At 48.9% G+C, this 67,507-nt stretch overlaps 11 protein-coding genes across 11 annotated transcripts; 7 read left to right on the forward strand and 4 right to left on the reverse strand.

The window, feature by feature from the left end:
• The first annotated feature begins 9,632 nt into the window (after window positions 1-9,632).
• On the forward strand, window positions 9,633-10,779 carry LOC128301301 (dehydrogenase/reductase SDR family member 4). The gene is made up of 3 exons (XM_053037703.1): window positions 9,633-9,812; window positions 9,883-10,420; window positions 10,483-10,779. Exons 1-3 carry the CDS (start codon window positions 9,643-9,645, stop codon window positions 10,651-10,653), a joined length of 879 nt encoding a protein of 292 aa, XP_052893663.1. The 5' UTR covers window positions 9,633-9,642; the 3' UTR covers window positions 10,654-10,779.
• Window positions 10,732-11,562, reverse strand: LOC128301302 (EKC/KEOPS complex subunit TP53RK). The gene has a single exon (XM_053037704.1). It carries the CDS (start codon window positions 11,537-11,539, stop codon window positions 10,820-10,822), a length of 720 nt encoding a protein of 239 aa, XP_052893664.1. The 5' UTR covers window positions 11,540-11,562; the 3' UTR covers window positions 10,732-10,819.
• Window positions 11,563-11,684: 122 nt separating this feature from the next.
• On the reverse strand, window positions 11,685-12,908 carry LOC128304025 (replication factor C subunit 2). Its single transcript, XM_053041147.1, has 3 exons — window positions 12,775-12,908; window positions 12,589-12,700; window positions 11,685-12,520 (listed from the first exon to the last, which is right to left on the reverse strand). The coding sequence occupies exons 1-3, from the start codon at window positions 12,852-12,854 to the stop codon at window positions 11,687-11,689; spliced, it is 1,026 nt and encodes a 341-aa protein (XP_052897107.1). The 5' UTR covers window positions 12,855-12,908; the 3' UTR covers window positions 11,685-11,686.
• A 669-nt stretch (window positions 12,909-13,577) lies between these two features.
• On the forward strand, window positions 13,578-27,536 carry LOC128305656 (double-stranded RNA-binding protein Staufen homolog). Its single transcript, XM_053043222.1, has 7 exons — window positions 13,578-14,015; window positions 14,742-15,073; window positions 20,220-20,752; window positions 20,827-23,100; window positions 23,173-23,339; window positions 23,439-27,342; window positions 27,489-27,536. Exons 2-6 carry the CDS (start codon window positions 14,949-14,951, stop codon window positions 23,721-23,723), a joined length of 3,384 nt encoding a protein of 1,127 aa, XP_052899182.1. The 5' UTR covers window positions 13,578-14,015; window positions 14,742-14,948; the 3' UTR covers window positions 23,724-27,342; window positions 27,489-27,536.
• Window positions 27,312-28,339, reverse strand: LOC128305657 (5,10-methylenetetrahydrofolate reductase). The gene has a single exon (XM_053043223.1). It carries the CDS (start codon window positions 28,320-28,322, stop codon window positions 27,372-27,374), a length of 951 nt encoding a protein of 316 aa, XP_052899183.1. The 5' UTR covers window positions 28,323-28,339; the 3' UTR covers window positions 27,312-27,371.
• A 727-nt stretch (window positions 28,340-29,066) lies between these two features.
• On the forward strand, window positions 29,067-30,969 carry LOC128301340 (probable cytochrome P450 308a1). Its single transcript, XM_053037767.1, has 5 exons — window positions 29,067-29,679; window positions 29,746-29,933; window positions 30,004-30,229; window positions 30,291-30,687; window positions 30,752-30,969. Exons 1-5 carry the CDS (start codon window positions 29,158-29,160, stop codon window positions 30,916-30,918), a joined length of 1,500 nt encoding a protein of 499 aa, XP_052893727.1. The 5' UTR covers window positions 29,067-29,157; the 3' UTR covers window positions 30,919-30,969.
• A 275-nt stretch (window positions 30,970-31,244) lies between these two features.
• On the forward strand, window positions 31,245-32,316 carry LOC128304066 (chromatin accessibility complex 16kD protein). Its single transcript, XM_053041192.1, has 2 exons — window positions 31,245-31,433; window positions 31,503-32,316. Exons 1-2 carry the CDS (start codon window positions 31,317-31,319, stop codon window positions 31,944-31,946), a joined length of 561 nt encoding a protein of 186 aa, XP_052897152.1. The 5' UTR covers window positions 31,245-31,316; the 3' UTR covers window positions 31,947-32,316.
• Window positions 32,317-32,454: 138 nt separating this feature from the next.
• On the forward strand, window positions 32,455-35,591 carry LOC128302504 (RINT1-like protein). The gene is made up of 5 exons (XM_053039342.1): window positions 32,455-32,687; window positions 32,754-33,572; window positions 33,640-33,865; window positions 33,929-34,715; window positions 34,784-35,591. The coding sequence occupies exons 1-5, from the start codon at window positions 32,547-32,549 to the stop codon at window positions 34,974-34,976; spliced, it is 2,166 nt and encodes a 721-aa protein (XP_052895302.1). The 5' UTR covers window positions 32,455-32,546; the 3' UTR covers window positions 34,977-35,591.
• Window positions 35,098-36,752, reverse strand: LOC128302505 (facilitated trehalose transporter Tret1-like). The gene is made up of 2 exons (XM_053039343.1): window positions 36,686-36,752; window positions 35,098-36,464 (listed from the first exon to the last, which is right to left on the reverse strand). The coding sequence occupies exons 1-2, from the start codon at window positions 36,750-36,752 to the stop codon at window positions 35,098-35,100; spliced, it is 1,434 nt and encodes a 477-aa protein (XP_052895303.1).
• A 797-nt stretch (window positions 36,753-37,549) lies between these two features.
• LOC128303118 (facilitated trehalose transporter Tret1-like) lies at window positions 37,550-40,049 on the forward strand. Its single transcript, XM_053039976.1, has 2 exons — window positions 37,550-38,595; window positions 38,665-40,049. Exons 1-2 carry the CDS (start codon window positions 38,523-38,525, stop codon window positions 40,047-40,049), a joined length of 1,458 nt encoding a protein of 485 aa, XP_052895936.1. The 5' UTR covers window positions 37,550-38,522.
• An 800-nt stretch (window positions 40,050-40,849) lies between these two features.
• Window positions 40,850-41,867, forward strand: LOC128304147 (TM2 domain-containing protein CG10795). The gene is made up of 2 exons (XM_053041291.1): window positions 40,850-41,254; window positions 41,322-41,867. The coding sequence occupies exons 1-2, from the start codon at window positions 40,965-40,967 to the stop codon at window positions 41,596-41,598; spliced, it is 567 nt and encodes a 188-aa protein (XP_052897251.1). The 5' UTR covers window positions 40,850-40,964; the 3' UTR covers window positions 41,599-41,867.
• Window positions 41,868-67,507: the final 25,640 nt, after the last annotated feature.

The following is a 67,507-nucleotide window of genomic DNA, read 5'->3' on the forward strand; positions in this document are numbered from 1 at the left end:
CCCGAAAAAGGGACGACGGAGCGATTATGACAGCTACCCCATGCCCATGCTTCTAGAGCATTGGTGTGAAACCCTCGGACCGTTCCAGACCGGGTTCTAGCAACGCATGAGAGCAATGATAATGTTTTCAATTAATTTGATTAAATTCCAGCCGATTTTTAAGCTGACTTTCTCTCTCTCTCTCTCTGTCTTTCTCGGTGCCCTCGGCCCCCTATATCCTGGACTGTGGCCGCAGAACATAGAATCTACGGTTCCGGTGCCGGTGTTTTCGTGCAAACATCCCCGTTGCCATTTTATTGCACTTTCGTTGATTCGCATAAATAAGTCGTAAAACTGGGAATGAACAAGGACCTTAAGAAGTTTTGCCTTAAGCGGCAGGGAAAACGTTAGTTTTCCTCGTATCGTCATGTGATGTGGCACAGGTTATGGGCTCATAATTGTGTCCCATTTAATACGTTCCCGGTGCCATTTGTGCGTTCGTCTACCCTGTTAACAATTTATGATTGAATTGCGGAGTGTACTGAAGCACATTAGGAAATAGAATTCGGCAGCTACGGATGTTACGGCAAATAAAATGCAAATGATTGGTGAAAGGCTATAAATTTGGTGTGAGTTCTGTGATAGTTTGCAAAATTTGTGCAATCAGCATGTATTAAAACGAACTCTTTGTATGTTTTTAACAGGACAGCTTTCTTACAGCTCTCAAGCCTTACCCATGGTTCCCGCATGATTAATTAAATCCGTTTAGACGTTCAACAGCACAAGATGCATATTTTACGCCCAAACACTCCAAATACTCCCCCAGAGTAACCCCGACGACACCATATAAACGGTCACGTGCAGGTGATTTGCCACTCGATGACTTTGCCAACGGATCCGAACTCAATGAGTTAATCCACTCGGTGCCTTTGGATGCTTGGAACCGAGTAGGAAACGAATGGCTTTACGCAAAATGTGACATTTGTCGTGCTATTACTGCCGGACGGGATTTTCCCCCTTTCCATCTTTCGGTCATCATCCCTTACTGTACTCAGTTCCCTTCGAGCCATAAACACCTAAGCAAGCAAGAAGATAAATAAATATCACTTTCCACGCCATGCAAACAAATCCATACACGCCGTGGGGAAATATTGCAATGCATTACTGTAATAACATTATTGCAGCGAGCACTCGAGTGTGGTGGTTCAGTTTTGGAAATATAAGGAAATGTAAGCGAACAAGGAGGACTTATTCTCGCTGCCAGTCTTGTGTGCACTGGCAAAAGGCCAACCTAGGCAGCGGGAACAAACGCACGCTCGAATGGATGCCGGATGCGAACATCTTCCTAAAATCGGTTTCAGTAACGTCCTGCATTCTGGACGGCTTCCGGTGCCGAGCCGAGAAATATTACTAAGATCGATGACGGCACAGGCTTGGAATCGTTGATTTATGGTCGGTTGTGGTTCGCTGAATACGTCCAGACGAAGTTTTTTTTAGCTCGTTGAGTTCTTTACTGCACCGTGAAGGAGAAATGGCCATGTATAGAGGGAACCGTGAAGGTTTCAACTCTTTCCGAGGTATATTTACTTATCCTTCCTTCATGGTAACATCGATAAACCCCATGGTTTTTTCCAACTCGCATTAGGTTTTGTTATTGTTTACTTTTGCACATTTTAATTGCTATCTCTACAGCGAGTTATTTATTGTTAATCCCTTCCTTCCAGGACACAAACACAGTTTGATGACTTTTGCGGTGCCGTAAACACTTGATTAGATCTGTTTGAAAAATGGTTCCATTGCCTGGGAGACGGAACGGCTGGATTTTCAGCTCGCCAATGCGTTTTTATTTTTTTATTGGTGCCGAGTATACAATTCTGTCCTCATCATCATCGTACTGTTGTCACACGGTACACTTCCTGTGTGATGTCCACCGAAAGGAGATGCTGCGATAGTTTGGTGGTGACAATTAAATTTTCCCCCTTTTTACCACTTACTTATGGGATGGCATTCGGAACACCGGATATTCCGCGGGCCTAGAGCCCAGCGGCTTGAGGCGGATAGAGGAATAGAGCGTTAAGAGGGTGAAACAATCGTTAAGCCATCCCAGGCGGAATGGAAATCATAAAAAATCATTAAATTACGAGTTAATGATGCCTGCAAAATCGGGCTGCTCGTTTTAATTCGGCGACTATTCGTTCTGCGAGACCATTCGGCAGGGAGTGTCGTACAGTTTTTTCTTCTACAAATTCAGAAGTTTACTAAGCAACATCGTGGATTAACTGTGAGTCATGCAAAAGACGGAAAACAATTTCTTACTTTTTATTGCAATTCGGTGAGGAAGCTAGAAGCTTGGTGCTTGTGGACCGATCGCACCGTGTCGAGTCATCGTCCTCGCGCTGTCATCAGCGAGTCCGATTTGATGATCCGGAATAAAAAGATGGCGTGAAATTTTATCATTCATCATCGGCATCATCGATGAAATGAAGCACCGTTTCGTAGCAAATGACATAAATATGCATGAGCGCAACGCATCGCCTTTCCTGGGGTTAGAATGGCCGGAAATCGGAAATGATGCTCTGTTTACTGCCGAGAAATATAGTTATATATCGATGGTTTTATTTTGGATGCATAAATTAATACGCATTTTGTATGTTATACTGCGATAGTTCAGAAGAATCGCTGACTGCTAAAATATGTTTGATTACAGCACTGGAGAATCCTATTGAATCTTTACAAATGTGCTACATATCTGCATACATGCATGCATTCCAAGTCCCCGAAGGTATGCAATTGTTAATCAAGTATCACCGTGCTAGTATCTAAGTATCTAAAGTAATACCTTGCATACTTTCAGACGCATAAGTCAAAATTCCATTCCCGGCGTTACTCGCCAGTTTGAAGATCTGGTAAATTACGCAAAAGGATATTTCAAACTCCATCAACTAACCTAGCCTAACCTCATCATCCCAAAGTGCAGCGCTACAAATGATCATCGTATAAAGCAAACTTTAAACTCAATCTCCAAGCATAATAAATCTCCATTTGTACGATGACTCATCCCTTGTCCCATCCCAGGATCGTTGTTCCTTTTGCAGTTACGCATCAATTGCACCGTCAAGTGCCTGTTGTTCCCTTCTGGTTCGTTGGATTTTTTATTACGCACGAGGGTTGTAATTGCTCTCTATTGCTCGGTACTGGAGCAGCCAAATCTAGCCACCCTTTCGATCTTGGAAAAAATGACACGAACGATAGGAGGCAAACATCACTGTCACTAACCGCTTGAGCGATGGAAACCAGACAAGTGTCCAACGGATTTGCTTTGGACCCTTCAATTAATGCAGTTTGATGTTAAGTTTTGCTTAATTGTACAGCTTGCAATAGAAAATCGCTCTTATTTAAGAAAAATACTATGAGTTGTATAACAAAAGATCTACACTTCGAGCAATATCTCGACATCTTGCAGTGATAATCTTAATGGGATTTCCGGATACCATCTTGCAATCTGTACGTCACATTTGTATAAATTATGTTGTCACCCGTGTTATGTTTGTCGGTTGATTTACTTTGCTTGCTAACACCCTCGTGTGGGGAATATACTTGATTTTGCAAATCGAAACCTTTCTGCTACCATAACATTAGGCACATTGTTAGACACAGTTCCAGAACTCCAGCGAAACTCCCGCACGGAAGATCGCTGCCACGAAGATATGTACTTGGGAAAACCCTCTGAGACATGCCTGACTTACCCGAAGCCATGTGGTTATGGTGGCAATCGACGGTCTGGTGTGGGTACAGCGCTACGACCATCCCAGGATACAATTGATTTGTTTTTATTTATGGCATTATTTTGATTCGATTCGCCTACACGCTTCCGGCTCCTGTACCATGTTCCACCAGAAGTAACAATCGAATCAAGACTCATCCGAGGGAAGGGAGGCCGTTCAAGGGAGGAAATGGACATTGACTTCAAGAAAGGAAAAAAAAGCAACTACTATCGTGATCGAAAACTTTCCATCCACCCGGAAGTGACGAAAATCCGCCCGAACCATATCGAACCCGGGGTTGATTGTCATCGATGAAAACAAATCTCTACATTACGGCCCCTGCACTGGCTTTTCGCACGCGGGTTCTAGCGATGGGAGGGGGGGTTGTGTTGTGATGTTACGGTAATAAAAATTGATCGGTGATGGTGGGTGTCTTTCGACGCATCGGTTCCGGTGCCGGTTGCCAACGGTCACACTTCTTCCGGTGTGTGACGAATTGATGTACGCACAAATGCGTTGATGTACACGTGGGCTTAGTTGGTAAGAAAAATGATCGGATGCTGCATGTGCTTTGTCCGTACAATGTACAGCAAAAAGGTCACGTGAAAGACAGCATAGATAAAACTATCAGAAACTATTTTTATTGAACAATCAATATTCAGCAGGGCAGCGGGGAAATGTTTGTACATATTAATATCGATTGTTATAGACACACGCTCTCACGCTCGTGGAGGGAGTCAACTCACTTCGCCATTTGTCACGCTTTGCTAATGGTTGATACTCTATCACAAACAATCTTCGCTTTATGCAAGTCCGTAGCTAATTAGTCAATTGTTTGAACAATCAACAAGAACGCACAAATCTCAAAGGCGATATTTCTTCATGTTTAGAAAGAAATTTAAGTGAAACCAAGTTTAAAACATAGCAATTCCTTTTCTTACCAATAAATTTGGAAGGATTGCGGATAAAATCACCCACTCCCATTCGAGTGGGAGTGGGTCGTTATAAAACTACTGTAATAAATCACAGAATCTGAATACGGATACGGGCGAGGACACTACCATTACAGCTTATTTTATACATGCTTTAGTCATGCATGGGTACACAACGATCAAAAGTTATCATCGTCCATAAAAGGATACCCATTCCCGTTCCCTTCAGTCGTCCATTGCTATCAGATTCTTATGTCACTGCGCTTATCCTATAGCCTACGTTTTTAAGGAAACCAATTCCTTACCACGTTGCTACCAGCTCCACGTTGCTGGAGTTCCATTTGGATCCACCAACAATCAAATCCCAGATCGGCAATCCAACGTCCCCGTCCTGTTCGTCCCGGTCTGTACGCCAGAACGGAAACAAAAGGCGGAAAAGTTGCAAAAGATGTTACCCGGCTATTCTAGGGACCCCGATGTGCCTCCAAACGGTCCGTTCCGTTACACGCTGACTTCTGGTGCGATATAAAGAGTAGCAAAGTGAGGCAAAAAGTCACCAAACAAATGGACAAACCGATGGAATGGGGAATGCTCATGCCACCAGCAGAATATGGCCGAGAATAAAACTATTTGTACATAAAGCTGGCGCCAAGATGGCGGCAAAGTTTTCCACCGATGGCAATGCCCATTGGAAGCAATTCTTGCTCCCAGTTTGTGTTTCTACTTATGGAGGAGTAGGAAAAAAGTTGTATCCTTACAGGCACATTTGAACGTCTCGTTGTGCATTGTAGAGGTTCTTCTTGGGCTCTCTGTTCCGACGGTTCAACGAACGTAGCACGGATTGGACCATTCTAAGTTCCCCGCTAAAGTGCCTTAAGACAACTTCTTATTCTGTTTTACTTTTAACACAAACACATGCAATAGAATGATGCCTTTGTGAAGTAGAATTTAGCTTCTTAGTTGACTGGTGAAATAACAAAGCGGCCGTTAGTAGAAAAGTGGCTGAATCACAGCCCTTTTGTGTGTCTTTCATCTTTCGGCAAAACATAACGAGAAGATAGACACACTGTCAAACGCTATCCCATTGGAGCCCCCGCACAAATTGGATGGCATTCGTCTAACAAATGAATACATTGTGTTCTTAGGTGCATAAACTCTTAGTGCACTAATTTCTTCTGCCAGTAACCAAAAGCGAATTTTATTTTCTGAGCCGATTGCAACTGCAATGATGAAGGTCCATTATGTAGTGAGAATTGCGGCAGGATGCTAATGTTTTTCTGGAGAGACCTAATAAGAATAATAGACATTGTGCATAATTTGGATGTATTTCGCATCTCTTTTCAGTGAAGTTGTGTATGCTGGATTCTTTAGACTTATAAACTGATGCGTTAAAGCCGTTTTCAATACGCTGTAGAAGTTGTTATTTCGACTATTTCTACAGCTCACAGAGCAACACTTCATTCCATGTAAATCGCCTCATTGAAACCCTCATCGTTCTCATCCTTCGGCGATCATTAATCTTTCGAAACTCGAAACGGTCCGACTGCGTTCCTTGAGGAATATGCACCGATATGTCTTACTAGTGCTCTTACTGTTTCGAGCGCAAACATGGTTTCCAAAAGATCAAAATCAATCGACCAAACTCTGTGGACATGGAGGACGCTGGAACACTGGGCGGTTCGAGTTTCCGCCGAAATCAATTCACCCACACGCCGGGGAACCAACGTCACACGCCACGTGGGCACAATCTAGGCACTTTGTCCCCGGCATCCCAGGGCTCGGGATGTCAACGAGCGTAAACAGAACAATCGCATAAACATACTTCATGCCTCCGTGTCCTTTCGCGTTCCCGCGTGTGCGTTCCCGTGTACTTCCGACTTTTCGCCTTCCTGTACCCAGTAGTTCCTCTCATTTTGGGAACCTCTGTCATTTTTTCCCTTTTTCCTTGTGTACCTTTTCTTCTCGAATGTTGCTAAAATGTTTACTCATCGGTTTCACTTACCGGGACGCTGGGACGTTTCAGCAGTGGCGGCGTTGACCGGGGAAACGGGCGGACGTTGTTTCTCAGATTTGTTTTTCTTCCTGTGGCCGTTTATCATCTCGAAGTGGGGTTCTTGTCTGAACGGGAATGAAGCGTGCGTGCTTGGCTTTTTCCTTTTTTTTATTCGCAGTTTTTTCCCCCTACGACACGATTCACATCCTTCACGCCACAGCTTCAATCTAAACGTTACAAACTGGGGGAACACGGCCGATAGTTATCTGTAGCGTAAATGTATTTAGTTGTACGCCGTTTTGTGACCCTCGTCTCTGTTTTTGGCCGCATCAGCACGAGGCCTTAAAAATTGACGTTCAAAGTGTTGTGTTTTTCAACGGAATCGCAACAAGGAACTATATCATAAAAAATGTCACAAACACCGGAGATTTTATCTCCTTCATCAGGCGGAACCGAACTCACAACAGTCGGAACATTACAAACCACCAATAAATTAAGCCAGATGTAAATGGGTGTCTTTCCTTCATCTGATATGTCCATCTGACCGCTCGCATTGAGAAATGGGTACAGTTAAAAGTATCGCCAAATGTGTCCGTCGAGTGTTGTTTGACAGGAAGTCGACAGGTTTTAATCGCTCTAAGCCACGCTGTCATAAAACCATTATCAAATTGTTTAATAGCTCAACATCAAGTGGAAAGTGTTGGAAACTTTAAATTACATTCTTCCAATAGTCATACTTGCAAGAACCTTGCAGAACATGTTTGTGTGATGGGTGCTGCTGAAGGCATCAGAAGAGATAGAAGAACAAAATTCACCATTTTCACACAACTTGCTTCTCTGCAGTAATAGAGTATTCATCAAAACTTTAGCCAATCTTCCGATCGTTCGACCCTGCGAATAATAAAACAAACTTCTCCTATTAAACAACTTTAGTCCATTAGAATCCAGAATTCCATAAATCTCGAATCTGATACTCTCGCGGTGTCCAACTTTGTCCGATTAACCAGATCCAATAGATCAAATTGTCCTCCAAGTAAGCGATCGTTTCGAAAGCCACAGACAACCTCTCAAATTATCACCACAGCTCTGCTCCCTATGGGCCAATGGAATCCCAGCGGTTCGGATAGCAGTGCGCTCAGTATCACTACGATTAACAATTAATTTGGAACGACTTAAAACCAAATTACATTGGCGTTAACTGTTGTAAGAGGGTTGCAACAGTAGTCCAGCAAAAACCAGACGCTTCCATCGTTTCTTTGGTGTTGATTTCTGAACCCTCCGATACGGAAAAAACACCACCTAGGGAGCAATTACCGTGGGTCGAAATAATTATATACTTCTCCCGCTTTCCCAATCGAGGAACTGCCGCTCGATTTCAGGTTCTGTGCGTAATGTAACTCCAAAGTTCCCTTGTCGAAGGGGGTGAGTGAGAACGTGTCCATCCTGTAATAGACTAAATAAATTGACTTTATTGCCAGTCAGCGAGCATAGAGCGGTAGATATCTTTGCCGATGTCGACGGCGGGATTAAATTGTTTCGTTGGTAAGGATGCTCTTATCTTTCCCACCCGATCAGACGTCCTGAAACCCTAATGAAGTCGAATTGTACTGTCTCAAAATGGGAGCGTCTCGTGGTTTCATCGTAAGCGTAGGTCTATCCCGTCTTGAAGAACACTATCAAAGTTGCTCGTTTGGTGATCTCCATCCACTGATTATGCCACACAGAGCAATAAAGCAATTGCGCCCTTGGTGTGTTCCGGATGTCCATAGGACATTGCAGATTCTGGATTCTGATTTGCTACATCCCGCTGGCAGTTGAATTGTTTTTCTACAAAAAGATGAATAGCTTCATCGAAGATCCGTCCCGGGAAAACAGCGTTTCCTTCAGGAGATCGTGTGTTTTCCCATCCAATGCACTCGCTCTTGTATCTATTTTGCCATTTTGTGATTCACGTGTGATAGGCGGCACCCCTATGATGCGACAACGTGACGCAAGTTTGCCTAAAATATTATCCGATGCCGAGTATCTCACATCGTAATGCCTCAATGCTAGCAAACAACATGAGCGTTGATTGAGCGACACGAGACCAAACAAAGATGATATCCGTTCCGTTACTACACACAGGCATTATAATTATTAAGGCATATTTAGAGAATCGTTCGAAAACATTTCGTCTTCAATGAATGGGCGTGCGTTGGATTACAGCTAGCTCATGGTGATTATGATTCCCGCAAAAAAACACACTGATAAACAAATCCTTCACATATTCGTATACATGAAAAGAAAATGGCAATGGCAGGAGAAGAAACTACCAACATTTGCAGAGCAAAATGAGAAGTACAACTCCCAATAAATGACAGAAACATAATCTTAAAATATCTGCGTTTCCATGTGCTGCGATTGAACTGTTTTCTTTAACGTTATTTTTAGTGCTATTGAACGTCGTGTGGTCCACAGTGGCTCCATCTGTTTGTCGAAGTTAGAAGTAAGGGCACTTGACTGGCTTTCCACAATGGATCATTTGTTATTTGAAAAATTTTATAAACCAAACGATGTCTTATTTCTTACCAGAGAATATCTTATTTTTACGAGATATTTTCAATAATTTTCTTGAACGTATTTTTTAATATAAATAAAAAAGATTTACGATGTTTTATTCCCAGTCCAAACCATTGTGCATGGGTGTTTATTGACAAACAACTCACAACTCCACTTTGCCAAAGGCTTGAAAAATACGCTACAGTGTAACTTTGTGAAATCATATTCAGCTATTCGAAAACTAACCACAAGGTAGAGCGTTCAAAAGACGTGTTGAATAAAAAATCTGCTAACTTGTATTGTGCATATCATTCCACCACCATAATCATTCCACCACCAAATTAGAGCCTCAGGACAACACTGACAGCAACATTCTTATCATCCTACGTACCTTTTATTTTACTTGCTTATCACTCGCCAACCAGGTTCAAAGTGCATGCTGCTACGAGTGCCCAATTTGGAGAAAATGTTCCGAACGATAGCTGGAAGTGCTGCACTCACACAAACTATCCGTTTGACGATGGATCGCAATCTTTGCAGCAGTTCGGGAATTGCAGCTAAGCGGTTAACCGGAAAGGTGGCCGTCGTAACCGCCTCAACGGAAGGGTAATAACTAGAGTATTTTAAACTCGTGTGAATTTTTTTTCTTACCATTTAATTCTGTTTTCCTGTTCAGCATTGGTTATGCCATCGCAGAACGTCTCGGTCAGGAAGGTGCGAAAGTGGTAGTTAGTAGCCGTAAGCAACAAAACGTGGATCGAGCCGTGAACGAGCTTCGATCAGCTGGCGTAGAGGTGTCCGGAATCAAATGTCACGTCGCTAATGCAACTGATCGGAAAGCTCTGTTCGATCATGCAGCGCAAAAGTTTGGTGGCATCGACATTCTCGTATCGAATGCAGCCGTCAATCCGGAAGTTGGGGGTGTGCTGGAATGCAGCGAGTCCGCGTGGGATAAAATTTTCGAGGTCAATGTGAAGTGTTCGTATCTGTTGGCGAAGGAATCGTTACCGTTTCTTCGCGAGCGTAAGGGTGGCAGTATCGTATTTATTTCGTCCATTGCCGGCTTCCAACCGTTCCAACTTTTGGGTGCATATTCCGTCAGCAAAACGGCACTGTTCGGGTTAACGAAGGCAGCCAGCCAGGAACTGGCGGCAGAAAACATCCGAGTGAATTGCATTGCACCTGGGGTGGTGCAAACGAAATTTGCCGGAGCGGTAAGTACCTTACAGTAGGGCATTCCTAAATGAAATTCATGATTCCATTTGCTTCATTGTAGTTGCAAGAATCGGATGCCGCCAAAGAAGAAACACTGTCACGTATCCCAATGGGTCGTATCGCAGAACCGAAGGAAATTTCTGGTGTTTGCGCATTCCTTGTGTCGGATGATGCTAGTTACGTTACCGGTGAAACTGTTGTAGCATCCGGAGGCATGCCATCTCGGCTGTAATATCGTCAACTTACGTAAATTATCGTACGTCTTCCAAACGTTGGGTTTAAAGTTTGAACACGGTGGTGTCTTCAGGTGAAAGCTTTCCGGGCTTGTACTTTATTCATTTTACAAGCGCTATAATAAAACATGTTAATATGTGGAAAACTTGAACACTTGACTGGGTTTAGCCCACCATCGTTCGTTTGCGGCCGCGAGCCCGAACTTCTTCATACTTTGCAATCGTTTCCTGACAATGGTTTGTATTGTGCACACGGTAAGCTTCCAGTATTATCGCGAACAGACCCGGCAGTTGACTATGAGCGCTTAGAATGGCCCGCTCAAGCACGTACAGATCGACACCTTTGTTCTCGTTGTTATCACTAAAATGGGATAAACCAAAATCGATCGTTACCAATCGATACGGGAAGAGAGGATCTTCCGCATCTTTCTCCACTGGATCCAGCAGTAGGTTTGAGGTGGTCAGGTCACCGTGCACTAGATTGTTGCGATGCAGCACACCAACCACGTAGCCAATCTTTTCAGCCAGCTTCCGTAGCTGTGGTGACTCCATCGCATCAGGCGAAGAGGCTGTTAGTTCATCGATGAAATCCTTAGCCGTTCTGCTCTTATCGAGATATTCCATGTAGATTTTTCGTTCCTCTAGATCGGCACCGTAAAGAGCCGGTGTAAGTAGACCGGCTGTGGCACATCGTTGGAAGGCCTTTTGTTCTGCCTTAATGCGCTGTCGGGTGAGCTGGCGATCGAGCGCCGGATGGCGGTATTTCTTTTCGAAGCGTTCCTTCACCAAGCAACGTGTGCCTCTGTAGATGCCGATGTATAATTTTCCTTCGGCTCCCTGTTTTACAAACTGTACTTTAGCGCTATTTTCACTCGACTCTGCCATGTTTTGTTGATGTCTATACACCAGCTGATTCTAACCGACTGTCAATCTTCGAACGGAGTTTGACAGCTGCTTGGAATTTGCGAAAGTATGCAACGCTCGATTGTTTTCTTTTGTATCATTTATTTTAGCAACAAATTGCTTCCGATCCTACGAATGTTCATAGGAAGCTTCACACATACGAGCTAGCAACCCGGACATTTGCAACAGCGAGTTAAGTCCATCGACAATCTTCATATGCGTTTCGCCAATCTCCCTGATGAAGTACAGCTTCAGCTTCTCATTCATGTCCATACGCCGGCAGACGCGAAACACATTGCCAATAATGTCCTCCGCCGCATAGCCCAATCGCCACAGCTTGTTCATGATCTTGTAAGCCTTGTGGATGTCGCCCTTGATGCAATGCTGCAGCATATCCTGCACGAGCAGTGGATGCGGTTCATCGCACACCTTGAACACGTTCGCGCCGCTTATGTGCCCGAACCCATTCGCCGTTGACTGCAGATTGTTGAGCGCTTGCCGCATATCGCCCTGTGCAGTAAAAACGATTGCTTCCAGACCGTCCTCATCGTAGCTTAGAGTTTCCCGCTGACAGATTTCTACCACCTTGGCTAGAACCTGTGCATCCGAAAGCTTCGAGAACCGAAGCATGGCACAGCGGGATTGAATCGGTTCGATAATTTTTTCGCTCGTGTTACAAGCCAACGCGAACCGTGTAGTGTTGCTGTAGATCTCCATCGTTCGCCGGAGCGCCTGTTGGGCACCTTCCGTCATGCTGTCCGCTTCATCCAGAATAACGATCTTGTGCCGCCCACGGGGCAGCGTAACCTTCTGTTGGGCAAACATCTTAATCTTGCCCCGTACCACGTCGATACCACGCTCATTGGAGGCATTGAGCTCGAGAATGGCTTCACGAAAGTTGGCCCCGAGTAGAATGCGTGCTAGGCACAGGATAGTTGTCGTCTTTCCCACTCCCGGAGGACCCTAACAAAGGGAGATGGAAAGTTAGTACGGCACATCGAAGCGACGAAGAACATTACATCAATACGCACAGCTATTATAATATTTGGAGCATTGCCCTGTGTAGCGAATATTCCCAACCGAGCGACCGTTTCCTCATTGCCAACAATTTCCTCAAAACGCTGCGGTCGGTATTTTTCAATCCTGTGAACAAAACATACTTTCAATACCTCGCAAAGGGAAATACGATAGATACGATAGCGACAAGCTTTACTTACCACGGAAGGTTTTTCTTTTTACCCTCAGCCTCCTTTGAAGCTCCGGTTGTGGATGATGTGGAAGCCACCTCTTCCGGCATGATCAGTTTAGATTATTAAGAGAAAATCGGTAGAAAATATTGAATCGATCTGCTGTGTGACTCGCAAGTAAACAATTTATTGTTTTGGCGCACTTTTCCTCACGGCCAAGATACACACAAGTATCCGACAAATTGGAATGTCGATTCCAAATATCCTTTTTGAAATCGTACTGTGGGAGCTCAACAAATTGTATTTTAAAGTTATTTCTACTGTTTGTACACTTTTTTATAACAATTACTATTAGTTACTCGATATTACAACTGTAACAAGATTTAAAAGAATATATGATTGAAAGCTTTCACGCACCTACGGACCTTGGCAAAGTGCGCAAAGAAATGTCAACAGGGTTTGGAGCTCCCAAAAACCAGGTCATACAATGAAGTCGTTTTTTGACATTACGGTTGCACGAACCTCATCTACATATTGTAAGATCGTTTCTGGGAACCGTTGATGTTTCTTCTATAATCTAATAACGATTTTCGTACCTATTATCCTACCAATTTCAGGCATGAAACATGTGAAACATTGATCCGACACAGGATCCTGAAGTCAACCACACATACCGACCAGCATCAATATGGCGTCTGCGAAATGACACCCTTCCATCGCCTGGTGGCCTTGAAGTATTCTGCACCAGCATAGGTAGACTTTGACATATCGGTCTCGCTCAAATGTTTAGATAATTTTCACTCGCTTTTTACCTCCGGAAAATCCACCACAAAGCAAAACTGTTTTCTTTACTGTTTGCCGACGATTCTCATCATACTCCATAGTGGAAAAAGCTGCAATTTAAATTAATGTGTGTCCCAGGAAAGTGTTGTGCTTGTGCCGCGTGAAAACGAACCGAGTGTGTTAAAAGAGCAAAACCTGCTCACCTGCCCCGAACCAAACACAAAAGGCTTCGGATGCTGTATGAAAAGTGAAGCAATAGAGAGAAAAAAGCGTATCTTTGCTAAATATGCAAAGGAATGTAGCTGTGGGTGCGCGAAAAGTGTGAAATCTTTAGTCAAGGCAGTGAATTTTGCGATAATTGTTCGGGCCAGGTGAATGTCAATATTGTAGCATTCGGGAAGAAAGCAGCTGCCAGCATCCTTCTCTTGTCGCTCTGCCAACAGGACACTCTTTGCGCTTGCATCGAAAGGCAGACTCTGTGCTAGAAGGTAAATCCATTTCCCGGAAAGGAAATATACATTAAAACTAGAGGAATAGTGTAACCCTCAAATATGTATAATTTATTTTTAACTCCCATAAAACAAATGCTCGCTTTGCTCGTTAATGCATCCATTCGTCTAGCCTGGATCTCTTCGAACCAGCTGGTAGTTTTCCTTGAATTAAAAAATATTACTTTAAGCCACCCAATATACCTATTGCGCATTAATAACGTACCATGCACGGCCAGGAATCCAACGGGGTGAAAGAAATAAAACGGGACAAGAAGTTCGGCCTGGAATGCGTGTATTTCGTAGAGCACAAAAATGGGTAAAGGAAAGAGCATCGATGGGCTGCTGAAGGGGCGACAGATGCGTGCCTGTCCGCGCCTTGCAATGGCACACACGCACGCAACCAAGACGCATCAACTTCCCCTTCGTTTCGTATCGATCGTTATTTCATTCATGCTCGTAACGGACCGACGTGGTGCGTTTTTGTTGTCTGCTGCTCCTTGGAATCGCAGCTTGTTGCATGTAGCATCGTCTCGTCCTTTCTTGGACGCGCGCACGTACAAGTGCGCTGTCCTTACGAAACAGCTGATTCTACTTGATTCGTCCATTGGTCATACGTATTGATGTGGCGATTTCATTCACCATAGAAACGATTGTCCCAACAATCACAGCAAGCTGTTGATCTAATATGACTGTTTCTCTAATTATTTATTTGTTCTTTTCCAGAGGCACCGAGCTCATTCTTAAAAAAAAACAGTCAGTGGCAGACCAATAGCACGGGATCCAGTGCCGTAATCAGCGCGTGTGTTATTTACAGTCACGTGCTTACATGGCCATTTGACTTGAGCGATTGGAAGCGTTTACGCTGTCAAAAAAGAGAGTATTTGTATTACAAGCGGCCTAAAGCAAATCATCGCAAAGCGCACTATCATCATGCACGGACATATGGCACCACAGCAGCATCCAGGGATGCATCCGGCACACCAACCGCCACCACATTTAACGCATTTAACCAGCCTGCCGCCGCACAGCATACAGCGCGACCATCCCGCGAACAGGTAAGCATCGTTTATCATGCTTTTAAACATTTCGCAACAAAAGTGTATAGCCATTGAATCTTAATTAAATTATACACCATCTAATTAGCTGTTCAATTTCGAAAAAGTAAGCGCCAGTAAAATGCAACTGTAGCTGTTGTAAATGTTTACTACACACAAACACAAATACACCTGCCCACACTCGATTTCTTTATTTACGGATTCCAATTCCAGTGCAGCCCTAATTATAAACTTTTGTAAATACGTCGAATGGAATCTATTCGACAAGTGAAAGATTGATGGAAAAAAGAAACCTCCGCTATCTTCTCTACCCTGCGTCGCTCACGACCGCGAATAGTGCATGGGTTGCTATAAATTGTGGAGAAAATCTCCCCCGTGTTGCCATAGAAACGAAAAAATTAATTAGAAAAACATTAACGCTTTTATTCCTTCTCTGCCACCTACCGGCACAGCCGCATGATGATGATACGATTTATTTGACCCCGGTAAAATGCATTCCCTATTGAATTGAGGGGGACTGTTAAAATGCGAAACGTTTTTTTCGTGGCGCATGATTGCCCCTATACTCCTTCAAACGATACATTCGATGCTCCCGCAAAACTCGAAATTTGTTTCGTTTGCTGTTGTCCGGTTGTGACAGACACAGAGATCTCTCTGTTTTCCGGGAAAAATCTGCGTGAATAAATACGTTCGCAGAAATTGTATGCGCGCGTTATTGCATTACATTCCCCGGGCACATTCCTGGGGATATAATGGTTCGGGGAGGTTTTGTTTCGCGTGTGGGGCATAATGTGCATGATGACTGCACATTGTGTCAGATGCATCGGTTTTGTGATGCGAGCAGGTAGGAGATGTTTTAATGTTTCAATTGCTCTTGTCTTTTCACTGGCCATACCCATAACGCGCGACGGTCCAGTCGAAATCGGTCCATTTTCGGGTGGAGAGAGCTGGAAAATTCGCGTGTGGGGGAAAATGGCACTTTGACTGGTTGTTTGCATACATACGTACCGCGTTGAACATTTTGCAGTAATGTATTGCTGCGGACTGAGCAAATTAAATGTGTCCACCACAACGACAATACCGTGCACGTTGCAAAATCACCTCATTTCACACTCCCTGGCATACCTTTACCCTGGCACTAAAATTGAACAGTGTAAAATCGATAATTTGTCATTGGAGAAGTGCATCATTCATTGTTGACGATATTGGGAATGTATTTGCGTGCGAGTAGAGAATGTAATATGTATTTCAATTAGCGTTGGATGTATCTGAATGGTTCTATGAACTCAGATTATTGAATAATCTTCAAAGATTCGTGAATCTTTCTGCTCTCGAAATGCTGCAGCAACAAATCGAGGCACTTTCTGTAAGATAAATTATCCAATTGTCATAAGTAAAAATAAACTCTGTTAGCTGCTAACTGATAGCTTTCGAAAATTATTTTTTAACTATACGATTGCTCATCCAAAAATCAGTAGATTCTCTTACACATCTCACTATCAGAAGATGTGTCTTTCCAAAAGTTCCCTTTTCGTTTGCAAACTATTCTGCCACCGTTCGATCCGGCTTATGACTACTTCATTCATAAACATGAGTTGAAGCGATAAAGGGTAGGAAAGGACGAAAGGTCGCCTAACACACACACAAAGTGTCGCAAGAATGTATGGACATGGCGCATGGCTCAGACTAAGTTTGTGCTTTCATGCTTTCAGCCGCAGACGTACAGCAATCTGTGGATGTTGATGTACGAATAAAATAAATTACACACATTCTCGCACACACATATTAGAGCAGCTCGAACACAGCAAAGACCCATTATGCACCACAAATAAAAAAAACCGTATAATGTTGCAGCATGCTCTTGTTTTTGCATATGCCACTGAAGCAGAGGATCAAACGACGACGACAAAACCCTGTTCGCTAGCGTTGCTGTCCGTTCCCTGGCCAATAAAAATTGCAATGAAATGCATATTTTGTATCAAGGTGTAACACGGCATAGAAGCGAAAAGGGAAAAAAAGATCAATCACAACGTCCCCGTCTCCTGCTGTGCACGCGGAGCAAAATAATAAGCAAATGCAAGCAATATCCTTGCCACATCGCAAACAAAAGAAAACCCAGCCCCGTTTGAAAAGGGAAGGAAAATGTGTGGGGTGTGCAATATTTGATGTGTTCAGTGTGTGCAATCCCACTTTTTTCGTTGCATTTTCCCCACGATGCATCATTTGCGATGCATTTTACAGTGTTGTTCAAGCGATTCGGCCTCGAAATTTATTTCTTATATCAAAGCATAATATTTTATGTTTGAAATAGTTTGATCATGCAAGTCCCAGAATACAATGTAAGCTGAAAAATAGGAAATATTGAAAAAAAAAACAAGAACAAATATCATCCAACGATGGCAAGGTGTCAGCTACTCTTCTTTCCTGTCCTGGTCCTGTTGATGGCCAAAACGACGAAGCAAGAGATCCCTTTTTTAATGTTTTCGATCTCTCTGTCTCTCTGGAGGTAAATGTGCAACCATGGATGCAATTATTTGCATAAACAAGGGAAAAGTTAAGAGATGATTAAATGCATTGATAGCAATATGGCCAGGCCGTTTTTCATGAATAAAAAATTGCATTGAACATCTCCAAGATTTCCCTCCCTTTCGAGCCTTTTTTTTCTCTCTTTATCTCTCTCTCTCTCTGTTTTGTTGCGCCATGGTAAGATTGAAAGGATTTTCGCCTGCCAGAAGTGCAACTGCAACAGCGGTGCATTGTCCCGGCGATCATAATACTTCATAGCGAAGCCCGACGATGATAGCCGCCGCAGTGCCGGAAAAAGGGGTAACCCAAATGGACAGCTTGTGTCAGCTAAGCAGGATCTCGTTTATAGCTGCTCGTGAAGAAAATAACGGGTCAGCGTTTGTCCCTGGAAGAGGGAACACAATGCACCGGAGCGTGCAGATAATGGCAATTAAACTCAAACCCGGACTGCGAAAGGGACGAATCTTTCAACTAAAATACTTTTTTCATTCGTGTGTTTGTGTGTGAAAGAAGGCACAAATTACATGGCGAATCATGGCATCAGTTTCGTCACGAACGGCCAACCGTTTGTGTTTCTACGTTGTCTATTACTGTCCGATGTGCGTGGCGCAGAAAGCATCGATTGTACGACACCACAGGACAATAGGTGGTCTTCCCCATAAAATAATCGATGCATATGGTGGCTTGAGAAAGGAGGATGTACTATCCTTTGAGCCTTTCGCTGATTGATTTTCCAATTAACCAATCTGTTTTGTCGCGAAAAACATTGTCGTTGTAGATAAAATGTTCTTCCTTTTGTGCTTGGAGATTTCCTTTTTGACTTTAATTGAGAAAATGGAAAATAATTAGTTTGACTATTTCATAAATTAATAAGTGTTTTATGTGCTTCTTTGTTTGTACCAACAAAGAGTTTGTGTTGAATCAAGATATTGAACTTGATATTCAAATAGTAACCTAAATTTCAACCCTATTCCCTCTTTTTCTTGGTGCCCTTTTTGGCATAGGTACGAAAAAAAAAAACAAAGCAAAACTTTTAAATGTCCGCGATGCTCACCTCATAAGACGATGAAAATATTATTGCATAAATCGAAAGAGGGATGGCGGGGAGAGGTGATGAAAGAAGGAAGGGATAGGGTGTCGAAAAAATCAACCCACCGAAAACATGCTAATCAACCTCGATGCCCGTCGGAGACCTTTGAAAAATTTTGGGAAGAATGCTGAAAAATGCTGCTCGTCCAAACTCCATCCAATAGTTTCCATTTTTAAAAGTTCCGTAAAATGTCTTATAATACACTCGATGGGTGTAATAAGTCCGCATAACGGCTGCCAGCCATACAGTAGCCACCCTTTTGGTACGCAGGCGAAGAATTCGCGCCGAGCCCGGTCATATTTCGGTAGCCATGAAAAACAGCAGGATCTCTTTGAAACTGTCCTATTATTTATTTGTTTTATTCAGTAAATGGTCGTAAATCCTTTTCTCACCTTGCCCTGAGCCCGACGACAATACTAGTCTGTCCAGTTCTTCTCCGTTGTTATCCGTTTCGAAGCTCGCAGCACTGCCTAGCGCAACCCTTGCGTTGCGCTGCATTCTTCAAGGAAAGGAAGTTGTCATCCGTTGGGTGTAATAGAGAGGGAGCTATGGATGGTAAAAGATGTCGCGCTGTGTTTTTTTAAAACAGGCAAACTAACACTCAAGCAGACAGGTCCGCCAACCGAAGGTCCATCCGAAGATCCGTACAGAAATAGCTGGCAAGATGCAAAAGACGGAACATGGCTCTCGGTACCTCTAACGCCGGAGAATGAATTATGTTTCCTTAGAGACGGTTAAAGGGTGCTGGGGAAGATTGCAATGAATGCGCAAGAGGTAAGATGATACGCAGACGCGCTAGTTGAAGCGGGATGGGTTGGACAAGAATCTTTTTCTTCGTGAATTTGATCAAAACCTACGAAGGAAATTGGTAGTCTTGAAGTTTTGAAGAGAGAGCGAGATATACCGAATGGTGCGCAATCGAAAATACGGAGTTGACAGTGCTGTTCATATTAATAATATATGACATAGTGTGTAAATAGGGTAAATCAGATTGCGGTTACTAGATCCTGCTGTCACCGCGTGGAAGCTGACATCCAGGACCATGTGGCCATCAGTGGAGAATAAGACCAAAGGGAGATGGAAAGTGTGCGCAAGAGGCAGACAACTCTTAAGCTCGTATGTGTGCGCTGTACGATTGCAATTGCAAAAGATGTTGACTGACCGAGGAGTAGCATTAGCAAGGATTGTTGAACCACACGGATGATGCACACGTGTGCCACTGCCGCGTCTCAGTCCATTGCTAAAGCTGATCGTGCATACATCCACCAAATGTGGTCCGCGCAGTGGAACGACGAAACGAACGATCGGGATAGTCACCATGCTCCTGGATGGCAGACACTATCGGAAAGCTGCGGTCAGCACAGCGCCATACCAACGACATCATCTGTCCGTGGAATCGATACGATCGTTGCAGCGTGTCATACACTATTATAAACGCTTTTCGCGCACGGCCTCAACCACTAAGGATATTCGCACTCCTGTTATCGCGACTGACGCGTTTCTGTCTTGCTTTTATCCGTTCACTTTCAGACTAAACAACGCCCGTCATCATCATCCGCGCGGTGTCGACCATCAGGCGGCAGCAGGTATGGCACCACACCTTCCAATGCAGGTTCCGCCACCAACACATCAACCTTCACACCAGTCACAGAACGTGAGAAAGCCATCGGGACCTTATTATAGCATGCATGGCGGCATACCGAAGTCCATGCCTTTGGCTACACCCCATCTACATCCTTCGCCACCGGGTTTGGGCGTGGGACCGCCGCAACCGCCTCAACCCCTACCACCACACCAGCATATGGGTTCGATTTCGCACCCGTCGGTAGTCGGGGGTAATCATCCGCCCGTTCCCGGGGGTAAGATTCCGTATGGCATTGGAGGTGGTGGTGGTGGTGGAGGTGCTGGTGGTAGTAGCGGTGGAGCAGCAATGGCACAGCATCAGCAGCCCTCGGTTTCAGTGCATCATTCAGTGACGATGCAAGCACCACCACCGATACCTGTTGTCTCAGCAGCGACTCCGGCCGGTACGAAAACGCGTCACATCCCATCGAACACGGACCGTACGTAAACAACCACACGGAGAAAAGCGAGTCAATTGGAGTAGATTACTAATGTACTATATGTATCGTTCCAGATAAAGTGCATCACGGCCATGGCCATAGTGTGCTGCAATCGAATGGCAATTGTGGTCCCGGTTCGAAGGGGATTGCGACTAACCATCACACGAACCAGACGGGATCGACTATGGATAAGACGAAGGTGTCTGGTGGAACTGCATCCAGTGGCGGTAATCGACACCACAATCACCATCATAATCAGCATCAACAGCAGCAGCATCAACCACAACAGCAGATAGTCTCGAAGTCAAATGATGTTCCACTCCCAAAGGACTCGGCTGCGGTACTCGCAGTGACAGTGAGTGCCGCCAATGCGACACCGGCCGTTGCAAACGTTGTACCGACGATGACGAACCAGACGGGCACGACGGCTATCGCTATTAGTACGCCAGCGAACGGTGGAATGTCATCGATGGCGGAGGGACAGAACGGAACGGTCAACCAGTTGATGACGACACAACACTCACCAACCGACTCGATAGAAGCCTTGGCAAACATTAAAGAGAAAACTACCATGTGTTTAGTTAACGAATTGGCGCGGTACAATAAAATCCAGCACCAGTACCGTCTGACGGGCGAATCTGGACCGGCACACAAGAAACACTTCACCGTCACGCTGAAGCTGGGCGATGAAGAGTACACGGCCGAGGGGGCGAGCATTAAGAAGGCCCAACACAAGGCGGCCGGTGATGCGATCGCTGCGACCAAGTACAAGCATCCACCGGCCCGGACGAACCGTCGCACCAAAACCGGCACCAAGGGCAACGTGAGCAGTTTCACTCCGACGGTCGAGCTGAACGCGTTGGCCATGAAGCGCGGTGAACCGACCGTGTACACCGTAAAGGCGGTTCCGATACCGGTATCAAAGTACGGCCCGGCAAACGGTACGACTGGAGGCCCGGTTCCGGCCACTGCAACCGGTGGAAGACGCCCGATGGAAGATAAGTCCGCACCGGGTGGTGCTCACTCACCCGGCACGGGGTACGGTGGTGCGGGACGATACGCGGCCGATGGCAGTACGGGGGCACCCGGCGGCAATGGGTACTGGTGCCGAACAATAACTGGACCGACGGGTATTGCGGCTGGTGTTGGCGGACGTGGAGGCATGGGTGGATTTCATCCGGGACACCAGCAGCAACAGCAACAGCATGGTCATCACCCGCGTGACGATCGTCACCATGCACCACACAACTATCACCATCATGAAGGATACGGACACCACGGTTCGTCGGGGCCGGTGACATCCGTGCAGGAATTCTATAAGGCTACGCTGCGCGTTGGGGAACGAACGTTCCTGGGCGAAGGTCATACACCGCAAGCCGCTCGACACGATGCCGCCGCCAGAGCGCTGGAAGTGTTGAAACCACTAACTGCGGATAGCGCCGAAGGGAAGGGCAAAGCTGGTGAATGTCCTGCCAACGGCGATACTCTTTCAAGCGATGGCATTGGAACGTCTGCCGACGGGTACGATCCAAATGCGGAACTGAAGTCACCAATTTCACTCGTCCACGAGATAGCGGTGCAGCGTAGTTTGACGGTCGTATTTGAGGTAATCAGTGAGAAGGGTCCACCACATATGACTGTGTTTGTGACTCAGTGCAAGGTGGGTACGATCGTAACTGAAGGTGAGGGAACCGGCAAAAAGCTATCGAAGAAGCGGGCTGCCGAAAAAATGCTAGAAGAGTTACGCAAGCTTCAAAGTGTGGAGCAGCAAACGTATCCTCCGTCGTGGGGCGAAAGCAGTCCAGGCACTCCAGGTGGCGAAAAGCGTAAATCTAATGCGAAATCAGCGGCCGCAGCGGATGGTGGTACAGCGAAGAAAAAGGCGCGTAATCTCATCAAAGAAAAATCGATTGTAGACGTGGCCGAGAAGGAAAATCCCATCTCACGCTTGATGCAGATCCAGCAGGCGCGCAAAGAAAAGCAACCTGTTTACACGTTGATGGAGAACGATCGCCCGAATGTCGGCAGACGACGGCAGTTTACCATTGAAGTTAGTGCCAGTGGACGCCAGGCGACTGGTGTCGGTATGACGAAAAAGGCAGCCAAATGGAACGCAGCCGAAGCATTGTTGGTGGAACTGGGATACGCAACGGAGTCGAAGGGACCGACTGCGACAGGTGGCGATGGGGCCGCAAACAAGGAAAACCAGTCTGGCGCGGCAAACGATTCATCTCCACCGGGCGGCAAGCGTTCACGAAAGGTTAGGTTCCAGGACGAGCAAAGAAACGGCGTGCCATCTGCGACACAAATACTACCAAATGTCACATCCTCAAGTGGTGCAAATCAAGGTAAATGGAGGATGATTTTCGGTCTTTTGTGATAATATAATATAGACATTGCGTTTTGGTACAATTCGACAGGTAAAGGTGAAACATCTAATGACTCGTTAAACGACAGTATCGCTTCAACCGACAGCATGGGAACGAACAGTTCTGGAGTGTCAAGTGCATCCTCAGCTGCACCGAAAGCCGCTGTTGGTGCAAAGAAAGAGCAACTCCTATATCTTGCCCAGCTTTTAAAATTCGAGGTAATTTTTTTTTTTTCAAAAATACTGTATCAAGTGTTTTATATAGCACCAACAGAATAGTTAACATAAATGCTTTCTACATTGATTTCATTGTTTTAGGTACAATTTTCCGACTTTCCAAAGGGTAATCATGGTGAATATCTGACATTAGTGATATTGTCCACGGAACCGAATCAGCTTTGTCATGGTAGCGGTGCAAGTCTCCAGGAAAGTCACGATGAGGCAGCACGTGGAGCCCTCGAAATTCTGTCCAAAATCGGTCTGGACAATATAAAGCCCAAAGCACCAGCAAACAGCGTATCGGATGATTCTACAAGCTCAGTAACAGGAACAGCTTCGTCAACGGCAACGGTGTCTTCATCTGGAACATCCAACAATAAATAAGAAGACCATTGCATTGTGTAGACGACACCAAGCCATTGCCGGGGAATGTGAGACGCCGTGATCAACGGAAGTCAGATGATGGGGAGACGATGAGTGTATGTATGTGTTATCGTTATCGATGTTAACTAAATGCAGCCGGATTGCAGCGCGAAAAGCCGTGTAACAGCAAGTTTAAACAACACATCTCAAAAAGAAACATTACAATCGCGAAGAAAGGGAAATTTCTGAAACCAACTCCGGGGCAATTAGACGAATGATGGAAGCAGATTTTCAATCCTTTTGTAACTTTTTTTGTTTACTTGTTACGTTTTGTTTAACTTTTTCGCGCAACCATTTGCGATTTGTTTGATGCATATTTTTGTTTCTCCATACAATAAGTGGAGGGAAAAATTGCACAGAGTGCTGCAAGCTTTTGTTTGTGTTTATGAAATCGACACCCAGCTTAATCGTTCAGATAAGCAAAATGGATGTTACGTAGCCTTTTCGTCCAGTACAGAATTAAAACAAAAATCCTACAAGAAGTTTAGAGTCAATCTGGTGTAACATCATTTCACAAAGCTGCAGTACTGTGTGCGAAAAAGTGTTGAAGAAAAAATATTTCGTGGAAGAACGCACGTAAAAAGAAGATCAGTAGAATTGATTACCATTTTCCTAAGTGAAGAGTTTGAAGAAACACACTGTGGAACAGACACACGGACGGACTGATGAAAGTGAAACAAAGGCCAACAACAAACTGTGAAAAGTTAAGATGTGCATGAAGGTTCTTGAATCAACAATAGCTAAGACGGAAGATGGAAAGAGCTAGAGAGGAATAGTGAGATTGTGTCATTGATAAAGCAGCGTAAGAAATAGTGGCTTTCAAGGAAGGGAATCGATATATAATAGTTATCTTTTGCATCGATGGAAGCAGCTTAGGGTAATAATACTTCATCGTACAGTAGATTCTTGATCGCTGACTAGGCCGGTAGAAATTACAGCTCAGGAAAGAGGCAACGACTGAGACCCTAGTCAGCGCATCAATGATTGTTACTTACGATATTTGTACCCCTTAATTGATGGTGTCACAAAGTAGTACTATTCGTAGTTTGTGTATTTCGTTTGATAACCTTCATCATTCTGCTTTTCCAAATGTTCGCGCGGGATAGTCCACGGTCTGACACATGTAGATGCTGTTTGCTAGCTGTGCAAGTCGACCGTAGACGAAATACGCAGAGGAATGCAGTAAAATCCCGAACATATGAAACGTAAGCGCGCCTGTTCGGTTGGTTCGAGACACATTTAGCGTAAGTAGAGGCGATCGAGATTTTACTAGATTCCGAAGCGTACCGCGAAACGTTCACGTTCAATATTAACTATAGCCGTCAGAGTTTGCCATCGGTTTGGATGTCTGAGATCGGTCTGTATTGAGCGCAAACGTGATTTATCAAGGTGCAAGGACGATATGCAAAGAACGCAAGCGCCCTGAGATAGGTCTTACTAAGCTGATGAACACTAAAGGAAGATCGGTCCTGCTGTCGCCTCTAGAATACCAAGCAATTGATCATTATACGAGGCACGATCAACAGTTTCAAGGCACTAACGATCATTTCTCAGGGCTGCTGACGAAAAGCATCGTTGCAACAACACCTTTAACTTAAGTGTGTTTCTGCTAGTGTTCGTATACAAGTATCTAACTGTAAGGAATAATGTATTTTTTCGCTATTCAATCACATTATCGTACATCCCCAGTTACAACAACATACCGCAACGATACCAATTTTAACAATAGTAATCCACAATCGGACGTCTCGTCACGTAAAACATCTCCAATTGGCAAAATACAGATACTTTCTACCATGCACACAAACACAATAGCAATAGTCCTATTGGCGAAAGTTTACCAGACCAGGCAGAACAAACAAAAAAAATACATTTTTTCCAGTATATGAAGAAACGAGTGATCACGAAACAAATGGATCGGAACGGAAACACATTTTATTTAAGTTTGGCATGTGAAATTAGACCGAATACGCGTAAGGGCCCGTGATGACTTTACTACAATTTCAACACATCACAGATAAGATAGCAAATGCAAAACTCCGATTAGGCATATGGTAATTAATGTTGAGACAGAAGAAAAGAAAACTTCGACCGGGCGCTCGCCAAGAAGAATCGGCAACAAGATTAAGCGTTAAAAATAGGTTTATTGATCGCTCTTGTAAAACGACTCCATCGAGACAACTCCAAAAGTAGGCGGTGGGATTGTAGCGAATGCATCGAGCGAACGTTAAATGCCCTTGGTGCAGCGTTAGTAACTCATTTCATATTGTATTATTTATTGTACATTTGCGTAGCAAGACACCGAATCGTATTTATTATTTAATATCCCTGCCAACATTTGCATTTTTTTTTTGCTTCGTCCTGCGCTAGAAACTTAAGAATATGTTGCCTAACAGCAATTTTTTCACGAGGAGTAGATGAAATCAAGAGCGATCGATAAGCGTGGCCTGACACTTCAATGCACCATTTTCAGTACGTATTGTTAAGGGAACGTTTTCCCGGCGTATCAGTGTCGCAGTTTTATCCAATACAGTTTGCGTACGGAAACAGTAAAAGTGTACAAGAAAAACTTCTGCAACGCACCATTATTCAGAACCCTCACGCAAACCTTATTTGGCTAAAACGAACAACAAACAAAAGTGAAGAAAACGGTGGAAAACAATTCGTCGTTATTGTTTAAAACTAGAAAAATAAAACCGATTATTTGCACTGGTTTAAAATACTTACATGGTACCCAAGAAACAACACAAAATAAGGAAACAAATAAAAGAAAAACTCGTCAAAGGCAGCATATATTTTAGAAATATCAAAAATCGTTAAAAAGTTTTTGAAAATTTTAATAGAAGAACCCAAGATGCGAGAAAACATAATAGGACAGATGCTAAAACTATTTAAAAGAAAAATCCTCCTGACGGGAATACTACACTCGAACAGGAGGGTGCACCCAAAGGTCAATGTTTCCAGTCCTTATCGATGGTGTAATCCCTATATTTTCCTAAAATTCCTGTTCTTGAAAACAAAAAGGATGCATAAGTTTCCCTCAGGTCAAACGTAGTTAAAAATCGGTTTAAAAGAAAAGGAAAAAAACGACACTAACTCCAACTAGCATGCGGATTCCCAAACCAACAACGCCATGAGAAGCATGTAAATTAAAAAAAAATGCAAAAAATGAAGAAAACGAGAGGAGAATGGATTGGATAAAATTAGGCACAGTACGAAAAGGGCATTATTACACGCGTGAAAGTAGAAAGGGACGGAATGCGCCAGTTAGTGACGGAGTGCATGTGCTGATAAAGAAAATGTGAACTTGTAGTAAACAAACTATGAAACATCCACCATCATCATATTTGTACGAGAAAAATAATGAAATATATGGAACGAATAAAGAAACTACTCAACATACACCGACGGTGGCTCGTACCAGCAAAAAGTATCACAAAATGTTAGTAATTTTCATTACCCAAGATATTATAAATCTGTACTTATTTCTTTACACCTTACAGCGCGTGTCGAAGGAAAGAAAGGAGGATACTATTGTGCAAGAAGGACTGAGATCTACACCTGCTAGCAGCATGAGTATGTGAGTATGTAAGGAGTTTGGTTCAAATTTCAATGGAAAAAGTGATTCATCTTTTGGAGCACCTTTTGCAACAGAGCAAACTTGTTGAACGAGAAAAAATGCACCAACTTTATCGGATCATTCGACGTTGCATTCGATTCTAACAGCTCCCGTAATACTCCAACAAAATGTTCCATTGCAAATGTTTCAAACTGTTCCGGATCATCGTTGGCGTGCGCCGCAAAAGCGGCATCTATGGTCGGTGAAAGTGTGATGCGTGTCAGGTTCAGCATGACCCGCAGATGCCGGTAGGAGTGTGGAACGTAAATGCCCGGTATTACGGGAATGTTGATCCCTGCCGCCCTACACTGTTCCCGGTAGCGAAAGAAGGACTCCGCATCGTACAACGTTTGGGTGAGCAGAAAGTCAACACCGTGGTCAATCTTTTCCTTTAGATAACGCAACTCTTCCGTCTTTGAAGGTGACTGATGATGACCGTACGGATAGCCTCCGACACCGATCGTTAGTTTGGGACGGCCTGATTGTTGCTGTTGGCTCCTCAGGTACTGTACCAAACCAGCGGAATGTTGAAATTTCTGGTCCCCGTGCACGGTATCTCCACGGATGACGAAAAGGTTCTGGATGCCAGTTGAAAGAAGCCCATCCAATTGCTGCTCCGTTATGTTATAGCAGGAAACATGATTCACTACGGTGTACTGTGCCTGGCGAAGCTGACTCGTCAACTGCAGAGTCGGAGCCCGAAGGAAGTCATCGGCGTAACGTAGATTATCGTCCAAGATCCAGGGTAGAGCACAGAAGACGGGTTGCGGTGTTAACCGCTTCAGCTGTCCGATATCGAAGTCATCTTTGGTAGCTATTTCCATAGAATAAGATACAGTTTCTACCGGCTCGGCGGGAGCGCTAAAGATGCGGTCTAGCTTCGTGTGTAGAACTCCATTGTTCACTGCGTCCGTTGCAGAGTTAGTTGCGGGCGTAACCATTGTGGACTGTGCTGCACTTCTCATTACTTTCTCAAAGTGTCTGAAATGCTTGATTTTGCGCTAGAACGATGCGGTAGTACTGTTGCAGTTTTGCTCGGTGTCTTACGAGGCAGTCTGATAAGATAAGCCTGTTCGAGAGTAGAGAATGAAACAAACCGGTTATCATGTATTTGGCACGTTCGGTGTAGAAACGTAAAAAGATATTGCCAGACAGCCAATAAGCTTAGATTGCTTGATCAAATCAAGGAACAACAATATGCAAATGACCTCCCCTGGGTCGGACGATTCTATGGGAAAATTTATGCTTGGTGACATAATAGTTCGGAATCGATTTAGATCGGCATCTTCAAGGTTGTTCGAACAATCAACATTTGTGTGAATATTTTACCTTACTAACCGTTTAGGAGAGATTGGGCCACGATATTTTAACACACGGTTTGATTGCGAAGTGCAACTTCAACTGCGCTACGATCTTGCGCACATGTGCTTTTTTCATTTGTTTTCCTAGAACCATTTACCATACAGCACAACGATCGTGTTGATGACAGTTCTAGTGTTATGTTGAATGGAAGCGCTAGGGGTAGCAGAATTAGGGGATGAAACAAGCGCACCCAGAACGGTGTTGATAAGACCCACTACGCAGCGTAAGGCCGTAGTCGAACGGTGAGGTGCTTCTATCTCCTTTTAGTGTGTGCATTTCATCATAATCAATTTCGGCCAATTAATATAAACCGAGGCGTCTTCGGTGATACCTCCACTTCCAGTGTGTCTTTCGGTCGATTGAGTTAGTCGCTTTGGTGCCGTCCATTGGTGAAGGTACGAAACCTGCCGAAGAATGTTTGGCCTGTGCGTGGCCCTTACTGTGCTAGCCGTTTGTCTGTACTTCAAATGGAGCTGCAGCTACTGGACCCGGATGGGCAATGTGGCCGGCCCAAAACCGCTGCCTATCTTTGGAAATCTGCTGGAACAGCTGACCGGTCAGAAGCATTTCGGAGAGATATTTGAGGAGATGTACCGAGCGTTTCCGCAAGCGAGCTGGGTCGGGTTCTACAAGATATCGAACCAACCGGGCATCGTGGTCCGCGATCTGGAGCTGGTGCGCGAGGTGCTGACGAGTAGCTTTTCCTCCTTCAATCAGAATGATTTTCAAATCGACGAGCAGATCGATCCGCTGCTTGCGTACAATCCGTTCGTGCAGACCGGTGAACGATGGAAGGAACGACGTGGTCAGATGACTTCCGTGTTTACGATGAACCGGATCCGAGCTACGTTTCCGCTGGTGCAACAGGTGGCCCAAGATTTTGCGCAGTTTATTGCACGGACGCGAAGGATGGATGGACATTTCGAGGCGAAGGACGTAAGTACAGCTTTGCCACGCAAATGTTGGGAAACGTTCTAAATGAGTGAATGCGTTTTCTTCCAGATCTGTGCCAAGTATACGATCAACGTTGTCGCTAGTGTTGCCTTTGGAATCGACGCGGAATCATTCACCAATCCTAATGCAGAGTTTGCTCGCATGGGCAACGCACTGTTTGCTCCGACCTGGATGACGGCGATCCGATCTCAGTTGGCTCTGTTTGCACCTGGGCTGGCTAAGCTTCTGCGTGTACCGTGCGTTATTGACTGCTGGCATAATCACTACGTAAAGTCAATCAATTGAATGTCACATTTTCCCTTCTAGATTCATTCCTGGATATGTTGATCGGTGGTTCAGGAATATGGTCAGAGAAACCGTTCGCCAACGTAAGAACGCCAAACGCCATGACCTGTTTCAGGCCATGTATGACAATTTGTCTGAAAACGGAACAGTAGAGGCGAACGAGAACCATATCGTTGGCCATTCGGTAACATTCCTTTCGGAAGGATTCGAAACCTCCAGCACTATGATGAGTTATTTGCTATATGAGGTAGGTATGGAGCGGTGACCACAGTTACAACGGCTTTACTATCCTTTCTCTCTTTCTCTAGCTTGCAGCCAACCCATCCATTCAGGACAAAGTAGTGAAAGAGCTGCGCACAGTTATAGACGAATCTGAAGGACAGCTAACAGAAGCCGGTTTGCATAAGCTGGTATACATGGAAGCGGCTATGATGGAAACGCTACGCATGCATTCACCGGTCTTTACCCTTCCGCGCATTTGCACGAAGGATGTTGAACTTCCGCCACAGTTTCCGAACGATACAAAGCGTGTAACGTTGCGAAGCGGTACATCAGTAATTATCCCGGTATTCGCCATTCATTACGATCCTGAAATCTATCCCGCACCGTACGAGTTCGACCCGGACCGTTTCTCGGAAGAGAATCGAAAATCTCGCCCAAAGCATGCATTCCTCGGGTTTGGCGAAGGTCCTCGTTTGTGTTTGGGTAAATTAACGAGCAAATTGTTTGCTTTTGAAATTACTAATCAATTCCATTGCACCCATTATAGGAATGAAATTTGCCTTGCATCAAAGCAAAATTGGTATAGCGACCCTGCTGAACAAGTATCGCGTAAAGCTGTCACCGAAGCAGGAACTGCCACTGGAGTTTGCCAGAACTTGTTTCTTATTGTCTCCAAAGTCCGGCATTTGGCTTAACTTCGAGGACAGAGAGTAGAACATGTACGAGAAGATGTATTGCACAGCAGAGTAGAAATATATTTGCCACATCATAGTATTATAGACAAGAGCCTTATGAGAAACTTACAATTCCTGCAAATTGTTTAGCCGTTACCGATGCGCGTAAGTTTGTTTCTAGAATTCAAAGCATTTGCTTTCTGCGCCAAATTAGCTGGGACGAGAACCAAGTTGTCAGGAGCAATGTCCTTGGACTAAACTTTATAGTGTTCCCTTTGCTGTCAACATTCCCAGAACGTTTGGGTTTGTTTTGTTTGGGTAGGCTGTCAAAAGCTGTTTTCCCTATTGTTCAAACGTCAACACGGAAAGCGTTGTTTCGCGCCTGTTTTACTTTTGGTGTTAATCTTGTAAATTAAAAGATAAATCCGTACTTAAATCATGGATAACGATCGGTTAACACAATTGCCAATGTCCAGGATTCGAACCGTCATGAAAACCTCGCCTGATATGGGCAACATCAATCCTGAAGCACTGTTTCTAATGTGCCGTGCCGCCGTATGTAGCTGTGGAATGAGTTAACACTATGAGCCAGAATTATCGCCAAGTGCATTTCTTTTACCACAGGAAATGTTCATTGAACACATGGCAAAGGGAGCGCACCGGGCAGGGAAGAAATCGCTGGAGTACAAAGATCTCGCACAGTACGTGGAAAACGACGACAAGCTGGAGTTCCTGTTACAGATTCTTCCGAAGAAAATTACAGTTAAAGAGTATAAAACGATGATGGAGAAAAAGCCGGGGACGGATGATGATACCGATAGTGAGGAAGAAGCCGAAGAGGAATCCAGCAACGAAGAGGAAGAGGCGGAACAGGACGAAGTAATAGAGATAGCGGAAGATGAAAAGGATAAGCCACCGCAGGAACAGGACAGTGAGGATTCTGCATCAGACAGTGGCGAGAGCAACAGCGTGATATCCATCGAGTCCAGTTCCGACGAGAAGGAAAATTCAAAAAACGTTAGTAATAAGAAATCACCGGTAAAGCATAAAACAGGGGATTCGCCATAGCATTCTTTGCTCTAAGCATAAACACTGCAAGTTAGCTAGTTCATAGCTCTATTGGTAATCAGTACTAGCACCGCAACCAAGGTTCAATTTACACCGGGTGTTGTACCGGTAACTACTAAGGACAAAGGTGTTTACACCACGAAAGGAGTCACATTAGCAATGATGGGAAAGATATGGAGTGCTAGAAGAGAAATATGGCGCTTGTAATCTATTATTTGACCGTTGCAGTATATTTATTTGAACAACAGCGTAAAATTGTCGTTAACTTACTAACAAACATTTTCGCTTGTGACGTTTGTTTATCACAGACGAAAGCAGGATTCCAACCACATTTATACACTTTTTAAATCAGACTAAAAATAAAACTAAATCCAATGGAAAATATAAAAGCGAAGGGAAATCCTTTTGCAGAACTGCAGGGTTCGTGTGCGCTTCGGTTGCATGCTACTCGACAGCCCTGCATCGGCCAACCGAACTCCCAAATGTCAAAGTAATTTGTCAACAATCATTGGTGATGTGTTTAAAATTTCGTTCCGTGCTGTAAATTATTGTTAATAAGTCTTTTATCTTGTAAGTGTTACTACGTAGCGTTGTTAACCAATGGCCGGAAGCAGAAGTACAGTGGACGAACGTCTGATTGCTCGCTTTAATCAGGAGCTGGGGGCGGATCTCAAAAACATCCACAAATGTGGCGATTTGGCCAAGTATTATCGGTCCGAGTTGGAAGATTTACGAGACAAGGCAAGTTTTGAGACTCGGAAGAATCGGTTCAAAGTGTCGTGAAATTATGTTGCATATTTTCCACAGATTACAGTTACCGATGCAGGATGCATTCCAAGCGTGAAGAGCATGATCGAAACGGGTCGAACCAAACTGAAAGAGTTGGACGAGAAGGAGACCAGTTTGGATGCATTTGAGGAGAATATAAGCGGTCGGATCGAAATATACCATCAGCTGATGAAGGAGGTGGGTGACAAGATGCAGGAAATCCGGGAGCTTCAAACCGTGCGAGACTATATGGCGTTGGTAAAGGACATCGAGAACGTCAGTCAGGAACTGGAAGCGTCCATCAACGGAAAGGATGATAATAAACCGATCGCGCTGTACGTGGCACTTACCGGTCCGAACAGCATTCTCGATCGTATCAGTGGCATTGAGGCACCGCATCTGAAGATGTACGCTCGTAACACTGCATTTCATTGGCACGATGTGCTAACGGCGAAATATTCGGCTGAATTCGAATCTTTGCTGAAGGTAATCAAATGGCCGAATCTGAACCAATCGCTGGAACAGTTTAATCCTTCCAAAGATCACGTCAACAAGCTCGTACTGTTGGCGGAACATCTTTTCCTGGTAAAGTTGCCCGGTGACCAGGATCTGTTGAACGTAAGACTTACGCCGTGTATTATCTGTCCGCACTATACGACACCGATAGCGCTGTTCGTGAAACCGTTCAGATTGCGCTTTCAGTTTCATTTTACGGGAAACAAACAAACGAATAGGCTGGATCGACCAGAATGGTATTTGACGCAGGTGCTGATGTGGGCCAAGGAAAATCACATCTTCGTCGGTCAACATTTTCAATCACCTGCGCTAAGAGCCGGTATAGCGAACAGCAGTGTGCGGGTAAGCAAAAGGGTCATAATGTATGGTTCTTTCAGGGACGCATAATAAGCAATTACTTCCATTGCAGTTGGAATTCGTTCGTGGATTGGTACAGTTAGCCATAGAGAAATTGATCGCAGACATTGAACAGATCGTGCAGGACGAGGCGTTGTTTGCACATCTGATCGATGAGGTATTACCATTTGAACAGGATCTAAAAACATCGCTCGGGTATCCAAACAGCTATCCAAGTGTGGTATCGGTGCTAGTGCAGCCTCTCTATTTTCTCAAATGGATGGCTATAGAGAAGAAATGTACGTCCCTTTTAATGAACGCAGCTACAGTGCAACAAATAAACGACCTGTCTTTTATTCCAGTCACAACGGATAAGATGGATGCCATGCTTAACACAGAAGATCCCTTCGAACTACTCGATCCAGCTAACTTGGATGAATTGAAAATTCCCAAATGTGCCGATCAGTTCATACGATTGCTGGACGCAATCAAAGAGCGATACTGCTGCCTCCCTCAGCCTAGTCAACAGCTACAGTTCCTAGAACTGCAGCTCGAACTGATCGACAATTTTCGATGTCGCCTACTGCAACTGTACAACGACGGTGTGAATCCGACCAAAATTCTGAACGCACTCAACTATCTGACCTCGGTGCTGCGTGAGTGGGGTGAGAATGTGCACTACCTGCATCTACATGCCGCTCTGTATGGCCCAGATGTGGACGAAATTAGTTCCGTGTTTGATCGTACGATTGAAGAGCTGAACTACTGTCATCAGAAGCTCGTGGAGGAACTGGTGACGTGGATTGTGCATGAAATCACATCGAGATCGCGTCCGTATCGGTACGATTTGTGGCCTTCGATGAACGCTCATGATGCGAAAGAAACGCTTATGGTATCGGCATCGGCAAGCGAAATGTTTCAGATGACCATCAACCATCTTCACGACATGGAGCAGGAGCTGTCGACGAATGTGTTCATGATCGTGGTGCGTATGATCGCGACCGAGCTGGACCAATGGATGATCTCCAGCATGGTGATGAACACCAAGTTTTCCAGCGGCGGTGCACAACAGTTTCATTTTGATATGACCCGCAACCTGTTCGGGCTGTTTAGTCAGTACGCAAAGAAGACGAATTTATTGTTTAAACGGTAAGACATGCACCCGTTTTGTGCAAAAGCGTCAGCCTTATTTGCTTTTCTCTTTCACCTGCTGGCAGGATTAATGATACATGCACACTGCTCACGTTGCCGCTTGGTTCTGCCATGTTGCTGAGGGAAACGCTACTATCAGAAACGATCGACGAGGATGGTTTGACGCGTGCCCTTCAGGAGGTGGGTTTAATAGTCTTTGATAAAAACATTACCCTTGCAGTGCTCGATCGACGAAACGATATGCCACGGATAGGCTGAGTGTGATCGAAAACACAATAAAAGGGAAGTAAATGTTTACTCTTTCCGGTTAAGGGTTAACATAGATCATGTATTATCAAGCTATTCTCTTTATAAGTAGTAAGAACTAGAATTAATACGGCTAAGCGGTATGCTGTGGTTCATGTTTAACGTCAGTTCGACAACAACAGTTAAGACTCCGGTTGGTAGCGGTATGCATTTCGACAAATATCTGATCGAGTGGTTTACCCTTCGTTTCGGGTACGAGTACGAAGACAAACACTACGAACGCAGCTGAACAGGCAGCAAAAATCCAGAATGAAAGATACGTTCCCGCTTCGTCGGAGATGAGCTGGTAAAGCTTCGACACACCGAATCCAACCGAACCTGCAAACATGGTGTAAATGGCAGCGGCAACTGCTTTTACGTTAGTGGGGAATATTTCCGCTAAAATAGCGAAAGGTACCGTCGCCAGCCCGACAGTGTAGAATATAATGTAAATCATGATGACGGCAAGTGGAATCCACCCTATTCCATCGACATCGACTTCTTGTTCGACTAGGAAGAAGTACAGTCCTACGATGAATGTGCCTACAGCGCATCCTATGGTGGAAACGAGTAGCAATGGTCGACGTCCAACGCGATCGACAATCGACGAAGAAAGGGCTGCTGTGACGAGCTGTATCACTGCCATGATGATAGAGGATTCATGTGCTTTCAGTCCACTGTTCACTTGGTCGAAGATCTGCTGCGAGTAGGCAATCACTGCCTGGCTGCCGCACAACTGCTGCAGAGCCCCCAACCCGAGAATGATGATCAAACTGCGTCGATTGCCTCGATTGAAAAGATCCCTAAAGGTGCCTCGGTTTTGCTGCGATCGTTCTACAGCAGCCTGCATCATTTTTAGCTCACCCTGCACATCAGTTGAGCGACGAAGCCATCGAAGATTCTTCTCTGCCTGTTCGTTTCGTTGCTTTCCCAACAGGTAGTACGGTGACTCCGGTAGCCAGAGAAACAATGCAAAGAATGTTGCAGGAAAAGTAAGCGATATCCATGCCAATGTCCGATACTCCACGTACGGTCCTATGACGTACTCCAGAAGAATACCCATTTTTGCCATCACTGTGAGTAACGTTCCAATCGAACCTCGTATCTGATCGGACGCTATCTCACCGAGGTAAAGGGGCATTGAGGAGTACGCCATACCGTACGAGATACCGCTCAGGGCACGGGATATAAAGACAACCGTCACAGATTCACCGACACCGATCAGTATCCATCCCACGATACTGGGCAGAACGGCAATAAGAAGTGTGATCTTTCGCCCAAACCGGTCGATCAACCAGGCAGATGCTACTGGACCGCCAATGGAAGTCAGAACGAGGATCGACACAATCCAGGAGCTTTCATCTGGAGTTATTGGAAGTGGTGAGTCATCACTGAGTAAACGAGGTAGTGTCGGTGAAGTCCAGCCATAGGAAGCGGCCACCGAAAGCATCAGAAGAGTGCCTTGAAGAATGAAGAACAAATAAGCCTCCCATTAATGTATGCTTGTCGCGTCTGGGTCAGTCAATTTTCAATTGATTAACCAAATAGCAGCAATAAGCAATTGGACATTTGATAAGATAACTGTGACACCCACGTTTATGCGATGGCTCATTGTGCAATGAATTTTGGGTTTTGTAACACAACCTCAGCAAGAACCGTATGTCCACATGATCATGTCTTACCGGTGAAAGCTGCTAAATATTGATGAGAATATTTGCGAAAATCTTTCACATTCTCCCATATTTCCATTTTCGTTGCTTTTTTTTTGATTTGCGAACACACTCGACCCAGCTTGAGACCGACCAGAGCACACACGTCCTATCCGACAGTAGACAGGGATGACTTCAAACTGACCATTCGATCCATCTGTCCAGTATCGATTTATTGCACTAGACTGTCGGGCAATAATGGCAACAAATATTACACTCGATTATGCCACTGAATAATGATCGATTACCCTTCTGGTGATAGATATCCCTTGGGGGAGTTGCAAACTCAAGAAGAGCGATACGGCGATATCTGTGTTCCTCTGTCCTGTGGAGATACCCCGCTGGGGAAGATACGAATCAAGCGGCGTCTTAATTTACCCATATCATCCGGATAAGAGCCACTTCGAGACATCGGAACGAAGAATCCGATAAGCCTAGGGTTTGGGATGTCGTTCGTGGAGATGTGGTGGATTGTTTTGGAAGACACGCGCCTCCGTTTATCATGGTGACGTCGTGTCATGCAAGGACCAGCAGGCCAACACACCTCTCATTTGAGAGAGGACAACAAATTGAAGAGAATCTGGATCTCCAATACTGCTGCTCCATTTTTATCTGCACTGTGACGCTTTTGTCATGGTTAGTATAAACCAGTTACTGGCATAATTTGGGAGGGGGACAAACTTGATAAATGGGTTTGCTTATAGATTAGCAGCTTTTCTTGATAGGCTATACAGTTCGATAATGTCAATAGAACAAATCACAGAACCTATCATTGGAGTCAGAGGTGAAAGTGAAATCAAATGAAGTAATGATTCCATGCAAGGGAGTCTGAAGATTGTTTCATTCTATCTTTTGAACAATCTGTTTCTGTAGTATCTCTGAGTAGTAGTACACTGAGGATTGTACAGTGTTTCTCTTCATTCTTTAGAAAAATGATTTCCATGGCCCTATCCAAATTTTATTATGCGATTGAAATTGCCCGGTTGAGAGTCTAATCAAGACCCGAGGCTATCACTTGAAGTCTATTGCGATTTAGAGACACTATGTTGGGTGTGGGTTGAATGAACCGTCCCGTTTCTTGCCCAGATCTCGGACGTGCAACGGCGCAATTATCTGTTATTAAGATTGCCGGCAATAAGTCCATCCATAGTGCAATTGTCTGTTGCGTGCTATCAGATTTCTGGATGTACCTCTACCTATCTCCAACGGCATTCAGAATTGTAGAAGCATGATAATGGACAGAGTAGGATCTATCCACACAACCACGAAGTAGAGACATCTTTTAAGCTCAGGGTTTGGTTTTCGTATGTTAAATTGCATCAATCTGAGACTGCCACTGCGACAATAAAGGAGTATTTGCTTTGCTCACATGTGCTCATACAAACCATAAAGAACGATCAGCTCAAGGAAAGGTTCGGACAAGTAAAGACTGGATTTCCAAATGTGCTACTTTTACGCTGTATGACGCTCTTATCAAATTCCCCAAAAAGTTTAGGCAATTGGCTAATGGCGGACAAAAGCGCCACTTGACGCTGTAGACCGCATCATAATCAAGTTTCAAGCAAGGCCTAATGTTTCTCCTAACCTACATCAAAATGACTCTTTTATGATGGATCACATAAACGCGGCACACCATTCTGGCCACTCCGATATTCCGCTCCGCACGGGTATACCATAAAAGAGGTTGTTAGAGTAATGATCTTCTGATTATGCCGCCTGTCGATATCGCCGCATTTGGGTCTCCGAAGACAACGTACGAAGTATCCTCATTTTGACGCTAGTCTTGGTCAGTTACAGTCTTGTGGTGAAAATGTCGTTAGTTGGGCAAGGTCGCGGTCGCGCTCGCGGACAATACCGAAATGAATACATCGCGGCATTGGCTGGTAGGTTGTTTAGTTGGTAATGAAGTTACCTGCGATGTGGTTCTATATTTTCATTCTTCCATCACACAGCTACTTCATCGCTTGTGGCATCGGTTGCTTGTGCGGGATGGTCCTCACCAGCGCTACCTGTGCTGCGAGGTTCAAACTCCCCGATTCCGGTTACACCGGACGAAGGCTCCTGGATTGTTTCACTACTCTCGATCGGATCCATGTTTGGACCAATAATCTGTGGACTGTTTGTCGACCGGTATGGAAGACGGCCGGTGCTATTGTTCAGTGCGATCCCCTTAGTGGCCGGATGGTTATTTATTGTCTTCGCCGAGTCCGTTGGTATGCTGTACACCGCTCGGTTATTGCACGGAATCGGATATGGATTAGCGTACTCCGTCACTCCGATCTATCTGGGTGAGATATCGTCCGACGCAGTGCGAGGATCTACTGGTGTGCTTGTGACAGTGATGGCCAAGTTGGCTTTCCTATTTGAATACTCCGTCGGACCATACGTTGGGTTCCGTGCGCTGGCCTGGATTTCGCTATCGCTTCCAGTTGGTTTCTTTGTGTTGTTTTTCTGGATGCCCGAAACACCGTACTACCTGCTAGCGCGAGGGAATAAAAAGGCTGCTGGTCAAAGCCTGCGCTGGTTACGGCGTAGCACAGCTATCGACGAGGAACTAAGCCGAATGGAGAAACTTGTGGAGGATAGTAAACAGAAGGGTAATCCATTAAAGCAACTACTGCTGACATCCACGAATAAGAAGAGCCTCATCATCATCCTACTGCTTTCGCTCGGAATGCAGTTGACCGGTATCAACGCCATTCTTGGATACTCTCAGACGATCTTTTCCCGATTGGCTCTTCCATTAACTGCCGCCGAGCTATCCATTGTGCTGGCCCTGGTACAGCTTGCCTCCGTCATGCTACCGACATTTCTCGTCGACCGTGCAGGACGTCGCCCATTGCTACTCGCCTCCACAGCTGGTTCTTTCGTTGGGCTGGCCATGTGTGCCGTGTACTTTACGCTTGATGAAACCACCAACGATATTCTCTCACCCGAACCGGGAGCGGCACATGGATGGATCCCGTTCGGAGGTGTGCTACTCTTCATTATTTCGTTCGCCATCGGTTTGGCCACCGTCCCATTCGCCATTTTGGGTGAAGTGTTCCCGAAACATATTAAGGCAGCAGCAAACTCCGTATTTGCGGTGATCACTTCTGCGGTGGTGTTTTCCGTAGTCAAGCTGTTCCAAGTGATTTCAGACGGTTCGGGAACGTATGTTTCCTTCTGGATCTTTACCGGATGCACAGCCGTAACGGGCGTTTTGATTTACATCGTTATCCCGGAAACGAAAGGCCAATCGTTTGAGCGTATTCAGGAGATGATGCAACGTGGTAAGACTAATCAGACTTTTCGGAAAGGTGATAATGGTGTAAAGACAAGGCCTCTGTTGTGTTGAAGGACGTAAAGAATACAAAAATACAAAATAAAGCAATTTTGTAATGTACTTTCATTGTGTTGCGTATATGCATAATCACACATCAATAGGTGCAGGGCCACGCCAGTTGACAAAATGCTGACAAATTTGTGACATTTGCAGCGTAGAATAAATTTGCCCATCCCTATTGCATTGCATACTATCAAACCCGTGAGAGCGATCGCTAGTGTAAGGAAGATGGATGAAACGGAAAGCATCCTTCATCCCGCTCAAACTTCCCGTCGGCTGGTACGAAATTCCATACAAATCAGTTGTTTTCAGATTTACGATACCAGGAGAGCATGTTTTTCAGGAGGTGACACCTAGAACCAGCCGCCATCTACCGGAAAGCGCGTGATTTGTGCTTGCTCGGCTGGTACCAGGTGTCACCTCTTGAAAAACATGCTCTCCTGGTATCGGAAATCTGAAAACAATTGTGTGCGCGGCAACGGTATAATGGTTTTTCGCAGTTGACAAGCTGATATTGTCACATGACAAATTTGACAGCATTTGTCAGTGCTCGTGGTCCTGCACCTAATGATGGAGTATTTAAAGTATTTGCGAATGCAACTGAAGTCACTGAAGAATTTTAAATATTTGAATTTGGCATCCAGGCGGCTGTTGACGATATTCAAATAAAAAGGCGACCATGGCAGCAGTTGCGCCAAACTATATTCACCTCATCTACTCAACAAAAGAACCAGTTTGCATCGCAGTGTTCGACACCTCTGGGCTATTGGCTCACAAATGTCAAGCGCAAATAGTTCGTATGTAAACAATAACACAAGTCCCGCGTTCAGCTGTTTTTCTATCGAAATTGTTTCACCTTTTGGTGCCAATAAATTAGGCCAAAACTAGCACGTGCTTACACCAAGGGTTGATAGCTCAATAGGAAAAATGCAAAGTTTAATCCGGACACCGCATCTAATAGCGCCAACGATTGCAGTGGTGATGCTGTTGCTGCTGATACCAACCTCGTCGGAAGTGGAAATCGATTGCAACAATTTACGGATGGGACAGTACATCTGTCCCGACCCGACGCTTCGTCAAATTGATCCCAAAACACAACAGCTTCGCGGATGTACCCAGGAAAACAAGGCACGCGTGTGGTGCGTCGCCGTGGACGGTATAGTGTGCAGTGAGACGAAAAACACAAGCTTCACACGGGAGATGCCATGCAAATGGACGTGAGTAATAGCCCACAGTAATGCTGCCCCTTCGATCTTACTTACACATATCTATTTACGTTTCTAGCAACGGATATCACTTCGACACGGCGCTTTTACTATCCGTCTTTCTAGGCATGTTTGGTGCAGATCGGTTCTATCTCGGATATCCGGCACTCGGGCTGTTAAAATTCTGCACCCTCGGTTTTATGTTTCTGGGGCAGCTGGTGGACGTGATACTGATAGCAACGCAAGTCGTTGGACCAGCTGATGGATCGGCATACATCATACCATACTACGGACCGGTCATTACGGTCGTGCGAAGTGATAACTGGACATACCGGCTACCGCAGGATAACTGGTGATTGCTGGCCAACATCTTTCGGATACCACGATGGCCCCAAGCGGAAAATTAAGCTGCGAATGACGCTTGCCTTATCGGAATGGGTGCAACGATAGGAATGGATGATGAGTTGAATGATCTCCTTCACGAGAAAAAGAAGACCACCCACGAAGTGACGTCCCTTGTTTGCTCCAACAGCGAAAGGTGCAAAATGTGATACGATAGCGGTAGTGATGTAAGTCATTTTTTCTAGTACAGAATAGAGATGCCAATAAAATATAGTTAAAGAGAGGAATATTGAATGTTGTATAAGAGAATGTTATCTCATTATATGTTAAACTATAGTTTGACATACCTTATCATACACAATTTCTTTACATTCTAAGTCAGTTAACGAAGCTGTAATGTGGAAACGTTAAAGCAGTAAGTTGGAGTTTGTTCGGCAAATTCTTTCAGTAAATCAGTTTAGGGTATCGATGGCATGCTAGGGTACTGGCATAGCCGTAAAAAGTGCTTGGTCACCCTTGAGCTTCAATCGTTGGAACTCTAGAATAAACCCGACGGCACACGACACCAGTAACCATTTGATCGATACTACAACTTCACCAGCCATTGTATCGGATTGTGTTTGCCATTTCTTCTTTAGCCATGTGCCAATGGTAAAAGTCGTTCGATTCGCGTTAGGTTGCGGATTGTAGGGCATTTTTTATGATTTGTCGTGTGCACCACGACAGAGCGAAGAACAAAAGTGAACAGTTCAATATGCGGTTTTTTGTTTTGTTGGAGCATTACCCTGTCCTAGACCCTGCCCATGTCTATCTTCCTTACAATGAAGGGGGGAAATTGACGACTGCGTGTATCGATGCCGTTGTGGTTAGAATTCGTTTGCGAACTAAATTTATTACACCACTCCATCAGGGCAGGATGGGGAAAAGGACATGTTTTTTATTTCGTGGACCAGTCCGTTTGATCCATATCTGTTTAGCATCCGAACGTTGGATGGATTATCCATCGCCCAGTAGCTGACATGTCCTTTTTTCGCTATTCCATTGCCTGACGGGTTTGATGGATGTATGGTGTGCCAAATCGCTTTCACTACTTGCCCTTCTATTGGTACTAGTTTTTGTTGTTATAGTGGAAGAAACTCTTGGCCAAACGATGGAGTTAGACGATCATAATAGCAGGGGTTAGCATAAAAGATGACGTTGATATGAAGACCTCAACGAACAATGAATGTACCCGGCAGTGGAGGATCAATCCCCTTGGAGGCCCAGGGCGGAATTATAGTTGGGGCCTCTAATTTTTAAAACGATGCAGGAGGGAAGGGGAACATTGAGGGGACTTGAAATGAGACAAGGCGAAAAGCGCAGTAAGAAAGGACCTACTCCGCCTACCGTTTTATTCGCCGCTGGGCCACCCCTTATCATCTTCTTCAAATGGTCCGCCAGGGCCATCACCATCTTCGAATACAATAACGGAACCGGCTATATCACCACCAACACCAGTTACCACTGTATCTGTACTCTTCTAAATGGAGCTACAATCATACGTGCGCCAATTTCGAGAAGCAGCACGTTTTGGAATTTACAACTACAGCATTCAAGGAGCACTTTGCCATCGAATTGGTTCTGTAGCGGAAATAACCCGCGAGTATAAACGGACGACATCGTCTCACTTAAGGTCGCACGACGAAAAGCCGAATTAGAAATAAAAGTCAGTAGATCATTACCAGCGAAAAAGATCAGACGTACCAACAACCCTTTAAGTAGCGCTATCCGAAACGCCGAGAATAAACCTCCAAACTGGTGACCCCGACGTGATTGGATTTGTGCAAAGAGTTATTATTTTTTTTACAATAACGATATTTTTGGTTTTTTTCCCGGGCGCCTGAGAATATACCATGACCACCCCTCCCGTCGAGTGCAAGGAAGAAAAGCTGCAGATCGCGGCATCGAGTCCGCGAATTAATTATCCCACGTTCGATGCGGACGATGTGGAAACGTGGTTCGTCTGTCTAGAGGCTGCATTTTGTGTGAACGCGGTGAAACTAGATAAGCAAATGTTTAACGCGGTCATTGTGGCACTGGGCTCGCAAGCCAAACACTTTCATCACGCCATCGCGATGTGCAACCAGACGGCGTCAAGTGACAAATATCCCATGATGAAAAAAGCAGTGATCGAGCATTTTCGGTTATCAGAAAATCAGAGGCTGACCAACCTATTATCCGGTGTATCGCTCGGCGACCAAAAACCTAGCCACCTCTTGTCGCAAATGCGCCGAATGGGTGGAGAAGGCTGTTCAGACGCGGTTCTTTGCAACATTTGGTTACGGGCACTTACACCGACGGTTAGGTCGATTATTGCTGCTGTCCCTTCCGTCACTTTGGATGAACAGGCAAGAATTGCCGACAAGATCATGGAGGTTCCCCATAACGAAGTCTCGGCAGTTCGCACAGAAAATGTTCCCTCGCAATCGTCCCAGATTGCCGCATTAGAGTGCAAGGTCGAAGCGTTAACCCAACGGCTCGAGGAAGTTTTTGCAGTGCATCGACCCGGATCATATGATCGACAACCGAGACAACGTTCGAGAGTGAGAGAGCCCTGGAATAGGTTCTCGTCATCACAAACACGCCCAAAATCGCCACGCCGATGGATATGCTGGTTCCATTATCGCTACGGCAACAAAGCTGAGAGGTGCGAGAAGGTTCATTCGAACGATCCAAACACTCAATGCATTTTTTTCGACGAGCAGATACCACTACAACGAAAAAAGTAGTCCGTTTTGTACTACCCACCAGGGTCACTCCAGCATCCAGTCACCCATCGTACTCTGAAACACTCAGTTTCTCTCTCAAAAGAGTACCCAAGTACTCACCACTCTCTGAAACACTCAGATCCACTACGCAAACACACGTTAACACCAGATTCACTACCGAAGAACCCATCGCCGCAACAGAGAACACTACCAGAGCGACAAGCACTGGCACCGCCGGTAAAAACACCAATACCACATTCGAACAAATATGCCGCATACACATCACCGATAACGTATCGCAACACCGATTTTTAATCGATACCGGCGCCGAAATATCCGTTATGCCACCAAGCACAAAAGAAAGGTCGAACCCTTCGCCTTTGCGGAAACTATACGCTGCGAATAGCACTCAGATCAACACATATGGCCAGAAAACACTAAAGGTGGATTTAGGTTTGCAGCGAAAGTTTATATGGTCGTTCGTCCTAGCTGACGTCAGCACACCTATTATCGGCGCAGATTTCTTGAAACACTACGATCTTCTAGTTGATTCTAAGAGGAAAAGACTAATAGATAACACAATAAGGCTGAATATACAGAACACAAACGAAGAAAACAAAGCGACGATTTCCACAATTTGCGTGCCGAAAACGTTTGCCAGTATCGTAGACCGATACAAAGATATCACAACACTCAAAACTAAGCACCAACCCACGAAAGCAGTCGAACACCAAATTCTTACATCTGGTCCACCTTTATTTTGTCAACCACGAAGATTGCCCTTAGATAAACTACAAGAGGCAAAATCTGAATTCCGCTACATGGTTGAGCAAGGTATATGTCAACCATCAAAAAGCAGCTGGGCTAGCCCGCTGCACATGGTTAAAAAGCCAAACGGTAAATGGAGACCCTGCGGGGACTACAGAGGATTGAATGCCGTTACTGAACCAGATCGGTACCCAATACCACACATACAAGATGTAAGTAGTATTCTACACGGCACTCACGTTTTCTCATGTATTGATCTGCAGCGCGCTTATCATCAAATACCCGTGGCAAAGCAGGACATCCCAAAAACAGCGATAACTACTCCCTTTGGTTTGTACGAATTCAATTTCATGACGTTCGGTTTAAGGAACGCAGGGCAAACATTGCAGAGGTATCTACACGCAATATTCGGGGACCTTCAATTTGTTTTCCCATACATAGATGACCTATGCATCGCATCAGTCAATGTAGAAGAACACAAACAACATCTAGAATTAGTGTTCAAAAGGTTAAGGGAAAATGGGTTAGCCATAAATGCCGAAAAATGCCAAATAGGGAGATCATCTGTGATTTTCCTAGGTCATCTGATAACACCACAAGGCATAAAACCAAACCCAGCCAAAGTACAAGCGATTTTAGATTTCCCGAGACCAAGGGTCGCTAAGCAGCTCAAAACATTTCTGGGAACTACAAATTTTTACCGCCGTTTTATACCAAAAGCAGCAAGCAATCAAAGTATACTACAAGCCATGATCACCGGAAACGCGCGCAACGACAATACCCCTCTTATGTGGGATCAAACAACAAATGAGGCCTTTGAAAGCTGTAAGAAAGAGTTGAGTAACGCAACATTACTGGCACATCCGTCTTCAACCGCTAAGCTTAGTTTATATGTTGATGCATCAAACGTGGCTGTTGGAGGGGCACTTCATCAAACGACAGAAAAAGGGCTTCAGCCTCTTGCATTTTTCTCAAAAAAGCTAAGCCCCAGTATGTTAAAAGCTAGCACATACGATCGAGAACTCTATGCTATGTACGAGGCAGTTCGATATTTCCGCGATTTCCTCGAAGGCCGAATATTCTGCATTTATACGGATCACAAACCATTAGTAACGGCCTTCAAACAACGACCTGAACGGGCTAATCCTACGCAGCAACGCCGACTAGTTTTCATTAGCGAATACACAACAGACATACGCCATATCCCCGGAAATAACAACAACGTTGCGGATATGCTGAGTCGCATCGAAACCATATCGTCTGCACCGATCGACTACGATAAGATGGCAGAACTACAAAGGTTAGACGAAGAGTTACTAGCCTTTGTGCACAAACCTCCTGCAAAAAGCTCAATCGTCTTGAAGGAGCTGGAATTACCATCAAAAAAGGGCACACTTTACTGCGACGTTTCAACACAGGAAATCCGACCACTAGTTCCGAGAGTGCTTCGAAATCGGATAATTCAAAAGATTCACGGCACATCGCACCCCGGTATTCGAGGCACAACACATTTGGTGGCGCAGCGATACGTATGGCCAGCATTGAGAAAGGACTGTAAAGAATTCGTCACAAACTGTTTAGAATGTCAAAAAAACAAAATAACGCGGCACAATTTCACCAAAGCGGAACATATTACAGTACCTGGACAGCGATTTCAACATGTGCATATGGATCTCATCGGTCCGCTACCCCCTTCGGAAGGAAACGTGTATTGCTTAACACTAATAGATAAGTTTACACGTTGGCCTGAAGTAATTCCACTACAGAATATGACGGCAGAAACGGTTGCACGAGCATTTATCACAAATTGGGTTGCGAGATTTGGTGTACCGCATAAGATCACTACCGACCGCGGGCGACAATTCGAAAGCGATCTTTTCAAAAAGCTTTCCGAAATGCTAGGAATCGATCACCTTAAAACGACACCTTACCACCCACAAGCAAACGGTCACATTGAACGCTTACACCGTCAACTAAAAGCAGCGCTTATGTGTCACGATCGCGCTAGGTGGACCGAGACACTACCGTTTGTTTTATTAGGGATGCGGTCAACACTGAAGGAAGACTTAGGAGCAACCGTTGCGGAATTAACCTATGGTACGAGCTTAAGGCTACCAGGAGAGTTTTTTGACCACAGTACAACAGTATCGAATGCGACACCCGAGTTCGTAAACAATCTGAAAGCAATAATGCATAAAATTAAGCCCGTACAAACAACAGATCATAGAAAAGAGAAAGAAGGGTACATACAAAGCAGCCTACCGACATGTACCCATGTATTCGTGCGAGTAGACAGGATTAGACCAGCGTTAACATCTCCTTACGAAGGTCCATATAAAGTGTTGAGAAGAACCAAAAAAACCTATACACTCGAAGTGAAAGGAACGATATCGATAGACAGATTAAAACCCGCGTACACGAATGTATCGAGCGAAAAGAGCGCATCAGTAGCAAACACTACACAGTATCAACGGGATACAGTGGCAGACAGAAATCCGATACACCAAACGCGTTACGGAAGAAAAATTTATTGTCCACGTAATTTTTAAAAGAAGGGGGGATGTGATGTAGCGGAAATAACCCGCGAGTATAAACGGACGACATCGTCTCACTTAAGGTCGCACGACGAAAAGCCGAATTAGAAATAAAAGTCAGTAGATCATTACCAGCGAAAAAGATCAGACGTACCAACAACCCTTTAAGTAGCGCTATCCGAAACGCCGAGAATAAACCTCCAAAGTTCGCTCGCAGTGCTTCCGGGATATTCGCCATGCAACACTCAGTTGCAGCGGATACATGAGGGCACAGTATCAAAATTCAATGATCATTGTTTGTGGTTTTGGGCAAACCAGATCTGTTCATCACCGTAACTTGTAATCCGAATCTTGATAACAGGAATATAGTCCAGTACGATTTGCAATACAGAATGAGCGAGTAACTAAGTTGTGAATTTCGATTCTTTTATTTATTTGTTATTTAGTGGATTGTTTAACATTGTGTATCCCATTAAGCAAACAACGCAAATTTTATTTAATAATAATAGTAATTTGTGTTATGCACAGCCGGTTAGATTTGCATAGCTTTTAGCATTTGATAACTAAAATCAAGTCAAGTTTTTGTGTTGAAAGACTACCTCCATGATCAAACAAACATCAGCAAAGTATCGAAAACAAAGTTCCCTTGCGTACAACTCAGAGTTCTATTGCGTAGCCCTGAAACCGGGCCGTTAAGCTAGTCTATGTATAAACGTATGTATGAGCTAAGGAGAACCATAACGCCATCTTGGCCGCCATCTTGTCCGCCATCTTGTCCGCCATCTTGTGTCCGCCATCTTGGCCGACATCTTGTCCGCCATCTTGGCCGCCATCTTGTGTCCGCCATCTTGTCCGCCATATTGTCCGCCATCTTGTCCGCCGTCTTGTGTCCACCGTCTTGTGTCCGCCATATTGGTCGCCATCTTGGCCGCCATATTGTGTCCGCCATCTTGTCCGCCATCTTGTCCGCCATCTTGTCCGCCATCTTGGCCGCCATCTTGTCCGCCATCTTGTCCGCCATCTTGTGTCCGCCATCTTGTCCGCCATCTCGTCCGCCGTCTTGTGTCCACCGTCTTGTGTCCGCCATCTTGGTCGCCATCTTGTCCGCCGTCTTGTGTCCACCGTCTTGTGTCCGCCATATAGTCCGCCATCTTGGCCGCCATCTTGTCCGCCATCTTGTGTCCGCCATCTTGTGTCCGCCATCTTGGCCGCCATATTGTCCGCCATCTTGTCCGCCATCTTGGCCGCCATATTGTCCGCCATCTTGTCCGCCATCTTGGCCGCCATCTTGTCCGCCATCTTGTCCGCCATCTTGTCCGCCATCTTGTCCGCCATCTTGTCCGCCATCTTGTCCGCCATCTTGTGTCCGCCATCTTGTCCGCCATCTTGGCCGCCATCTTGTGTCCGTCATCTTGTCCGCCATCTTGTCCGCCATCTTGTCCGCCATCTTGTGTCCGCCATCTTGTCCGCCATCTTGTCCGCCATCTTGGCCGCCATCTTGTCCGCCATCTTGTCCGCCATCTTGGCCGCCATATTGTGTCCGCCATCTTGTCCGCCATCTTGGCCGCCATCTTGTCCGCCATCTTGGCCGCCATATTGTGTCCGCCATCTTGTCCACCATCTTGTCCGCCATCTTGTGTCCGCCATCTTGTCCACCATCTTGTCCGCCATCTTGTCCGCCATCTTGTCCGCCATCTTGTCCGCCATCTTGTCCGCCATCTTGTGTCCGCCATCTTGTCCGCCATCTTGTCCGCCATCTTGGCCGCCATCTTGTGTCCGCCATCTTGTCCGCCATCTTGTCCGCCATCTTGGCCGCCATATTGTGTCCGCCATCTTGTCCGCCATCTTGTCCGCCATCTTGGTCGCCATCTTGTCCGCCATCTTGTCCGCCATCTTGTCCGCCATCTTGTGTCCGCCATCTTGTCCGCCATATTGTCCGCCATCTTGTCCGCCGTCTTGTGTCCACCGTCTTGTGTCCGCCATATTGGTCGCCATCTTGGCCGCCATATTGTGTCCGCCATCTTGTCCGCCATCTTGTCCGCCATCTTATCCGCCATCTTGGCCGCCATCTTGGCCGCCATCTTGTGTCCGCCATCTTTTCCGCCATCTTGTCCGCCATCTTGTCCGCCATCTTGGCCGCCATCTTGTCCGATATCTTGTCCGCCATCTTGTGTCCGCCATCTTGTCCGCCATCTTGGCCGCCATCTTGTCCGCCATCTTGTCCGCCATCTTGTCCGCCATCTTGGCCGCCATCTTGTGTCCGCCATCTTGTCCGCCATCTTGGCCGCCATCTTGGCCGCCATCTTGTGTCCGCCATCTTGGCCGCCATCTTGTGTCCGCCATCTTGTTCGCCATCGTGGTCGCCATCTTGGCCGCCATCTTGGCCGCCATCTTGTCCGCCATCTTGGCCGCCATCTTGTCCGCCATCTTGGCCGCCATATTGTGTCCGCCATCTTGTCCACCATCTTGTCCGCCATCTTGTGTCCGCCATCTTGTCCGCCATCTTGGCCGCCATCTTGTGTCCGCCATCTTGTGTCCGCCATCTTGGCCGCCATCTTGTGTCCGCCATCTTGGCCGCCATCTTGTGTCCGCCATCTTGTCCGCCATCTTGGCCGCCATCTTGGCCGCCATCTTGTGTCCGCCATCTTGGCCGCCATCTTGGCCGCCATATTGTGTCCGCCATCTTGGCCGCCATCTTGTCCGCCATCTTGTCCGCCATCTTGGTCGCCATCTTGTCCGCCATCTTGTCCGCCATCTTGTCCGCCATCTTGTCCGCCATCTTGTGTCCGCCATCTTGTGTCCGCCATCTTGTCCACCATCTTGTCCGCCATCTTGGCCGCCATCTTGTGTCCGCCATCTTGTCCGCCATCTTGTCCGCCATCTGGGCCGCCATCTTGGCCCCCATCTTGTGTCCGCCATCTTGTCCGCCATCTTGGCCGCCATCTTGGCCGCCATCTTGGCCGCCATCTTGTCCGCCATCTTGTCCGCCATCTTGTCCGCCATCTTGTGTCCGCCATCTTGTCCGCCATCTTGGCCACCATCTTGTGTCCGCCATCTTGTCCGCCATCTTGGCCGCCATCTTGTCCGCCATCTTGTCCGCCATCTTGTCCGCCATCTTGTCCGCCATCTTGTCCGCCATTTTGTCCACCATCTTGTCCGCCATCTTGGCCGCCATATTGTCTCCGCCATCTTGTCCGCCATCTTGTCCGCCATCTTGGCCACCATCTTGTCCGCCATCTTGTCCGCCATCTTGGCCGCCATCTTGTCCGCCATTTTGTCCGCCATCTTGTCCACCATCTTGTTTTCGCCATCTTGTCCGCCATCTTGTCCGCCATCTTGTGTCCGCCATATTGTCCGCCATCTTGGCCGCCATCTTGTGTCCGCCATCTTGGCCGCCATTTTGGCCGCCATCTTGTCCGCCATCTTGTGTCCGCCAGCTTGGCCGCCATCTTGGCCGCCATCTTGTCCGTCATCTTGGCCGCCATCTTGGCCGCCATCTTGGCCGCCATATTGTGTCCGCCATCTTGGCCGCCATCTTGTCCGCCATCTTGTCCGCCATCTTGTCCGCCATCTTGTCCGCCATCTTGGTCGCCATCTTGTCCGCCATCTTGTCCGCCATCTTGTCCGCCATCTTGTGTCCGCCATCTTGTCCGCCATCTTGTCCGCCATCTTGGCCGCCATCTTGTGTCCGCCATCTTGTCCGCCATCTTGGCCGCCATATTGTCTCCACCATCTTGGCCGCCATCTTGGCCGCCATCTTGGCCGCCATATTGTGTCCGCCATCTTGTTCGCCATCGTGGTCGCCATCTTGTCCGCCATCTTGTCCGCCATCTTGGCCGCCATCTTGTCCGCCATCTTGTCCGCCATCTTGTCCGCCATCTTGTCCGCCATCTTGGCCACCATCTTGTGTCCGCCATCTTGTCCGCCATCTTGGCCGCCATCTTGTCCGCCATCTTGTCCGCCATCTTGTCCGCCATCTTGTCCGCCATCTTGTCCGCCATTTTGTCCACCATCTTGTCCGCCATCTTGGCCGCCATATTGTCTCCGCCATCTTGTCCGCCATCTTGTCCGCCATCTTGGCCACCATCTTGTCCGCCATCTTGTCCGCCATCTTGGCCGCCATCTTGTCCGCCATTTTGTCCGCCATCTTGTCCACCATCTTGTTTCCGCCATCTTGTCCGCCATCTTGTCCGCCATCTTGTGTCCGCCATCTTGTCCGCCATCTTGGCCGCCATCTTGTGTCCGCCATCTTGGCCGCCATTTTGGCCGCCATCTTGTCCGCCATCTTGTGTCCGCCAGCTTGGCCGCCATCTTGGCCGCCATCTTGTCCGTCATCTTGGCCGCCATCTTGGCCGCCATCTTGGCCGCCATATTGTGTCCGCCATCTTGGCCGCCATCTTGTCCGCCATCTTGTCCGCCATCTTGTCCGCCATCTTGTCCGCCATCTTGGTCGCCATCTTGTCCGCCATCTTGTCCGCCATCTTGTCCGCCATCTTGTGTCCGCCATCTTGTCCGCCATCTTGTCCGCCATCTTGGCCGCCATCTTGTGTCCGCCATCTTGTCCGCCATCTTGGCCGCCATATTGTCTCCACCATCTTGGCCGCCATCTTGGCCGCCATCTTGGCCGCCATATTGTGTCCGCCATCTTGTTCGCCATCGTGGTCGCCATCTTGTCCGCCATCTTGTCCGCCATCTTGGCCGCCATCTTGTCCGCCATCTTGTCCGCCATCTTGTCCGCCATCTTGTCCGCCATCTTGTCCGCCATCTTGTCCGCCATCTTGGTCGCCATCTTGTCCGCCATCTTGTCCGCCATCTTGTCCGCCATCTTGTGTCCGCCATCTTGTCCGCCATCTTGTCCGCCATCTTGGCCGCCATCTTGTGTCCGCCATCTTGTCCACCATCTTGGCCGCCATCTTGGCCGCCATCTTGGCCGCCATCTTGTGTCCGCCATCTTGTGTCCGCCATCTTGTTCGCCATCGTGGTCGCCATCTTGGCCGCCATCTTGGCCGCCATCTTGTCCGCCATCTTGGCCGCCATCTTGTCCGCCATCTTGGCCGCCATATTGTGTCCGCCATCTTGTCCACCATCTTGTCCGCCATCTTGTGTCCGCCATCTTGTCCGCCATCTTGGCCGCCATCTTGTGTCCGCCATCTTGTGTCCGCCATCTTGGCCGCCATCTTGTGTCCGCCATCTTGGCCGCCATCTTGTGTCCGCCATCTTGTCCGCCATCTTGGCCGCCATCTTGTGTCCGCCATCTTGGCCGCCATCTTGGCCGCCATATTGTGGCCGCCATCTTGGCCGCCATCTTGGCCGCCATATTGTGGCCGCCATCTTGGCCGCCATCTTGTGTCCGCCATCTTGTCCGCCATCTTGGTCGCCATCTTGTCCGCCATCTTGTCCGTCATCTTGTCCGCCATCTTGTCCGCCATCTTGTCCGCCATCTTGTGTCCGCCATCTTGTGTCCGCCATCTTGTCCGCCATCTTGTCCGCCATCTTGTCCGCCATCTGGGCCGCCATCTTGGCCCCCATCTTGTGTCCGCCATCTTGTCCGCCATCTTGGCCGCCATCTTGGCCGCCATCTTGGCCGCCATCTTGTCCGCCATCTTGTCCGCCATCTTGTCCGCCATCTTGTCCGCCATCTTGTGTCCGCCATCTTGTCCGCCATCTTGGCCGCCATATTGTGTCCGCCATCTTGTCCGCCATCTTGGCCGCCATTTTGGCCGCCATCTTGTCCGCCATCTTGTGTCCGCCAGCTTGGCCGCCATCTTGGCCGCCATCTTGTCCGCCATCTTGTCCGCCATCTTGGCCGCCATCTTGTCCGCCATCTTGTCCGCCATCTTGGCCGCCATCTTGTCCGCCATCTTGTCCGCCATCTTGTCCGCCATCTTGTTTCCGCCATCTTGTCCGCCATCTTGTCCGCCATCTTGTGTCCGCCATATTGTCCGCCATCTTGGCCGCCATCTTGTGTCCGCCATCTTGGCCGCCATTTTGGCCGCCATCTTGTCCGCCATCTTGTGTCCGCCAGCTTGGCCGCCATCTTGGCCGCCATCTTGTCCGCCATCTTGGCCGCCATCTTGGCCGCCATCTTGGCCGCCATATTGTGTCCGCCATCTTGGCCGCCATCTTGTCCGCCATCTTGTCCGCCATCTTGTCCGCCATCTTATCCGCCATCTTGTCCGCCATCTTGGTCGCCATCTTGTCCGCCATCTTGTCCGCCATCTTGTCCGCCATCTTGTGTCCGCCATCTTGTCCGCCATCTTGTCCGCCATCTTGGCCGCCATCTTGTGTCCGCCATCTTGGCCGCCATCTTGGCCGCCATCTTGTCCGCCATCTTGGCCGCCATCTTGGCCGCCATCTTGGCCGCCATATTGTGTCCGCCATCTTGTCCGCCATCTTGTCCGCCATCTTGGCCGCCATCTTGTCCGCCATCTTGTCCGCCATCTTGTGTCCGCCATCTTGTCCGCCATCTTGGCCGCCATCTTGTGTCCGCCATCTTGTCCGCCATCTTGTCCGCCATCTTGTCCGCCATCTTGGCCGCCATCTTGGCCGCCATCTTGGCCGCCATCTTGTGTCCGCCATCTTGTCCGCCATCTTGTCCGCCATCTTGGCCGCCATCTTGTTTCCGCCATCTTGTCCGCCATCTTGTGTCCGCCATATTGTCCGCCATCTTGGCCGCCATCTTGTGTCCGCCATCTTGGCCGCCATTTTGGCCGCCATCTTGTCCGCCATCTTGTGTCCGCCAGCTTGGCCGCCATCTTGGCCGCCATCTTGTCCGTCATCTTGGCCGCCATCTTGGCCGCCATCTTGGCCGCCATATTGTGTCCGCCATCTTGGCCGCCATCTTGTCCGCCATCTTGTCCGCCATCTTGTCCGCCATCTTGTCCGCCATCTTGTCCGCCATCTTGTCCGCCATCTTGTCCACCATCTTGTCCGCCATCTTGGCCGCCATCTTGTGTCCGCCATCTTGTCCGCCATCTTGTCCGCCATCTTGTCCGCCATCTTGTGTCCGCCATCTTGTCCGCCATCTTGGCCGCCATCTTGTGTCCGCCATCTTGTCCGCCATCTTGTCCGCCATCTTGTCCGCCATCTTGTCCGCCATCTTGTCCGCCATCTTGGCCGCCATCTTGTCCGCCATCTTGTCCGCCATCTTGGCCGCCATCTTGTCCGCCATCTTGGCCGCCATATTGTGTCCGCCATCTTGTCCGCCATCTTGTCCGCCATCTTGTCCGCCATCTTGGCCGCCATCTTGTCCGCCATCTTGTCCGCCATCTTGTGTCCGCCATCTTGTCCGCCATCTTGTCCGCCATCTTGTCCGCCATCTTGGCCGCCATCTTGGCCGCCATATTGTGTCCGCCATCTTGTCCGCCATCTTGTCCGCCATCTTGTCCGCCATCTTGTCCGATATCTTGTCCGCCATCTTGTCCGCCATCTTGTCCGCCATCTTGTGTCCGCCATCTTGTCCGCCATATTGTCCGCCATCTTGTCCGCAGTCTTGTGTCCACCGTCTTGTGTCCGCCATATTGGTCGCCATCTTGGCCGCCATATTGTGTCCGCCATCTTGTCCGCCATCTTGTCCGCCATCTTGTCCGCCATCTTGGCCGCCATCTTGGCCGCCATCTTGTGTCCGCCATCTTTTCCGCCATCTTGTCCGCCATCTTGTCCGCCATCTTGGCCGCCATCTTGTCCGATATCTTGTCCGCCATCTTGTGTCCGCCATCTTGTCCGCCATCTTGGCCGCCATCTTGTCCGCCATCTTGTCCGCCATCTTGGCCGCCATCTTGTCCGCCATCTTGGCCGCCATCTTGTGTCCGCCATCTTGTCCGCCATCTTGGCCGCCATCTTGGCCGCCATCTTGGCCGCCATCTTGTGTCCGCCATCTAGTGTCCGCCATCTTGTGTCCGCCATCTTGTCCGCCATCGTGGTCGCCATCTTGGCCGCCATCTTGGCCGCCATCTTGTCCGCCATCTTGGCCGCCATCTTGTCCGCCATCTTGGCCGCCATATTGTGTCCGCCATCTTGTCCACCATCTTGTCCGCCATCTTGTTCGCCATCGTGGTCGCCATCTTGGCCGCCATCTTGGCCGCCATCTTGTCCGCCATCTTGGCCGCCATCTTGTCCGCCATCTTGTCCGCCATCTTGTCCGCCATCTTGTCCGCCATCTTGTCCGCCATCTTGTCCGCCATCTTGTGTCCGCCATCTTGTGTCCGCCATCTTGTCCGCCATCTTGTGTCCGCCATCTTGTCCGCCATCTTGTCCGCCATCTTGGCCGCCATCTTGTGTCCGCCATCTTGTCCGCCATCTTGTCCGCCATCTGGGCCGCCATCTTGGCCCCCATCTTGTGTCCGCCATCTTGTCCGCCATCTTGGCCGCCATCTTGGCCGCCATCTTGGCCGCCATCTTGTCCGCCATCTTGTCCGCCATCTTGTGTCCGCCATCTTGTCCGCCATCTTGGCCACCATCTTGTGTCCGCCATCTTGTCCGCCATCTTGGCCGCCATCTTGGCCGCCATCTTGTCCGCCATCTTGTCCGCCATCTTGTCCGCCATCTTGTCCGCCATCTTGTCCGCCATTTTGTCCACCATCTTGTCCGCCATCTTGGCCGCCATATTGTCTCCGCCATCTTGTCCGCCATCTTGTCCGCCATCTTGGCCGCCATCTTGTCCGCCATCTTGTCCGCCATCTTGGCCGCCATCTTGTCCGCCATTTTGTCCGCCATCTTGTCCGCCATCTTGTTTCCGCCATCTTGTCCGCCATCTTGTCCGCCATCTTGTGTCCGCCATATTGTCCGCCATCTTGGCCGCCATCTTGTGTCCGCCATCTTGGCCGCCATTTTGGCCGCCATCTTGTCCGCCATCTTGTGTCCGCCAGCTTGGCCGCCATCTTGGCCGCCATCTTGTCCGTCATCTTGGCCGCCATCTTGGCCGCCATCTTGGCCGCCATATTGTGTCCGCCATCTTGGCCGCCATCTTGTCCGCCATCTTGTCCGCTATCTTGTCCGCCATCTTGTCCGCCATCTTGGTCGCCATCTTGTCCGCCATCTTGGCCACCATCTTGTGTCCGCCATCTTGTCCGCCATCTTGTCCGCCATCTTGTCCGCCATCTTGTGTCCGCCATCTTGGCCGCCATCTTGTCCGCCATCTTGGTCGCCATCTTGTCCGCCATCTTGGCCGCCATCTTGGCCGCCATATTGTGTCCGCCATCTTGGCCGCAATCTTGGCCGCCATCTTGTCCGCCATCTTGTCCGCCATCTTGTCCGCCATCTTGTCCGCCATCTTGGTCGCCATCTTGTCCGCCATCTTGTCCGCCATCTTGTCCGCCATCTTGTCCGCCATCTTGTGTCCGCCATCTTGTCCGCCATCTTGTCCGCCATCTTGGCCGCCATCTTGTGTCCGCCATCTTGTCCGCCATCTTGGCCGCCATCTTGTCCGCCATCTTGTCCGCCATCTTGGTCGCCATCTTGGCCGCCATCTTGTTTCCGCCATCTTGTCCGCCATCTTGTCCGCCATCTTGTGTCCGCCATATTGTCCGCCATCTTGGCCGCCATCTTGTGTCCGCCATCTTGGCCGCCATTTTGGCCGCCATCTTGTCCGCCATCTTGTGTCCGCCAGCTTGGCCGCCATCTTGGCCGCCATCTTGTCCGCCGTCTTGTGTCCACCGTCTTGTGTCCGTCATATTGGTCGCCATCTTGGCCGCCATATTGTGTCCGCCATCTTGTCCGCCATCTTGTCCGCCATCTTGTCCGCCATCTTGGCCGCCATCTTGGCCGCCATCTTGTGTCCGCCATCTTTTCCGCCATCTTGTCCGCCATCTTGTCCGCCATCTTGGCCGCCATCTTGTCCGATATCTTGTCCGCCATCTTGTGTCCGCCATCTTGTCCGCCATCTTGGCCGCCATCTTGTCCGCCATCTTGTCCGCCATCTTGGCCGCCATCTTGTCCGCCATCTTGGCCGCCATCTTGTGTCCGCCATCTTGTCCGCCATCTTGGCCGCCATCTTGTCCGCCATCTTGTCCGCCATCTTGTCCGCCATCTTGTGTCCGCCATCTTGTCCGCCATCTTGTCCGCCATCTTGGCCGCCATCTTGTCCGCCATTTTGTCCGCCATCTTGTCCGCCATCTTGTTTCCGCCATCTTGGCCGCCATATTGTGTCCGCCATCTTGTTCGCCATCGTGGTCGCCATCTTGGCCGCCATCTTGGCCGCCATCTTGTCCGCCATCTTGGCCGCCATCTTGTCCGCCATCTTGTCCGCCATCTTGTCCGCCATCTTGTCCGCCATCTTGGTCGCCATCTTGTCCGCCATCTTGTCCGCCATCTTGTCCGCCATCTTGTGTCCGCCATCTTGTCCGCCATCTTGTCCGCCATCTTGTCCGCCATCTTGTGTCCGCCATCTTGTCCGCCATCTTGTCCGCCATCTTGGCCGCCATCTTGTGTCCGCCATCTTGGCCGCCATCTTGGCCGCCATCTTGGCCGCCATCTTGGCCGCCATCTTGGCCGCCATCTTGGCCGCCATCTTGTCCGCCATCTTGTCCGCCATCTTGTCCGCCATCTTGTGTCCGCCATCTTGTCCGCCATCTTGGCCGCCATCTTGTGTCCGCCATCTTGTCCGCCATCTTGGCCGCCATCTTGGCCGCCATCTTGTCCGCCATCTTGTCCGCCATCTTGTCCGCCATCTTGTCCGCCATCTTGTTTCCGCCATCTTGTCCGCCATCTTGTCCGCCATCTTGTGTCCGCCATATTGTCCGCCATCTTGGCCGCCATCTTGTGTCCGCCATCTTGGCCGCCATTTTGGCCGCCATCTTGTCCGCCATCTTGTGTCCGCCAGCTTGGCCGCCATCTTGGCCGCCATCTTGGCCGCCATCTTGGCCGCCATCTTGGCCGCCATATTGTGTCCGCCATCTTGGCCGCCATCTTGTCCGCCATCTTGTCCGCTATCTTGTCCGCCATCTTGTCCGCCATCTTGGTCGCCATCTTGTCCGCCATCTTGTCCGCCATCTTGTCCGCCATCTTGTCCGCCATCTTGTCCGCCATCTTGTCCGCCATCTTGTGTCCGCCATCTTGGCCGCCATCTTGTCCGCCATCTTGGTCGCCATCTTGTCCGCCATCTTGGTCGCCATCTTGTCCGCCATCTTGTCCGCCATCTTGTCCGCCATCTTGTGTCCGCCATCTTGTCCGCCATCTTGTCCGCCATCTTGGCCGCCATCTTGTGTCCGCCATCTTGGCCGCCATCTTGTCCGCCATCTTGGCCGCCATCTTGGCCGCCATATTGTGTCCGCCATCTTGGCCGCCATCTTGTCCGCCATCTTGTCCGCCATCTTGTCCGCCATCTTGTCCGCCATCTTGGTCGCCATCTTGTCCGCCATCTTGTCCGCCATCTTGTCCGCCATCTTGTGTCCGCCATCTTGTCCGCCATCTTGTCCGCCATCTTGGCCGCCATCTTGTGTCCGCCATCTTGTCCGCCATCTTGTCCGCCATCTTGGCCGCCATCTTGTCCGCCATCTTGTCCGCCATCTTGGCCGCCATATTGTGTCCGCCATCTTGTCCGCCATCTTGTCCGCCATCTTGTCCGCCATCTTGTCCGCCATCTTGTCCGCCATCTTGTCCGCCATCTTGTCCGTCATCTTGTCCGCCATCTTGTCCGCCATCTTGTGTCCGCCATCTTGTCCGCCATCTTGGCCGCCATCTTGTGTCCGCCATCTTGGCCGCCATCTTGTCCGCCATCTTGTCCGCCATCTTGGCCGCCATCTTGGCCGCCATCTTGGCCGCCATATTGTGTCCGCCATCTTGTCCGCCATCTTGTCCGCCATCTTGTCCGCCATCTTGGTCGCCATCTTGTCCGCCATCTTGTCCGCCATCTTGTCCGCCATCTTGTGTCCGCCATATTGTCCGCCATCTTGTCCGCCATCTTGGCCGCCATCTTGTGTCCGCCATCTTGTCCGCCATCTTGTCCGCCATCTGGGCCGCCATCTTGGCCCCCATCTTGTGTCCGCCATCTTGTCCGCCATCTTGGCCGCCATCTTGGCCGCCATCTTGTGTCCGCCATCTTGGCCGCCATCTTGGCCGCCATCTTGTCCGCCATCTTGGCCGCCATCTTGGCCGCCATCTTGGCCGCCATATTGTGTCCGCCATCTTGTTCGCCATCGTGGTCGCCATCTTGGCCGCCATCTTGGCCGCCATCTTGTCCGCCATCTTGGCCGCCATCTTGTCCGCCATCTTGTCCGCCATCTTGTCCGCCATCTTGTCCGCCATCTTGGTCGCCATCTTGTCCGCCATCTTGTCCGCCATCTTGTCCGCCATCTTGTGTCCGCCATCTTGTCCGCCATCTTGTGTCCGCCATCTTGTCCGCCATCTTGTCCGCCATCTTGGCCGCCATCTTGTGTCCGCCATCTTGTCCGCCATCTTGTCCGCCATCTGGGCCGCCATCTTGGCCCCCATCTTGTGTCCGCCATCTTGTCCGCCATCTTGGCCGCCATCTTGGCCGCCATCTTGGCCGCCATCTTGTCCGCCATCTTGTCCGCCATCTTGTCCGCCATCTTGTCCGCCTTCTTGTGTCCGCCATCTTGTCCGCCATCTTGGCCACCATCTTGTGTCCGCCATCTTGTCCGCCATCTTGGCCGCCATCTTGGCCGCCATCTTGTCCGCCATCTTGTCCGCCATCTTGTCCGCCATCTTGTCCGCCATTTTGTCCACCATCTTGTCCGCCATCTTGGCCGCCATATTGTCTCCGCCATCTTGTCCGCCATCTTGTCCGCCATCTTGGCCGCCATCTTGTCCGCCATCTTGTCCGCCATCTTGGCCGCCATCTTGTCCGCCATTTTGTCCGCCATCTTGTCCGCCATCTTGTTTCCGCCATCTTGGCCGCCATCTTGTCCGCCATCTTGTGTCCGCCATATTGTCCGCCATCTTGGCCGCCATCTTGTGTCCGCCATCTTGGCCGCCATTTTGGCCGCCATCTTGTCCGCCATCTTGTGTCCGCCAGCTTGGCCGCCATCTTGGCCGCCATCTTGTCCGTCATCTTGGCCGCCATCTTGGCCGCCATCTTGGCCGCCATATTGTGTCCGCCATCTTGGCCGCCATCTTGTCCGCCATCTTGTCCGCTATCTTGTCCGCCATCTTGTCCGCCATCTTGGTCGCCATCTTGTCCGCCATCTTGTCCGCCATCTTGTCCGCCATCTTGTCCGCCATCTTGTCCGCCATCTTGGCCGCCATCTTGTGTCCGCCATCTTGGCCGCCATCTTGTCCGCCATCTTGGTCGCCATCTTGTCCGCCATCTTGGCCGCCATCTTGGCCGCCATATTGTGTCCGCCATCTTGGGCGCCATCTTGTCCGCCATCTTGTCCGCCATCTTGTCCGCCATCTTGTCCGCCATCTTGGTCGCCATCTTGTCCGCCATCTTGTCCGCCATCTTGTCCGCCATCTTGTGTCCGCCATCTTGTCCGCCATCTTGTCCGCCATCTTGGCCGCCATCTTGTGTCCGCCATCTTGTCCGCCATCTTGGCCGCCATCTTGTCCGCCATCTTGTCCGCCATCTTGGCCGCCATCTTGTTTCCGCCATCTTGTCCGCCATCTCGTCCGCCATCTTGTGTCCGCCATATTGTCCGCCATCTTGGCCGCCATCTTGTGTCCGCCATCTTGGCCGCCATTTTGGCCGCCATCTTGTCCGCCATCTTGTGTCCGCCAGCTTGGCCGCCATCTTGGCCGCCATCTTGTCCGCCGTCTTGTGTCCACCGTCTTGTGTCCGTCATATTGGTCGCCATCTTGGCCGCCATATTGTGTCCGCCATCTTGTCCGCCATCTTGTCCGCCATCTTGTCCGCCATCTTGGCCGCCATCTTGGCCGCCATCTTGTGTCCGCCATCTTTTCCGCCATCTTGTCCGCCATCTTGTCCGCCATCTTGGCCGCCATCTTGTCCGATATCTTGTCCGCCATCTTGTGTCCGCCATCTTGTCCGCCATCTTGGCCGCCATCTTGTCCGCCATCTTGTCCGCCATCTTGGCCGCCATCTTGTCCGCCATCTTGGCCGCCATCTTGTGTCCGCCATCTTGTCCGCCATCTTGGCCGCCATCTTGTCCGCCATCTTGTCCGCCATCTTGTCCGCCATCTTGTGTCCGCCATCTTGTCCGCCATCTTGTCCGCCATCTTGGCCGCCATATTGTGTCCGCCATCTTGGCCGCCATCTTGGCCGCCATCTTGGCCGCCATATTGTGTCCGCCATCTTGTTCGCCATCGTGGTCGCCATCGTGGTCGCCATCTTGGCCGCCATCTTGGCCGCCATCTTGTCCGCCATCTTGGCCGCCATCTTGTCCGCCATCTTGTCCGCCATCTTGTCCGCCATCTTGTCCGCCATCTTGGTCGCCATCTTGTCCGCCATCTTGTCCGCCATCTTGTGTCCGCCATCTTGTCCGCCATCTTGTCCGCCATCTTGTCCGCCATCTTGTGTCCGCCATCTTGTCCGCCATCTTGTCCGCCATCTTGGCCGCCATCTTGTGTCCGCCATCTTGGCCGCCATCTTGGCCGCCATCTTGGCCGCCATCTTGGCCGCCATCTTGTCCGCCATCTTGTCCGCCATCTTGTCCGCCATCTTGTGTCCGCCATCTTGTCCGCCATCTTGGCCGCCATCTTGTGTCCGCCATCTTGTCCGCCATCTTGGCCGCCATCTTGGCCGCCATCTTGTCCGCCATCTTGTCCGCCATCTTGTCCGCCATCTTGTCCGCCATTTTGTCCACCATCTTGTCCGCCATCTTGGCCGCCATATTGTCTCCGCCATCTTGTCCGCCATCTTGTCCGCCATATTGGCCGCCATCTTGTCCGCCATCTTGTCCGCCATCTTGTCCGCCATCTTGGCCGCCATCTTGTCCGCCATTTTGTCCGCCATCTTGTCCGCCATCTTGTCCGCCATCTTGGCCGCCATCTTGTGTCCGCCATCTTGGCCGCCATCTTGTGTCCGCCATCTTGGCCGCCATTTTGGCCGCCATCTTGTCCGCCATCTTGTGTCCGCCAGCTTGGCCGCCATCTTGGCCGCCATCTTGTCCGTCATCTTGGCCGCCATCTTGTGTCCGCCATCTTGGCCGCCATATTGTGTCCGCCATCTTGGCCGCCATCTTGTCCGCCATCTTGTCCGCCATCTTGTCCGCCATCTTGTCCGCCATCTTGGTCGCCATCTTGTCCGCCATCTTGTCCGCCATCTTGTGTCCGCCATCTTGTCCGCCATCTTGTCCGCCATCTTGTCCGCCATCTTGTCCGCCATCTTGGCCGCCATCTTGGCCGCCATCTTGTGTCCGCCATCTTGGCCGCCATCTTGTGTCCGCCATCTTGTCCGCCATCTTGTCCGCCATCTTGTGTCCGCCATCTTGTCCGCCATCTTGGCCGCCATCTTGTCCGCCATCTTGTCCGCCATCTTGGCCGCCATCTTGTGTCCGCCATCTTGGCTGCCATCTTGGCCGCCATCTTGTCCGCCATCTTGGCCGCCATCTTGGCCGCCATCTTGGCCGCCATCTTGGCCGCCATATTGTTCGCCATCGTGGTCGCCATCTTGGCCGCCATCTTGTCCGCCATCTTGTCCGCCATCTTGGTCGCCATCTTGTCCGCCATCTTGTCCGCCATCTTTTCCGCCATCTTGTGTCCGCCATCTTGTCCGCCATCTTGTGTCCGCCATCTTGTGTCCGCCATCTTGTCCGCCATCTTGTCCGCCATCTTGGCCGCCATCTTGTGTCCGCCATCTTGTCCGCCATCTTGTCCGCCATCTGGGCCGCCATCTTGGCCCCCATCTTGTGTCCGCCATCTAGTCCGCCATCTTGGCCGCCATCTTGGCCGCCATCTTGGCCGCCATCTTGTCCGCCATCTTGTCCGCCATCTTGTCCGCCATCTTGTGTCCGCCATCTTGTCCGCCATCTTGGCCACCATCTTGTGTCCGCCATCTTGTCCGCCATCTTGGCCGCCATCTTGGCCCCCATCTTGTCCGCCATCTTGTCCGCCATCTTGTCCGCCATCTTGTCCGCCATTTTGTCCACCATCTTGTCCGCCATCTTGGCCGCCATCTTGGCCGCCATCTTGTCCGCCATCTTGTCCGCCATCTTGTCCGCCATCTTGTCCGCCATCTTGTGTCCGCCATCTTGTCCGCCATCTTGGCCACCATCTTGTGTCCGCCATCTTGTCCGCCATCTTGGCCGCCATCTTGGCCGCCATCTTGTCCGCCATCTTGTCCGCCATCTTGTCCGCCATCTTGTCCGCCATCTTGTCCGCCATTTTGTCCACCATCTTGTCCGCCATCTTGGCCGCCATATTGTCTCCGCCATCTTGTCCGCCATCTTGTCCGCCATCTTGTCCGCCATCTTGGCCGCCATCTTGTCCGCCATCTTGTCCGCCATCTTGGCCGCCATCTTGTCCGCCATTTTGTCCGCCATCTTGTCCGCCATCTTGTTTCCGCCATCTTGTCCGCCATCTTGTCCGCCATCTTGTGTCCGCCATATTGTCCGCCATCTTGGCCGCCATCTTGTGTCCGCCATCTTGGCCGCCATTTTGGCCGCCATCTTGTCCGCCATCTTGTGTCCGCCAGCTTGGCCGCCATCTTGGCCGCCATCTTGTCCGTCATCTTGGCCGCCATCTTGGCCGCCATCTTGGCCGCCATCTTGGCCGCCATCTTGTCCGCCATCTTGTCCGCCATCTTGTCCGCCATCTTGTCCGCCATCTTGGTCGCCATCTTGTCCGCCATCTTGTCCGCCATCTTGTCCGCCATCTTGTGTCCGCCATCTTGTCCGCCATCTTGGCCGCCATCTTGTGTCCGCCATCTTGGCCGCCATCTTGGCCGCCATCTTGTCCGCCATCTTGGCCGCCATCTTGGCCGCCATATTGTGTCCGCCATCTTGGCCGCCATCTTGTCCGCCATCTTGTCCGCCATCTTGTCCGCCATCTTGTCCGCCATCTTGGTCGCCATCTTGTCCGCCATCTTGTCCGCCATCTTGTCCGCCATCTTGTGTCCGCCATCTTGTCCGCCATCTTGTCCGCCATCTTGTCCGCCATCTTGTGTCCGCCATCTTGTCCGCCATCTTGGCCGCCATCTTGGCCGCCATCTTGTCCGCCATCTTGTCCGCCATCTTGTCCGCCATCTTGGCCGCCATCTTGTTTCCGCCATCTTGTCCGCCATCTTGTCCGCCATCTTGTGTCCGCCATATTGTCCGCCATCTTGGCCGCCATCTTGTTTCCGCCATTTTGGCCGCCATCTTGTCCGCCATCTTGTGTCCGCCAGCTTGGCCGCCATCTTGGCCGCCATCTTGTCCGTCATCTTGGCCGCCATCTTGGCCGCCATATTGTGTCCGCCATCTTGGCCGCCATCTTGTCCGCCATCTTGTCCGCCATCTTGTCCGCCATCTTGTCCGCCATCTTGGTCGCCATCTTGTCCGCCATCTTGTCCGCCATCTTGTCCGCCATCTTGTGTCCGCCATCTTGTCCGCCATCTTGGCCGCCATCTTGTGTCCGCCATCTTGGCCGCCATCTTGTCCGCCATCTTGGCCGCCATCTTGGCCGCCATCTTGGCCGCCATCTTGGCCGCCATATTGTGTCCGCCATCTTGGCCGCCATCTTGTCCGCCATCTTGTCCGCCATCTTGTCCGCCATCTTGTCCGCCATCTTGTCCGCCATCTTGTCCGCCATCTTGGTCGCCATCTTGTCCGCCATCTTGTCCGCCATCTTGTGTCCGCCATCTTGTCAGCCATCTTGTCCGCCATCTTGTCCGCCATCTTGGCCGCCATCTTGTCCGCCATCTTGGCCGCCATCTTGGCCGCCATCTTGGCCGCCATCTTGGCCGCCATCTTGGCCGCCATCTTGGCCGCCATCTTGGCCGCCATCTTGGCCGCCATCTTGTCCGCCATCTTGTCCGCCATCTTGTCCGCCATCTTGGTCGCCATCTTGTCCGCCATCTTGGCCGCCATCTTGTGTCCGCCATCTTGTCCGCCATCTTGTCCGCCATCTTGTCCGCCATCTTGTCCGCCATCTTGTCCGCCATCTTGGTCGCCATCTTGTCCGCCATCTTGTCCGCCATCTTGTCCGCCATCTTGTGTCCGCCATCTTGTCCGCCATCTTGTCCGCCATCTTGGCCGCCATCTTGTGTCCGCCATCTTGGCCGCCATCTTGGCCGCCATCTTGTCCGCCATCTTGGCCGCCATCTTGGCCGCCATCTTGGCCGCCATATTGTGTCCGCCATCTTGTCCACCATCTTGTCCGCCATTTTGTGTCCGCCATCTTGTCCGCCATCTTGTCCGCCATCTTGTCCGCCATCTTGTGTCCGCCATCTTGGCCGCCATCTTGTGTCCGCCATCTTGGCCGCCATCTTGTGTCCGCCATCTTGTCCGCCATCTTGTCCGCCATCTTGGCCGCCATCTTGGCCGCCATCTTGTGTCCGCCATCTTGGCCGCCATCTTGGCCGCCATATTGTGTCCGCCATCTTGGCCGCCATCTTGTCCGCCATCTTGTCCGCCATCTTGGTCGCCATCTTGTCCGCCATCTTGTCCGCCATCTTGTCCGCCATCTTGTCCGCCATCTTGGCCGCCATCTTGTGTCCGCCATCTTGTGTCCGCCATCTTGTCCGCCATCTTGTCCGCCATCTTGGCCGCCATCTTGTGTCCGCCATCTTGTCCGCCATCTTGTCCGCCATCTGGGCCGCCATCTTGGCCCCCATCTTGTGTCCGCCATCTTGTCCGCCATCTTGTCCGCCATCTTGGCCGCCATCTTGTGTCCGCCATCTTGGCCGCCATCTTGGCCGCCATATTGTGTCCGCCATCTTGTTCGCCATCGTGGTCGCCATCTTGGCCGCCATCTTGGCCGCCATCTTGTCCGCCATCTTGGCCGCCATCTTGTCCGCCATCTTGTCCGCCATCTTGTCCGCCATCTTGGCCGCCATCTTGTCCGCCATCTTGTCCGCCATCTTGGCCGCCATCTTGGCCGCCATCTTGTGTCCGCCATCTTGGCCGCCATCTTGTGTCCGCCATTTTGTCCGCCATCTTGGCCGCCATCTTGGCCGCCATCTTGTGTCCGCCATCTTGTCCGCCATCTTGGCCGCCATCTTGTCCGCCATCTTGTCCGCCATCTTGGCCGCCATCTTGTGTCCGCCATCTTGGCCGCCATCTTGGCCGCCATCTTGTCCGCCATCTTGGCCGCCATCTTGGCCGCCATCTTGGCCGCCATCTTGGCCGCCATATTGTTCGCCATCGTGGTCGCCATCTTGGCCGCCATCTTGTCCGCCATCTTGTCCGCCATCTTGGTCGCCATCTTGTCCGCCATCTTGTCCGCCATCTTGTCCGCCATCTTGTCCGCCATCTTGTCCGCCATCTTGTGTCCGCCATCTTGTGTCCGCCATCTTGTCCGCCATCTTGGCCGCCATCTTGTGTCCGCCATCTTGTCCGCCATCTTGTCCGCCATCTGGGCCGCCATCTTGGCCCCCATCTTGTGTCCGCCATCTTGTCCGCCATCTTGGCCGCCATCTTGGCCGCCATCTTGGCCGCCATCTTGTCCGCCATCTTGTCCGCCATCTTGTCCGCCATCTTGTGTCCGCCATCTTGTCCGCCATCTTGGCCACCATCTTGTGTCCGCCATCTTGTCCGCCATCTTGGCCGCCATCTTGGCCCCCATCTTGTCCGCCATCTTGTCCGCCATCTTGTCCGCCATCTTGTCCGCCATTTTGTCCACCATCTTGTCCGCCATCTTGGCCGCCATCTTGGCCGCCATCTTGGCCGCCATCTTGTCCGCCATCTTGTCCGCCATCTTGTCCGCCATCTTGTCCGCCATCTTGTGTCCGCCATCTTGTCCGCCATCTTGGCCACCATCTTGTGTCCGCCATCTTGTCCGCCATCTTGGCCGCCATCTTGGCCGCCATGTTGTCCGCCATC

This window comes from Anopheles moucheti, chromosome 3 (genome assembly GCF_943734755.1).
Source record: "Anopheles moucheti chromosome 3, idAnoMoucSN_F20_07, whole genome shotgun sequence".
Classification (NCBI taxonomy): domain Eukaryota; kingdom Metazoa; phylum Arthropoda; class Insecta; order Diptera; family Culicidae; genus Anopheles; species Anopheles moucheti.

What these genes read in the sequence shown, in the direction of transcription:
- LOC128301301 (XM_053037703.1), top strand. Translation starts at nt 9,643, where the DNA reads ATGCTGCTACGAGTGCCCAATTTGGAGAAAATGTTCCGAACGATAGCT. An exon ending in GTAACCGCCTCAACGGAAGG is followed by an intron (nt 9,813 to 9,882) that starts GTAATAACTAGA and finishes TTTCCTGTTCAG; the next exon opens with CATTGGTTATGCCATCGCAG. An exon ending in AAACGAAATTTGCCGGAGCG is followed by an intron (nt 10,421 to 10,482) that starts GTAAGTACCTTA and finishes GCTTCATTGTAG; the next exon opens with TTGCAAGAATCGGATGCCGC.
- LOC128301302 (XM_053037704.1), bottom strand. Translation starts at nt 11,539, where the DNA reads ATGGCAGAGTCGAGTGAAAATAGCGCTAAAGTACAGTTTGTAAAACAG.
- LOC128304025 (XM_053041147.1), bottom strand. Translation starts at nt 12,854, where the DNA reads ATGCCGGAAGAGGTGGCTTCCACATCATCCACAACCGGAGCTTCAAAG. An exon ending in AAAAAGAAAAACCTTCCGTG is followed by an intron (nt 12,701 to 12,774) that starts GTAAGTAAAGCT and finishes TTTTGTTCACAG; the next exon opens with GATTGAAAAATACCGACCGC. An exon ending in CTCCAAATATTATAATAGCT is followed by an intron (nt 12,521 to 12,588) that starts GTGCGTATTGAT and finishes TCCCTTTGTTAG; the next exon opens with GGTCCTCCGGGAGTGGGAAA.
- LOC128305656 (XM_053043222.1), top strand. Translation starts at nt 14,949, where the DNA reads ATGCACGGACATATGGCACCACAGCAGCATCCAGGGATGCATCCGGCA. An exon ending in CATCCCATCGAACACGGACC is followed by an intron (nt 20,753 to 20,826) that starts GTACGTAAACAA and finishes GTATCGTTCCAG; the next exon opens with ATAAAGTGCATCACGGCCAT. An exon ending in CCCAGCTTTTAAAATTCGAG is followed by an intron (nt 23,340 to 23,438) that starts GTAATTTTTTTT and finishes TCATTGTTTTAG; the next exon opens with GTACAATTTTCCGACTTTCC.
- LOC128305657 (XM_053043223.1), bottom strand. Translation starts at nt 28,322, where the DNA reads ATGGTTACGCCCGCAACTAACTCTGCAACGGACGCAGTGAACAATGGA.
- LOC128301340 (XM_053037767.1), top strand. Translation starts at nt 29,158, where the DNA reads ATGTTTGGCCTGTGCGTGGCCCTTACTGTGCTAGCCGTTTGTCTGTAC. An exon ending in GCTAAGCTTCTGCGTGTACC is followed by an intron (nt 29,934 to 30,003) that starts GTGCGTTATTGA and finishes TTTCCCTTCTAG; the next exon opens with ATTCATTCCTGGATATGTTG. An exon ending in AGGTCCTCGTTTGTGTTTGG is followed by an intron (nt 30,688 to 30,751) that starts GTAAATTAACGA and finishes CACCCATTATAG; the next exon opens with GAATGAAATTTGCCTTGCAT.
- LOC128304066 (XM_053041192.1), top strand. Translation starts at nt 31,317, where the DNA reads ATGGATAACGATCGGTTAACACAATTGCCAATGTCCAGGATTCGAACC. An exon ending in TTCTAATGTGCCGTGCCGCC is followed by an intron (nt 31,434 to 31,502) that starts GTATGTAGCTGT and finishes CTTTTACCACAG; the next exon opens with GAAATGTTCATTGAACACAT.
- LOC128302504 (XM_053039342.1), top strand. Translation starts at nt 32,547, where the DNA reads ATGGCCGGAAGCAGAAGTACAGTGGACGAACGTCTGATTGCTCGCTTT. An exon ending in TAGCGAACAGCAGTGTGCGG is followed by an intron (nt 33,573 to 33,639) that starts GTAAGCAAAAGG and finishes CTTCCATTGCAG; the next exon opens with TTGGAATTCGTTCGTGGATT. An exon ending in GATGGCTATAGAGAAGAAAT is followed by an intron (nt 33,866 to 33,928) that starts GTACGTCCCTTT and finishes CTTTTATTCCAG; the next exon opens with TCACAACGGATAAGATGGAT.
- LOC128302505 (XM_053039343.1), bottom strand. Translation starts at nt 36,752, where the DNA reads ATGGAAATATGGGAGAATGTGAAAGATTTTCGCAAATATTCTCATCAA. An exon ending in ATATTTAGCAGCTTTCACCG is followed by an intron (nt 36,465 to 36,685) that starts GTAAGACATGAT and finishes TCATTCTTCAAG; the next exon opens with GCACTCTTCTGATGCTTTCG.
- LOC128303118 (XM_053039976.1), top strand. Translation starts at nt 38,523, where the DNA reads ATGTCGTTAGTTGGGCAAGGTCGCGGTCGCGCTCGCGGACAATACCGA. An exon ending in ATACATCGCGGCATTGGCTG is followed by an intron (nt 38,596 to 38,664) that starts GTAGGTTGTTTA and finishes TCCATCACACAG; the next exon opens with CTACTTCATCGCTTGTGGCA.
- LOC128304147 (XM_053041291.1), top strand. Translation starts at nt 40,965, where the DNA reads ATGCAAAGTTTAATCCGGACACCGCATCTAATAGCGCCAACGATTGCA. An exon ending in GAGATGCCATGCAAATGGAC is followed by an intron (nt 41,255 to 41,321) that starts GTGAGTAATAGC and finishes TTACGTTTCTAG; the next exon opens with CAACGGATATCACTTCGACA.